General features: G+C 33.0%; 4 protein-coding genes across 4 annotated transcripts; 2 read left to right on the top strand and 2 right to left on the bottom strand.

Annotated features, from left to right (window-relative positions):
- Nucleotides 1–34,304: 34,304 nt before the first annotated feature.
- On the top strand, nucleotides 34,305–39,740 carry LOC147063741 (uncharacterized). Its single transcript, XM_085959323.1, has 5 exons — nucleotides 34,305–34,483; nucleotides 34,743–34,895; nucleotides 38,885–39,034; nucleotides 39,409–39,558; nucleotides 39,681–39,740. The coding sequence occupies exons 1-5, from the start codon at nucleotides 34,343–34,345 to the stop codon at nucleotides 39,738–39,740; spliced, it is 654 nt and encodes a 217-aa protein (XP_085815449.1). The 5' UTR covers nucleotides 34,305–34,342.
- Nucleotides 39,741–47,728: 7,988 nt separating this feature from the next.
- Nucleotides 47,729–51,868, bottom strand: LOC147063740 (uncharacterized). The gene is made up of 4 exons (XM_085959337.1): nucleotides 51,683–51,868; nucleotides 50,744–50,875; nucleotides 49,062–49,217; nucleotides 47,729–48,079 (listed from the first exon to the last, which is right to left on the bottom strand). Exons 1-4 carry the CDS (start codon nucleotides 51,830–51,832, stop codon nucleotides 47,975–47,977), a joined length of 543 nt encoding a protein of 180 aa, XP_085815463.1. The 5' UTR covers nucleotides 51,833–51,868; the 3' UTR covers nucleotides 47,729–47,974.
- Nucleotides 51,869–62,334: 10,466 nt separating this feature from the next.
- Nucleotides 62,335–65,893, bottom strand: LOC147063739 (uncharacterized). Its single transcript, XM_085959336.1, has 3 exons — nucleotides 65,688–65,893; nucleotides 65,234–65,383; nucleotides 62,335–63,018 (listed from the first exon to the last, which is right to left on the bottom strand). The coding sequence occupies exons 1-3, from the start codon at nucleotides 65,832–65,834 to the stop codon at nucleotides 62,815–62,817; spliced, it is 501 nt and encodes a 166-aa protein (XP_085815462.1). The 5' UTR covers nucleotides 65,835–65,893; the 3' UTR covers nucleotides 62,335–62,814.
- Nucleotides 65,894–66,186: 293 nt separating this feature from the next.
- On the top strand, nucleotides 66,187–71,633 carry LOC147063738 (uncharacterized). Its single transcript, XM_085959322.1, has 4 exons — nucleotides 66,187–66,538; nucleotides 66,775–66,927; nucleotides 70,545–71,157; nucleotides 71,617–71,633. Exons 1-4 carry the CDS (start codon nucleotides 66,398–66,400, stop codon nucleotides 71,631–71,633), a joined length of 924 nt encoding a protein of 307 aa, XP_085815448.1. The 5' UTR covers nucleotides 66,187–66,397.
- Nucleotides 71,634–72,089: the final 456 nt, after the last annotated feature.

The raw sequence follows: 72,089 nt of genomic DNA, 5'->3' as shown, positions 1-72,089 counted from the left end.
TGCCAGCAATACTCGTAAAAAACATGAAATAACACATTGTGACGAAGAACCTAAATGTGATCAGTGTACATATAGATGCTCGTAGTTAAAAAATACATAAGATGACAAAAAAAAGTGTTCAAAAACCCTATAAATGCAAAATATGGTTATAAGGATGCTCGCAACCAAGAAACCTTAAAATTTATAAAATAAAACATAACGGGGCACACCCTCATAAATGATCCCATATGGGATTTGGGATTATAAGATCTTATAAGTAATGGACATGTTCGAAAACAATATGTGTCATAATATGTAGGTATTTAAAGACTACCACGTCGCGAGAATCTATATGAAAATACATTGAATTTAAAAAAAAAATTAATCAGAATGTGTCATTGTATGACTTTTACAACATTAATTCGCGAGCATCTATATAAACACAAATCGCATTTATGAGGGTGTGCCCCGTTATGTTTTATTTTATTGATTTAAGGTTTCTAGGTTGCGAGCATCTTTATGAACATATATTTAATTTATAAGGTTTTTGAACACATTTTTTTTGTCATCTAATTTATTTTTAAACTAGCGAGCATCTATATGTCCACTGATCACATTTAGATTCTTCGTCACAATGTGTTATTTCAAGTTTTTTACGAGTATTACTGGCACCATTCATTCTGCTCTGCGAGAAGCTGAAGGTCGAGAAGGCTTGAAAGTCTTGGTCGCTCAAAGGATGACAAAATTTAAAAGTGGTCAAGATCCTCAGCAATGAGTATACAACCAAGGAGAGAGGAGAAGACAACTAATTTGCGAGCATCTATATGAACTTTCATCGCATTTATAATGTTTTTATCAATATTGCCATTCCATATGTTTTAAGCTCACTAGGTATTTTTAAATTACATATTTGATTATATTGGAAATCACATTCATCACACGCAAATGGTTTTTCTCCTGAATGTGTAAGTTCATAAGTTCTTTCATTGAATAAGTTCATGTTATTTGAATATGTTTCTGATAATTCTTCCATATACCTTCTGTTGAAAATAATGTAATTTCTATGCCATTTTACCATAATATTTACACACTTATTTCGGAAGTCCTATATTATTTTAGCTCAACTATTGAAAAATAATAAAAATGTTAGGTAATAGTATTACAAAGATTTTACCACTGTGTTTCATTAGTTAGATTCTTATCTAAATTAAAACTGTAAACATCTTTACAGTCTTCTGTGGGTCTATTCTATACTTATAGAACACTAAATTGATAAATAGTATCAAACTTATGGTAGGTTTGTATCAAAATAATAGCACTTATTGTAACAATTACACGAAGCCGGTTTTTATTGTTGCAATAAGTGCGATATTTTAACAGCAGCAAGATAGGTGCTGTTAAAATATAGCACTTATTGCAACAATAAAAACCGGCTTCGTGTAATTGTTACAATAAGTGCTAATATTTTGATACAAACCTACCCTAAGTTTGATAATATTTTTCACTTTATCACTTTAGCGGTCGATAAGCATAGAATAGACCCACTGATGTTGGTAAATTGAACGATCAAGAGTTACGTATTTTTAACAAAATGAATAGCTGCTAAAGAAACTATGTTTTAAAAATCGGATGAACTTGATATTTTTATATAGTTAACTTATATAAGTATAGACATCTTATCCGTGGTAAACTCAAAATACCTAAACTATCAACTTACCAACTTTTGGCAGAATCGTATCGAATACGTTGTTTAAGAACTCATAAACTTACACATTCAGGAGAAAAACCAGTTGCGTGTAATGAGTGATGACTTTGAAATGTAATCAAATATGTCAATTAAAAAACCTAGTAGTCTTAAAACATGTGGAATGACAATACTGGTGAACACACTAACGAATGCGATTTATGTTCATATAGATGCTCGCAAATTAAAGTTTTAAAAAACACAAAATGACACATTCCGATGAAAAATCTAATAAATGCAATGTATGTTCATATAGATTTTCGCGAATTTAATGCGTACTTGCCGGACCGAGGATTGGAACTAGGGACCGTTGACGCAATATGCCAACGCTTAAGCCGCGCGGCCATTTTTGGTGGATGGTGAAAAACCTTATAAATGCAATGTATGTTCATATAGATGCTCGCAACTAAGTCATATTACAAACTAACAAATGTCAAATTCTGGTGAAAAACCTTTAAAATTCGATGTATATTCATATAAATGCGTACGACTTTGTTGACTGAAAAGACATGAAATGAATATGTACATATTATATAGAACATACTCGTGAAAAATCTTATAAATGCAATGTATGTTCATTTGGATGCTCGCGACGGAGTAATCTTCAAACATATGTAAAGATACAAAATGGTGAATAACCTTTTAAATAAATTGACTACTTATACGGAGGCTCGGCACAAAATTATCTTAACGCTCATAAAACGAAACAGGAGAAAAACCATTTGCGTGTGATGAATTTTATTTTGAAAGTAGTACCTAAACAAATATGTCATTTAAAAACTCATAATCGTGATGAGTTTAAATATAAATGTAAACAGATATGTAAGTAGGTACGTTGTTTAAGAACTAATAAACACACACATTCAAAAGAAAACCATTTGCGTGAAACAATTGTCGAAGCCGTCAGAGGCAATAATTTTTTAAAGAACCTACAAAACTTTATTTGATATCGATTCTGAATAGCATAATATGAAGTGACTAACACTTCTCTCCTAACATAACACCTACCAGAACTACAAGCATACGTTGCACCACCTGGAGAAACAGAGAAAAAGAAGATGCAAATATTATTAGGAAGAGTTAAGTGCCTGCAAGTTAATCCCTTTATATAAAAAAAATATAAATGTCATTCCAATATTATCTTTTGAAGAAAATATCGTTGCATAAAAACATACCTATTGCATTTTTCAAAAGTACGCATACCAAATTGTATTCTAATAACTTAACGGTATTTATTTTTATTACAGATCATTTTAAAAAACAGTAGGTAAGTATAATTATATAATTTACTGCATTTTGCCTTATGAAACTGACATTGATCCATTCAAAACCATAAATAAATAGATAAATGTTAAGAAAGTTGAATGATTTTGTAATGTTGACACTTTTGTGTAATCAAATTGTCAATTTTGAGGTAGTCTATTATAAACCGACATATTTAGTGAGCCTTATACCGTTTTGGCTATTTTGAGGAAACCTTTTTGACTGGATGTTCCAAACGGATGCGGTCGTTTTTGTTCAGGACATTTTGACGGGGTACTTAGTGAAAATGGAAAAATGCGAATTTTTCGCGTAATTTAAATGGAAAGACAATAAAAATTTCATGAAAAATCATGTAATTAAATTACTCAAAGGTGTGCATTTAAAAAATGTGGAAAAAAAATGTTTGGTTTTAAAACTTGACGGCCACTCAAAATCTAATTACTAGCTTAATATACGAGATAAAAATTTTAAAAATCGTGCTAAAAGTTAACATAAATTAACTTAATTGGATGCACTAAATAAAAAAAATTTAAGGCAAATTTAATGGTTCAAGTATCAAGTCACTAAATTTTAAAAAATAATATCTCTCACGATATAATCGATAAAACAAAAAAAGCACGTGCACAAACGTAAGCCAATAATAGACAAATTGATGACTTAATAAAAAGTTAAAAAAGTTTGTTGGGTGTTTCTACTTAACGTTAATTAAATATTTCATATAGAATAACTCACGCACTATATGAGAAAAAAAATAAAAAAGTATAAAGAATTGCGCACTAGCTATGCATCAAGAGATTTAACTACAAAATATTTTTTTAAACCCACCCAGTCAGGTTTTGCATACAAATTTTAAAATTAAATAGCGAACTTAATATAGGTGAAAAAGCAAAACAAAATCGTGCACTAACGTTCACTACCAACGCACAAGTGTTTACAATTTAAATTTAAGGAAAAACACATGTTTAGTGACACAAGTATCCAGCATTTAGCTGGTCACCCATATTGAAATGCGAATAACCCCCTTAATGTGCGTGCACAAACGAAAAAAACGCGTGCACAAACGTGCACTAACGATGCACAAACGAATGCACTCGAAAAAAGTTGAAATTTCAACATTGGGTGACCCAACGTTTAGCTGGAACACCCAATTTGAAATTGGAATTTTTCGGTTATTATAGGTGCACAAACGAAAAAAATCGTGCACAAACGTGCACTAACGATGCACTAACGATGCACAAACAAATGCACGCAAAAAAAGTTGGAGTTTTAACATTGGGTGTTCCAGGTAAATGGACCTCATTTTCAACGTCATGTTGTTGCATGTGTGTGTATTTTGTATATATGTATTGTTTCGAAATAGTTCCACTGTGGCAGCACCGCACAGCTAAACATCGTTTGAATTTGGGCAATTATTATGGTTTCGATTTCTATCGATTCGTTAATATACAAAAATACAAGATTAAATTCAAATAACTGCCGTAAAAATTAATAAATAATATTTTTAATAGAAACGCTAAGCGTTTTTTACGATAAATTTCGTCTAAGCCTAGATTTTTCGATTTTAATTGCGTGCTTTCTAACCTCTAAATCGATGTTTTTTTAATTTGAAAAACAAGATATAAGGATATAATAAATTCCAATTTTCGTTTAGCGTTTCCCTGGGTAATAGATTTACGTACATTTTTATCGTAATTTTGATAATAATTCTTATGTCATTCATTCTTACCACCCGATAGAATTGTACTGAATTTGACACGTATTATTGGTATATAGAACTCCATGATACTTCTTAATTTTTTATTTTATTTTTCTCATTACTTTTGAATATATATTTACCGATTAATAAACTTTTCTAGCTATTTTTCGATAACAACTTTACCTAGAGACATCACCTTAAGTCTTTACTATCAGCAACAGCAATCTCTTATTAAATTCACATTATTATTCATATTACAATATTATTTACTCCATTAAACTTGTGTATTTCCAAGATTGAACGTATACAATATTAACAATAAATGTCTTAAATAGTATAAATTATACTAGATTTATTTTTGACCGATTTATCAACGTTATTTGTAAATATAATTTTTTTATATTAACAATGGAAAAAAATGCTAATCCCGGGATTGTCAAATTATAATCCCGAAATCCCGGGATCAGAATTTTGGCTCGGGATTAGATTCCCTATCCACAATTAAACGTTTCTAGTGAAGATGTTAGTTCGTTGGAAGGACAAGAGGAACAATAACAAAATGCATAATTCCAGCAACAAGGTTAACCAATTTCTTCAATCCGATATACATATTGTTTTCTGGAAAACAAGAAGTATTCTTAATAGACTAAAGGAGATAGAGTGATGCTAGATGAAATTGATATTTTTATAGGCGTGGAAACATGGTTAAATGACACCATTTCTCACATAGTTATTAGCTTCCCAGGTTTAATGGTGCTTCGGCGAGACATGACGTACGCCAGAGGGGTAGATATAATTTTCATTATTAGAAATACTACAGCTTACAAAGCTATTAACAACCTCATCATTCCGAACATATCCACTGAAGTTTTGGGCATTACACTGACTAACCTTAAAGATTAACTTAGTATAATTGCAGTTTATAGGCCCCCTAGCAATAGCGGAAATAATACAGATCTGTCGCTTCAGGAATGGGATCAAGTTTTAAGTAATACTCTATTAGATGATAAAACCATATTGGTGGGAAACTTCAATGCCCACAATGTCGCGTGGAATTGCAATAGAAATGATATAAATGGTTCTAGAATCATCTACACTTTAGCTGATCACGACATAATTTTAATAAATAATAATACTAAAACCCGTATTGATCTGCGACGAGGTACCAAATAAATTATTATTGATTTAGTTTTTGCTTCTCCTAATCTTCTACAACAGATTGTATTAAATGTAGATGAAGACCCCCGGGGATCGGATCACTATCCAGTGCGTATTAACTTATCTGTACAAAAAGCAATTTATTTCAAAAAGACTTTCAAGTTGCAGACCAAAAAAACCAATTGGGTTAAAATTAAAAATACAATGGCGGAAAATATTAATGAATTCAAATCAGATTCTTTTCTCAGCTTAAGTTCAGTCTCGCAGTATAAAAACCTCATTAACACTCCCGTTGCCATGAAGAACTCGCACTTTATTTAGGCCCTTAAATCATGGATACCCCATTTATTATTATATACAAAAAAATCTACTTTTAGCTATTTGTAGATAAAATGCTTATGCGTAAAAATAAAAATGCACAAGTAGTTTAATTGAATGTTTTCTATATAAAATTAATCATTTTCCAAAGTCTGATCGATATTTTGATAAGACAGTGATAGGGCTATGTAAAAAGATATACGTTAGAGAAACCCACATAATAATTTTGTAAAGTGAGACACTATTATAAAATGTTATTTGTTAGAACAGCGAGACCAATTTATGTGTTTGTTCAATTTAATTATATGACTGATGGCTCGTATAAATCCTCCCATAATATAACGAACCTTGAAATTTAAAATGTTCCGTGCATCTGACGATAAATGCCAAACTAACCCTTAATGTAATGTTATTAGTGTTTATTTTATCATGTTAACTTTGCTTCATATGACGTTTATTCCTAAACACTTACCTTAAATTCCCGGTATCTCGGGCATGTCATAAAAACCTTTTTACCCAGATTTAGAAGAATACCAACCCTTATTACAAGGTCTGTAAAGTTTACATCAGTTTGTGGAACATGTGCATTTGAAAATATACCTACCTCGAGTGACCTGCACAAAAACGCACAGCAAGCGGTCGGTTTTCCTTTGTGCATATGAGTACTTGCATATTCTACCTCTATAATAAATTATATTGTAGTTATAAATTACTAATAATAACTTATGCCCGAAAAGAATATTATTTAGTCAGGACATGCATTTCAAATACAACTAGATATTCTTTTGTTTATGAAGTATGTAGGTATACAATAGTCGCAGAAAGTATTTTTAGTATTTTCAATAGTATAGTATACACGACATTCTCGTGGTACGAACCACTATGCTTTCTTTCAGTTGGTTACGTCTAATGAATAAGTGCTTACTGATATTTATTTTTATCTTTTTTATTTAAAAAAAATAATATTAGTGAGTAGGTACATGTCTAAATAATTAATTATATTGAAACTGTTGCATTTACATGTAGTTATTATACTATAACATTAACTCCATGTTATTATGTCCCTGAAATCAGTGAATTTATTTAGGTAGGACTAATACATTTAAGATTACCTACTAATTATTAATTTTGCTTTTAATGTCATAAGTACCAAATAATATTATTTTATTATAAAAATGTTATCATACTCAATCTGATGTAGGTATAAACATAATATAATATTATTTCTCTGCACCCCATGTCTGTAAAATCAATTCATTTTATGTTGGTATACCATTTTGGACATAGTCCGTACATAATGGTATTGACTAAATTTAATGTAAATTGCAAAAAATACCTCTATCACATGTATAAAATGTTTTTATGTATTTTGTATATATTATGTAGGTAATGTTATTCTTAATATTTTGCATTTCAGAAAGTGAGTATTTTTCTTAGAAATATAATAGTAGGTAGTTTTATTATTTCGAATGTTTTATATTATAATATAAAGTTATGAGTCACCATTTAAATTTTAATTAGATAATATTATGTAGATATATTCATTTGTAGTTTGTATAATATGTTATGCTTAGAAAATTAAGTTAAAACGTAGTACAATGAAATAGTCGTAATGGGAAAACCACAGATTAAAAAAAACCCGCAATTTAACTGTACCTCCACGGTGGTGTGGAATTCAGTACAATTTTTGAAGTAAGGGGTCTTTCACACCGTTATCTTCCACCTAAGTAAATCTAATGATTGTTTTATTATATGTAGGTAAGTATAATGTTTAGTATCTACAAAAATACACAAGTATTAAATTACGGTTCCTATCAAATACATCAGTGATTTCCAAACTTAATGTTATTACGCCTCCTTTTTAAAAAAAAATGAAACTTGGCGCCTCCCCCCTTTATTTCATTAAATAATTCAGACACCTTTTTAAATAGTCAAAAATGTAGGCACTAATACAAAAATAAAGAAAACTTAAATATATAAATAATAAACAAGGTTTTACTACTTATATTACTACTTATACTTATTTAAATTAATTTATTTTTCATGCGATGGATGTTTAAAAAAGATTTTGCGAAAAGCGAGCCCCTAGGCCAGGATATTTGTCGGGCCCACCTACCTATCTCTGAGGTTAAGGGCAGTGTGGTACTATAATGTAGTGTTTCCTAAATTATACACATACACGGGAGTTATCATTACATATATCACTCATGATATAGGTATCACATCAAACGTACAACTACCTACATATTTAATATATCATAGTTTTGAAATCAAATGATTTTTTTACTATTAGAGTAAATTTGTGAAATAAATAATGGGGAAAGTGCATTAGCAAACTATCATAACGCTCAGTAAATAGATTTTTGTTTGCTTCAATATATCTGGCGCAAAATCATTTAAAAGTGGAAACATGACGATTTTTTTTTTAAATTTTGATTTCCAAAGCTCCAATTTTTTATGTATGCCTTCACTTTGTCTTTTTAAATCAGTCAATGCATTAGTGGTCCTTGCATTGATTTATTCACTTTTTTTTAATTTTAACTAAATAGACAAATTTAACAACAGTTATCATTCGTTAACAAATTTGCCTCAAATTTCAATATTATGATTTGATCCTTGTATATCATTTTTTCACGAGATAGCCAGCACACTCAACAATAGTATAGAAGTGAGGTATTAAAAAATTAGTCTACATATTATCTTCAGACAGTTTAACAAACAACGTTTTTTAGGACTGTTTTTATGTAGTTTATAACTAGCGGCTGTTTTATAAACTTTATTTGCAAACTGCAATCATGACGTGGCTTTATTTGTGTAAAACTTTTCGTGCCTACCTTCGCAACACTGCGCACCTACCAGTTTGGCAATATATAATATGTATGAAAGTACATTTTTATGGAGATACAATATATTTATTTTAACATAGACTAGAAAACCTCTTGTTATGAAATTCTCGAAAGGTGGGTATATTATAGACTTACTACATGCGTATAGGTACACATAGCGTAGTGATTTAATTTTTATTATGTGTAATTATTTCAGCATAATAAACAAAACATTAAATAATTTTAGTGGAAACTATAAGATTGAATTATTTTTGTTTTTAATTATTCTTATATAAATATTTAACGTGTTTTGAAATTATATTATAGGTGAGATACCCGGCTTCGCACAGGGTCGCTTAGTGGATACATTTACCTTAGATATTTAAAAAATAATAATGAAATTATCTTTTTAATATTAAAATATCTGTGTAATACAATATGAAAGTAATTCTAATAGGAGTAAAGGTCAAACAAAAGAACTGTAAATTAAAATCGAATCCAAAATATGCAAACGTTATTAATAGTATTAATATGTAGTAAAAAATTCAAAATTGGATGGAACAAACAAACAACAAACTTTGTATTTTATATAATACTAACCATCCCAGGTGTGCGAACAACAACTGAGAAAAATTTCATCGCAATCTGATGAATGTTATAAGAACGCATACGAATAGAAGAAGAAGAAGAAGAAGATAATTGTACTAATTTAGAAACCTTCGCGGGTGTTGGCACAATTACTGACGAAAGTTTTATTAAAATCGGATGAATGGAATAGGTACGCATACGAATAGAAGAAGAGGAAAAATATTGTTGTACTAATTCAGAAACCTTTGTAGGTGTGGGCACAACAATTGACGAAAGTTTCATTCCAATCGGACGAATGGTATAGGAATCATACGAATAAAAGGATATAGAATAAAGACGATGAAGAAGAAGAAGATGGTTGTACTAATTCAGAAACCTTTGCGTGTGTTAGCACAACAACTGACGAAGGTTTCATCGCAATCCGATGAATGGTATAGGAACCATATGAATAAAAGAAGATATAATGAAGAAGAAGAGATAGTTTTTCTAATTCAGAAACCTTTGCGGGTGTGCACACAACAACTCACCAAAATTTAATCGCAATCGGATGAATGGTATAGGAACTATATAAAATAAATGAAGATAGAATGAAGAAGAAAAAGAAAATGGTTGTTCTAATTAAGAAACCTTTTCAGGTGTTAACACAACAACTAACGAAGGTTTTATCGCAATCGGATGAATGGTATAGGAACCATATGAATAAAAGAAGATATGATGAAGAAGAAGAAGATGATTTTTCTAGTTCAGAGATCTTCGCGGGCATGCGCACAACAACTGATCAAAATTTCATCGCATTCGGATGAATGGTATAAGAACGCATATGAATAGAAGAGGAAGAAAATAGTTGTACTAAATCATAAACCTTTGCAGGTGTTACCACAACAACTGACGAAGGTTTCATCGCAATCCGATGAATGGTATGGGAACCATGCGAATAAAAGAAGATATAACGAAGAAGATGGTTTTTCTAATTCAGTAATCTTCGCGGGCATGCGCACAACAACTGATCAAAATTTCATCGCAATCGGATGAATGGTATAAGAACGCATACGAATAGAAGAAGATAGAATAGAAAAAAAGGTTGAAGAAAATTGTTGTACTAATTCAGAAACATTCGCAGGTGTCGGCACAACAACTGACGCAAGTTTCATTGCAATCGGACGAATGGTATAGGAATCATAAGAATAAAAGAATATAGAATGAAGACGACGAAGAAGAAGAAGATGGTTGTACTGATTCAGAAACCTTTGCGGGTGTTGCCACAACAACTGGCGAAGGTTTCATCGCAATCCGATGAATGGTATAGGAACCATATGAATAAAAGAAGATATAATGAAGAAGAAGAAGATAGTTTTTCTAATTCAGAAACCTTTGTGGGTGTGCACACATCTTCTTCTTCTTCGATGACGCTACAGCTCAAGTCGAGCCCTGGCCTCCTCCACCGCTATCCTCCAGCCGGAACGGTCCTCCGCACGTCTTTTCCAGTTCCTGATTTTTAGTATCTGGTTGGCATCTTTTGTAACATTATCACGCCATCGTGTGCGTGGCTTTCCCACTGGCCTTTTTCCTCCTGGGTTTCCTTCGAGGATCTTCTTCGGTATCCGTGACTCAGGCATGCGCTGGACATGGCCTGCCCAGTTTAGCCTCTGGAGTTTTATGATGTTGGAGAGTTTTGAATCTTGGTATAAGCGATATAGTTCCGTGTTGTACCTAATTCTCCACTCCCCATCATCATTCATGGGTCCGTATATCCGCCTAAGGATCTTTCTCTCAAAGCAATCCACCATTTCAGCTGCTTTTACATTTAGCGTCTATGACTCGCACCCGTAGTGCACACATCAATTCACCAAAATTTCGTCGCAATCGGATGAATGGTATAGGAACGCATATGTCAGACAGACTTTCATTTGTATGTATAAGATATAGTCTATAATCTGCGCGCAAGTGCAAGCAATAAGTTGACAAAGTTTTATCGCAATCGGATGAACGGTATGGCAGCGCATAAAAAAACGAACAAACAAACTAACAAATATTCATTTTTATATTATAGATTATAATCAGGGAATCGATATTGCAAAATTATAAGTATTTTTTTTATATACTAGGGAAATTATCTAAAAGTAGGTAAGATATATCTAAAGTCTTAGAGGTATAGACTTAATACGTGCGTATAAGTTCAAGTAGCGTAGTTATTTATATTTATTAATGTGTATTATTTCAGCATAAGAAACATGATATTAAAATATATTTAGTGGAAACTATACGATCAATCGGAGTATTTTTCTTGATTAATTGTTCTTATGTAAGTATATTATTTTAATGTGTTTTAAAATACGATTTTTAAAAATACTTAATAACATGATACAATAAGATCACAGTGTTTTAAAATTATATAGGGAATCGATATTGCAAAATTATAACTATTATTTTATGTGGTGAACGTGATAACGCAAGTCCACACAGATGTTATCCTACCTAATAACATCCCTCGTTCGCTTCGGATGAATTAGCCACCCCCACTCTCCGTGAAATGGCAGCGTATGTTGGTTGTTCCATTTAAAACAGACCGAGACACGCCGTGGCTTAGATATGACGTACTTTTATCGATGTCCGATATTATACACGATTATAAGATAATTGCATGTAATATACACAGAATAAAATGTTAAACGATGACTAAACAGTATTTAAAAACATACTTTACCTTTTGAAGCAATCAATTAGCTTTTAAAATGCCTTAAAATGCCAAATTTCTATCGGGACACTGAGTGGACGGCATGGGAACGGGCGTAATTTTTTTATCATGGTAAGGGAAAGGTTAAAGGTACCTACTCATTTTGTACAAAATCACTTATTTTTCATCAATTTTCTTAGAATTGGGCTCTTATCTTAAAAATTCTAGAAGCTCGTATTTTTGTATTCCTTCGCTGCAAGGTTCTTTTGTGATTTCACATTATTTTTCGGGTTCTGTAGACCTACTAATTTTGGGTCCCGGACCTGTAGCCCTTTTTGTAAATTCAGCCCTGCTTGTAAGAGTAAATAATTACAAATTTGGAGCACATCTGAAATCCGAACACTTATATTATATTATAGACCTTATAGGACTAATCGTTAATAAATAACATATTCTCACGAATCGGTTCTTACAACTTTAAAAACTATATACCTACATGCAATATTATCTCAATAACATGAAACGGAACGCAATTTTCAAAGAATCCACGAGCCGGAACGGTATCTTTTAGAATTTCACGAACAGGAACGGCGCTCCGGCGCGTTCCCGTCTATTTCGAGCCCTGGTTTGGTTGTACATTTAATGATGCCAATGTATAATTTAGACCAGTAGTCCTCAGAAAGTTTTCTGGTGGTCCGCGATTTTTGGCGTCTTTTTTTTAATTTTAATAATTAATACAATTTTAATAAAAACCTGTGCAACTGTAAGTATTTGTGCATTGTGTTTTTGTCCTTAAAATATATTAATTGTTTTACGTGACGAAATTAACTGCTATCATACGTTATTATAATATATTATATATAATATGTTTTCCTTATACGTTAGCGGTGCGTAATACGTTTCTAATAATTTCAGTAATCCGCAGCTGTAAAAAGGTTTAGAAACACTGATTTCGACCATTTTAAGGGACAAATAAACATTTTAAACATAGTATGGAAGTTTAAGTCAGAAATTTGAATACCTGAATTGAAAACTATTTCAGTCAATCAAATAATTTAGATGGACTAAAATACCTTGTTCAGCAAGAAAAGAAAAAATACCTACGCCAGATGTGAAAAGGAATCTGACAAAATTACTGAAAAATATGTGTTTACAATAGACCTACAATGCGTTTTGATATATCCAAAATCTAATGTGTCCAGCGCATATTTTAAAACAAAACTCGCCATTCATAATTTTACTCTCTGCAACCAAAAACGATTGATGGTTTTTGCAATGTTTTGATTAAAGTCGAAAGTGGGCTTGCTGCAAATTAGCTTTCCAGTGTAATATGTCAATAATTTACTCTTCCTCTTCTGCCTCTTTCTACGACGACGACGACGACTATAAAACCACCATTCTGTATAGTGATGGAGCAGGGAAAAAAACCATTAAAAAATTTAGTACTCACCAATGCTTTATTAAACTAAAATTGCAATGCCACGTGCAGTGCACCAATGTACAGTAAAAAAAGGAGAAGGACCACACTCAAATTGAGGTTGAACGATTCGCTCTGTAATTGAAATGAGGTTGAGAAATAAAAAAAACGTGTTCATGCTGATTATGTAACTGCGTTTAAAGAAGCCAGGAAAAACCTAAGCCATACCATGTCACTCGTCGCTATAGGATTTGTTTCCCGAATATCCATTTTTGTCGAAATCGACATTTTAATGCAGTTCAATTTCTTTTATCGAACTCTACCGAAATCATTTATAAAAACAATATATTTTTATCTAGGAACAGAGATATTTTAAAAAAAAAACCCGAATACGCCATGTTAAATTACAATTACTCCGTGGTGTACTCCCGAATGTGCAACTATTCGTACCCGAATATCCAAGTTAATTTCGGTCGAAATAAATCTCTGGCTGTTTTTATTTCCCGAATATGACTTTTAGCCAATCAAACCGCGCTGACACCATGCATCTCGCTCCCACATTCACGCTGTCTAGCTCTAAAACAATCACGCCCACTGTCATATTTTTCGGCCGTCCGGAGTGCTCTTTCAAATTTCGTCTTATTGATATTGTTTTTAAAGTTACTATTGTTTTAATAGTGAATTCATAAAATTTGAAGAGATCATTTATAGCTGATACATGACCAGTTCGCCCTGAACTTATAGTAAAGTTATGGAAGTGAGTATTTTAACCTAAATAACTGCATTTTGTTTTGATAAATGACACAAAATCCCAACGGTTATATGAATTCTACAGTATGACCCGGCAACTACTATAACGTAAAAAATAATTATTATTTCAAATTATTAATCAAACATTGTTTGTCTTTATTTTACTTTTAATCTAGGTATTTCTATGAAAATAAAGGCGATGCTAGTATTTATTTTTTAATGCGCTGATAGTTAATTTAATTTAATATGTATGTTAGTAACTATTTATTTGGTGAATATTATATTCTTAGGATATTGGTACCTACCTAATATTAGCAGCCAATGGTAATTAATTAATAGATGCTATTATTTTGTGTTGTCATTCCAAAAGTAAATATATAATATTTATTTGGTGGTTTGTAATAAGTTTAATTGTTAATTATAGAAATATATAGATATAATAATATACAGATATATATACATAGATTTTTTTTTTGGAAAAACTATTAATATAAAATTGTTAGCAAGTACGAGTAAGTACCATCATAAAATATTGGAGAAATCCGTGACGTCGGTTAGTAATTGAAGTAGTAGATACCTACTTTTATTTAATAAACAAAAACCGATCTCCGATAGTCGCTTAATTTTGAAGAATACTGATGAGCAGGTATTAAAAGGCCAATAGTTAAAGTTTGTCGTCATAAGTATGTCACCTCGTAGCATAGTGGATACTTCGTGGACTGGGTCGTAAACCCAGGAGATGCAGGGACGATTCCTGCCGGGTGTCTTACTTTTTTCAAAAATATTTTTTCTATTGGTTATAATATATTTTCTCAGAAGTGATTTTAAAAATTATGTATGTTCAATTATTAGAATGGTACATTCTTAAATCTTGTGGATTATTCGTTCAATAAAAAAATAGTTAATTACTTAAAAACTATTTTATTAGGTACTTAATCCGAAAAAAACCGAAAAAGCGATTGCCGCATGTTATTATTATATACGAACTTCGGTGATGACGATCATTAAGTATTTAAATAGTAGAAGTAATTATTAACAATTATCGTGTAAATAAATATAACATTTGAGGCGCGTACTTTTTGACCACTCAGTAATCCGTGGGCCATGCAGCAATAAGCTACGGTCTTAAATCCCGAACGTCCTTGTTTTGTCCCGAATATCCATTATTCTGAGAGAGCGCTAAAAATTTCCCGAATATCCACAGTGAGTACTTGTAAATAAAACGTATTTTCTGTGCATTTAATGATTTATACCAGTATATTATTCTTGGAATCTATTCTTAGATAATGTTGCAATCATACAGTGTAGAAAGAATGATTGATACATCTACTGATATTTAAATATACGACAATGAAATTTGTTTTTCGTCTCCTGTAAAATTGACATTTGGTCTATTCGGGAAACAAATCCTAAGGCGACGACATATTAAATGCCATCATTTTAATAAAAAAAATATTAGTGTTAGATTTTACAAATCCATAGGTACGACCAGGAAGAAAACTAATGATTTATATTCGAGCACTGCAATATAATGGATCTAATAAATGGAAATATTAATTCCAAACTGCGTTTTAGTGAAGAATAGCAAGAGCTCCCTGTACGAATAAATTAAAGTACTATTATGCAACCAAAATTCTTTGCAGCCTCCCCTCAACTATATCAAGAAAGGCATGAAATAAAATAAAATAAGTAAGAATACCTTCAGTTCTTGAAAACAAGTATGGTGGCTGATTATCACTAATTTTATAATAATCTGTCAGTTGAAAGCTAACTCGAAAATTAAAATGAATTAAATATTATTTCGTTCATTTATGTGATGCTTATTACCCCTATTTATGCAATTTTATTGAATTTTCCAACATAATGTAGACAAGCAATTAATAGATACTGTAAGACTTGGTGCTGTTAATTTTAATTCAAACATTGTAACTCCCATCTCAAATCTCAAAAAAAAACAAAAGCATACCATGTAACTCCTCTATATTCTGTTAATAAATATTTTGTAAAAATGACCAGATTTACTCATTTATAACTTTAAAGTGGTTTTCAAATTTCCTAAACCAGTCCGTTTTATTTTAAAACAGTTTTTTCTTCCTTCTGTGAAGTTGGTCAATACGGAGTTACAAGTTCCGCGCATTTAGTTGACGGAATGTCATTCCAATATTATATTTTGAAGAAAATATTGTTGCATAAAAATACATTGCATTTTTCAAAAATATGCATACCAACCTAATTATTGTATTATAACTTATTTATTTTTTATTACGGATCATAAGTTAAAAACAAAAAAGGTACGTATAATTATTATTTACTGCGTTTTTGCTAATAAAATAACAAAATCATAAATAAAAAGACAAATTTTAAGTTTAATAATGATTTTTTTTAAATTTTGAAACTTTTGTGTATAAAAAATATTATTTTTAAGTAATCTATTATTAACCGAAATATTTAGAGAGCATACACTTGGCATACACCGTTTTGGCTATTTTGCGAGACTCTGTTGACTGGATCTTCCAAACGGATGCGGTTGTTTTTGTTCGGGATATTTTGACGGGGTACTTAGTGAAAATGGAAAAATGCGAATCTTTCACGTAATTTACATGGGAAAACAATACAAATTACATGAAAAATCATGTAATTAAATTACTCAAAGGCGTGCATTTAAAAAGTGTGGAAAAAAAATGTTTGATGTTAAAACTTGACGGCCATTCAAAAGCAAATTTATAGCTTAATGTAAAAGATAAAAAATTGAAAAATCATGTTAAAAGGTTAAAAAAATATATGTAATCGTATGCATTTAACAAAACAAATTTAAAGTATATTTAATGGTTCAAGTATCAAGTCACTAAATTTAAAAAAATAATATCTCTCAAGATATAATCTCGAAATCAAAAACGTGCACAAACGTAAGCCAATAATAGACAAATTGATGACTTAATAAAAAGTTAAAAAAGTTTGTTGGGTGGTTCGACTTTACGTTCATCAAATATTTCATATCAAATATCTCACGCACTATATGAGAAAAAAATTAAAAAAGTATTCAGAATTGCGCATTAGCTCTGCGACAAGAGATTTCACTAAAAAAAATATTTTTAAACCCACGCAGTCAGGTTTTGCATACAAACTTTAAAATTAAAAAGCGCGCTGAATACAGATGAAAAGGCAAAAAAAAATCGTGCACTAACGTTCACTACCAACGCACTAGTGTTTACAATTTAAATTTTGAAAAAAATCTAAGTTTAGTGACACAAGTATCCAGCATTTAGCTGGGTCACCCAAATTGAAATGCGAATAACCCCCTTAATGTGCGTGCACAAACGAAAGAAACGCGTGCACAAACGTGCACTAACGATGCACAAACGAATGCACACAAAAAAAGTTGAAATTTCAACATTGGGTGACCCAACGTTTAGCTGGAACACCCAATTTGAAATTGGAATTTTTCGGTTATTATAGGTGCACAAACGAAAAAAAATCGTGCACAAACGTGCACTAACGATGCACAAACAAACGCACCCAAAAAAATTTGGAGTTTTAACATTGGGTGATCCAGGTAAATGGACCTCAGTTAGGTGTGGTACCGAATTTATTCAGGTTTTAGTTCACGGCTTCACAATAAAGTTATCTGTCATTGTTCTCGCAATTAAATCCCATTAAAGTGTCAGTAAACTATTTATTTGTTCGCCATAGAATCTCTGTGAAATCTTTCACAAGTTTCCAAAAAGTCACACCTAACTCAGGGAATGTATACGCAGATGTTCTTTGAATATTTTTATTTCATAAAATGTTTTCTCGTAAGAAAAATTATAATTTGTTCTTTAGTCACATAGTATTGGGTTTATAAAAAAAATAGAATTTATTTTATTGTTGTTTACAAAATTTATTTATGTTTACAAATATTTATTTGTATTTACGAACTTGTTTACAGAAGGTTTGTTTATGTTTACAAACTTGTTCACAATTGTTTATTTATATTGACAAATTTATTTACTAAAATTTGTTTTATAATTATTGTTTACTAAAGTTTCAAAAATTTATTTTATAATCCCGAAATAATTTCTAAAATTTATTATTACAAACTGAATTTATTAATTTGTTTTTATTAAACAAATTCGATCACGTAATTTATCCCGATTGCGTCACCTCGTACGATGCGTAATGAAAAAGAAAATTACTCCGCGGCACACGTCACTACCGACAGATACGTGGTATTCGCGTTACGTTTCGCCCGCCGATGGGGTCTTACTGTACGTAGATTTCACGAATGCTAATGAGAACCATGTCTCGCAACTTGCAGGGAGGACTGCTGCTCTGTTGAAGATCGCTGGTGAATAGTGTAGAAAACTAATGATTATACGGAAAAAAAGCGTCACCTTTTATACCCTCAGGATAGAGGTTTAATAGGAAACAGTCCATAAAGGAAGGAAGATCTATCCCTTTCTCTCATGAGATAAATTTACGTATATCTCCTGTTCCTGACAACTTTCTAATAGAGATAACTTCCACTTTAGTCGGGTTGAATTTACTCTACTTTATTTTTGTAAAATTAGGTTTCAATTGGGGTGTTTTTAACACCCTCTAGAACATGTTTCTTAATTGCGCAGTTACGAAGACGTAACCAAAATAGTTGATTTTGTATAATTTTACGTGTTCAAACGAAGAAGAAAGTTTTTAGCTTTCCAACGAGGTATCGGAATAGGTATTCGTGTACTAGATAAGGGGATGGCAGTCTTTAAATTTAAAACGACAGAACGAAAGGGTTACACTGGTCTTTTCCACCACTCTAGGTTATTTTAGGCCAATAGAATTTTACTAAGTTTTAATAAAACTGTTTGATCCCTCTGAGACTTTCTCATTCGATAATTACCTTTCGGGTAAATATTATTACGTAAAAATACTATAATATCACACTTAACATTTACACGTATGTATATAAATGTTTGATTTAAACAAGATGTTAATTATGAGCAACTACCAATTTATTCAATCTTTCATAATAGCTTTTTCATAGTAATTTAAATGCAATCTTTAATCTATTTTTATCTCGCGACGCAAAACAGCTGAGTCGCGTATTTGACCGAGACAGATTTTCTTCAAAGTTCAAGGTCGCGAGTTATTTTGTGTTTTACGAAGCGATACTTTATTATATTATTTACCTAGGACGCGATTGAGATTTATTATTGTTTATGAGCAGAAACCCATTTATACCATGGTCTCAAGTTTTTCTAATAGTTACTTTTATAATATTTATTATAGTTAGCGAGTTATAGTATTACTAAAGTCTATAATTAATAATTACGCGTCCATAACATAGGTACGCGTTTACAATATTTTTATTATGATAGCTCGCCTCTATCTTGTTTCAATAAAATTAGTGTTAAAATTCGTTGCTCATAATTATACAGTACATAAATTTATAAATGTTAAATTTTCTTTTTCAATTTCCATACATTTTTATTACTCATATAAAAATTATTCAAGCATGTACTTGTCAAATTTTACGTAAAAAATTTTTCTCATAATTTATTTTCTAAGTTTAATGGACATTATCCGGAAATCTATATTTAAAATAGATCGCGGTCGAAATATACGACGTGACATTTCGAGGCCTGTGATCACAGTGTTACAATTACACTCGATCAGTCTCGATTTTCTGAAGCGAAACTTTTACGTAAAATTTTTATTACATTTACAAAAGAAAAGGTTAACAATATACATTTACTTTCTACTACTAAACGATTACGCTACTTGTTACCTGTTCATGGTCTTTTTCGACCAATTTCATTTCTGCTCCTTCCATAGTTTAGAACCATGGGACTTATATATCCTGTTTGTACTTTGTCGTGAGGTTGTCGCACGGCTATTGAGAAGTAGAATTGACTATAAGGCTAGATTTGTATAGTTTTGTCGTTAAACCATACTCTGCCACAAACACTAACTGAAGGTCGGCGTTTTCGTTCGTGTCACTACTCTTGTCGGCTTCCGTATCCATTATTTAATTTGTGATTTTATTATTTTATGCCCAACATGCACATTCCATGCCACGTTGCGCTAATCTCATTTTTTTTATTTACCTTCCATGTTTAACCCACATACGTGAACACTGGTATCACACATTAGTAGCAAATATTACGCATTTTTGACGATTATATTATAGGTACATAGGCGCGCTAGTATACATAGAGCGCTGTATTGCCATCCTTGTGTGACCTTCTGCACGAGATGTGGGAAAGGGAGCAGTGCCCCAAAGCCTGGAGAGATGGTACCGTTGTTACTCTGCACAAAAAGGGTAACCCACAAGACTGTAATAATTACAGAGGAATCCCGGGAAGGTGTTGGCGCAGATTCTCCTGTACAGGATTAGAAGTGAAGATCTTGGCATAAAAACAGCAAATGTCACAAAACACTTTTTTTTCAGGAGAAGGTAAAAACATAATATCTTGGTTGTCAATTTTTTTTTTATTAATTTGACAATGAGAAATTATAGAGAAATTGTATATGCACTATATGAATGTAAAAAAAATATTAAATTTATTTCGGTTAAATAGATATTTAAAAAAGAATGAGTGTGACATTTGCTGTTTTTACACAATTTTTGGACATTTGTTGTTTTTATTGCAAAATTGAAAAGATCGAAATGTAAATAGTATGATTAAAACTATAATTTTATTAAATAAAATAAAGAATATATATTTCTGTTAATTTTTAATCATAATACAACTTTTAATAAGGTTTGGGCATATTATTTACCTATTAACAAACGACTTAAATGTTTCTAAAAAATCAAGAATTAAATATTTGAAAAAATGTTTTAATCATTTGCGGGTTAATACTAATTAGCTTCATATTATTATTATTGATTTAATTTAATAAAATACATTTTTTAGTATCTACTTATTCCACTTTTAATAAATAAATCTGGACCGGTTTCGTCCGCCTCTGTTTTTCTGCCAACTGTTTTCAACAGTTGAAAATGTTCCTCTAAGGTGGACGAAACCTATCCATATTTATTTATTAAAAGTGGAATAAGTACTAAAAAAATGTGTTTTATTAAATAAAATCATTAACACAATGGATTTCCACCATGAATTGATAGTTAACACGAAAAAAGAAAACCGATAAGCCTCGTCTGACACCTTCACTATCAGCAAATTAAACGATACATTATTGGGTTTTGTAAATATTTAGCTATTTTTAAAATATTTTTTTACTTAGCTCCTTTCAATGGAACTAATCCACCATATTATGTTGTTTTAAATGCAATCGTGACTTGCATTTGATTTTTATTCACTACATTGAATCTATACCACAGCCTAGAGAGAAACTGAAATGTTCGCAAAGCACTTCCCCCTTACTAGCCTGGTCTATTTTGTACATTATAACTAGCCTACAAATTTTTACCGAAAAATGCCTAAGTTTTAACCTATATTTCATTTAAAAAAAATCTTTTTAAGGAGACCGGACTCTTTAGATTTTATAATGAAGGGCCCAGAAATTTCCTTATTGCATCCAACTGAACAATAATGAATGTCACCGTTATTTGGTAAAAACGTTGCATGGTTTTGTTAATTTTTCTCTTTCGAGACGTTTCAGATGTCTATGCTAGTAATATCCATGATAAAATATAAAAAACAATCATAAGAAAACGTTATAAAAAGCAATAATTAAACGAATCAAGGATAATTTGACAGCTTAGACACTAAATTGTATGGAATGTATACTAACATTACTAACGCCGCCTGGTGATAAAAGTGTAGAACTACTGGACCTTCGCTGTTTTCACACAAAAATGCCTGGACTATTGCGGTTTTTAGAAAAGTGGCATATTTTTGAGAGCAGATTTGAGGGACTTATGATTTTTTTTTTAAATATATCTTTGCACAGTTGTATGTAATCATACACAGGGAATATAGAAATGCAATAAAATGAAAATGGAAAAAAGTGGACATTTGATGTTTTTATGCCAAGATCTTCGTCCCATGCTGGACGTTTTGCGTGCGCAGCAGAGTGGATTTGTCCCGGGGAAGTCCTGCTCAGAGCATATTTCAACTCTCCGATGCCTCCTGCAACAGTACCAAGAGATGAATATACCTGTCGACTGCTGCTTCGTGGACTATGAAAAGGCATTTGACAGTTCTCATCGTGAATCTCTGTGGCAAATTATGCTAGGCTATGGTGTCCCACGGAAACTGGTCGCCGTGATAAGTGCTCTCTACACCAATACAGAGTGTCGCGTGAGAGCAGCCGGAACATCCTCTGACCTCTTTGAAATCACGTCAGGAGTCAAGCAAGGATGTGTACTTGCGCCCTTTCTTTTTATCATCATGATGGATTTCATAATGCATAAGACGGTTTGCCCCGACAGTGGGACACGCCTATATCATGATGACACAAGCGATCTATGCGAAGAACGACTGTGCGACTTGGAGTATGCAGACGACGCAGTCGTGTTTTACTCGACGATCGAAATGTTGGAGGTGACCGTGAACAGGCTAGCCGCAAACTCGATGCGTGTGGGTCTTCATCTGAATGCCGCTAAGACCAAATCCATGTGCAGTGCTGCTTGCATCGACGCCGACACTCCTCTGCGGGTTTCTGGTCTGCCCGTCGAGCTGGTGTCCAGATTCAAATACTTGGGTGCCACGGTTGCCGATGATGGTGGTATTTCTAGTGAGCTCGGAATCCGCATGGGTGTGGCGGGCTCTGCGTTCAACCAACTTGGAGTCACATGGAGGTCAAGGCTGTATTCTGTGAGGACCAAATGTCGTTTGTTTAACGCGTGCGTGCTACCTGTGCTCCTGTATGGCTGTGAGACATGGCATCTAACTAAGCTTCAAGAGTCTCGGCTTTTGAGCTTTGAGATTCGATGTCTCCGCCGAATCTTAGGGGTACATTGGTACGACCGCGTTACAAACACCCGAGTTCGTGAGCAGACACAACAGCCTTCGGTGATTGAAGTTATCACGAAGAGACGATTTACGTGGCTGGGACATGTATTCCGGATGCCGCTAAAGAGTGCGGCACTTCGTACCCTTGTAGCACAGCCTCAAGGCTTCCGTCGCCGTGGCCGCCCCTCCCTGACCCTGCAGCGATGCTACAAAAGCGACCTACGTGCTGCAGGTCTGACATGGCGGGAGGCGCAGGAGTTGGCGATGGACCGAGGGAAGTGGCGCCAATTTGTGCTTGCCTTATGCCCCAATGTTTGGACGTGATATGGTGAAAGAAAAAAAAATATAGTAAATCAATACAATAGAGTAGGTAAAAACTCCATTACCTACGTATCTAGTCAGAGTTTACAAAAAAGAAAAAATACAACTAACGAATTATGAATAGTTGAAGTGTCTGTAAAAAACCTAATTAGTAAAAACCCTATCTTATTAATATCAACACACTGGATAGCATATTATTATAATAAATCGTCAAACCTAATAATAGGTCATTATTCTTTATAAACAATAAAAATATTCCACTCAAGAGGTGTAAATCGTCAATTCTAAGAAAAATAATTAATGGAGTTAACTAATTAGTTATTAGTCATTAATAATACTCTTACATGGTACCTAGTTTTATAACATTATTTAAAAAAATATATATTAGAAATAAATTGGGCACAGTTGCAGCGCTTTCCTATATTGAATGATCAACTTAACTTTCCTAGTAGCCCTTTGTTATATCCTATAAATGATTAATATTACCTCAATTACATTAATTACCATATACTTACAATTAACCCCCGTCCATATATCCCGCTTTATTATTTATCCAACCCATTGAATATTATATTACATTTACCTATTATATTACAAATTACATTACCAATTATATCGTACTCTATGTTCAATCTATCTTAGTTAACCCTTTACCTAACATGAATTTACTTGAAATTGTAATTACATTACCTTATTACCTATATATACATGGTTTGTGACCGATTTTTCTCCTCCACAGTTCACCTTGAGAGGTGATGGGACCTGGCAAGGCAAACTGTGGGACTCATTTACATATTTAATCATGTTTAGCTTTGTCAAGGGGCAACTGTCATATGTCCAGTGGTAGATTTGGCTATTGAGGTCAGACCAAAATGGTTGGGTCTCCAACTACTCCCCCAGAGGGGCATTCACTTAGGGTCTACGAATTATGTTCGTGTCACTGGTTTGAGTTACAGTAGGATATGGTTTGGTTTTTAGTCTCAAAAAACGAGGTCATTACACAATTCGCCGTCGCAAATTAATAATAAAATTATGTCATAATAATGATACAGGTTATGTCTCGAACTGTGTTAACTCCACATATTGGCATAATTTTAGTAGGCTACATTTCTTACGAGTATACGAGATATGTTTACAATATATCCAAATTGAAGAAAAACGTTTATGTACTTACTTTCCATGAATTCTACCAACAGCTCCATCTGATACCTATTGGCCATTGACATTTTGTTAATTCTGCAAAGGAATAAGTAAATACACTTTTAGTATGATTGCTACATATTATTTTCTACATATTATTTTTGTCTATGCCGTCAGATGACGGCATAGACAAAAATATAATGCAAACTGTAAGGCGATCATATAATATGTACACCCGATTTTTGGCAATTATTAGGTTGCACTATTGGACACAGGAAGGGGTAGTACACTTCCGCGGACGCGTCAGAGAACACACTATCCCGTTATGACTACTCACCACTACTCACTTCGGCCATGCTTCATTCGGGGATTGGCCTCCTGGCGTAGTTTATAGTGTTTTAAGAGATTTATTATTAATATCGTGTTCGTTCAATCTTGGAAAAACATAGGTTTTATGTAGAAAATATTAGTGCGAAAATACTTTTATTAATTTATTTAAGTAAAAAAATACAAGTTTGATTAAAATAACATAACATTGTGTTGACAATGACTACAATACATACTTATAATAAAATTCACAAACATTCCGAGTTTCTGTCAATTGCTATTCATTTGCGAATGTGTTTGTTTTAAAATTACACGATAAAATTAAAACATAGTACCTACTTACATTCAAAAAATTCGGCACTGAAACAAGTGCGTGCCTGTACATCCTTGGCATTGGTGGACGCTGCTCGCGTGCCAGGACTTCAGTGGCGTCTAACTGGTTTTAAATAAAAGGTTTGATTATTTTCTAATGTTCTTACAATTACGCGAGTGTTTGAACATGTACCTAACCGAAAAAAAAATATTTTTTTAAAACGGTACATGTTCAAACACGCGCGTTATTATGATCTTAATCCCTACTTCATTTATCGTTTGTCAATTGATAGCAACGGCCGTATGTTGTAGCTTAACCACTATGAAATGCCAATAGAAATGGTGTATTTCAAAAAAATACTACCTCTTTCTTAGGTCAATAATTAATATAAAGCAATCATTATTCATACGATGTTTATCACACTTAAATGGTCAAAGACATAGCTTATAATCAGTATCTTTAGAATTTTTTTCAAATGTGTTAATCTTGCCTATTTTTTGAATAATAAAATGCCTAATTCTTGTCAAATTTGGGATCACTGAGATTATCAATATATTTTTTTATCGTAAATATTTCACTATAATAATATCGACATAAATTATACTGATGGTTTTATAAATGCGTTTAAATATTAATAAATGTAAAATATCTTAACACAACTACACAATTATGTACTGAAATATGACTATATTCTAAAACATTCGAGCGAGAGGTTAAAAAGAATCCTATTTTATATAATAAAAATACTTTATGCAGTATCAAATGTTTAAAATAAATATAAAGGATAATAAGGCTTCAAAATTATATAAATAGATTATCTGCAACGTTTAAGGAGTTACCAGGATCATGGTTTTGTCCATTTTGACCTACGCTGAGCATATGGGTCGTTAAGACAACTAGATGTCGAGCATTTATATGAACACAGAGAGCATTGATAAAGTTTTCACCAGTTTGTATAAATTTCTGTCTTAAGATTATTAGATGAGGAGCATCTATATGAAAATACATTGCATTTATAAGGTTTTTCACCAGTATGTGTAATTTTATGTCTCTTAAGATCACCAAGCTGCGAGCATCTATATGAACATACTTTTACATTTATAAGGTTTTTCACCTGTATGTGTCATTTGATATAAGCAAGTACAAAGCATCTATATATACATACATTGCATTCATAAGGTTTTTTATCAGTACGCAAGTGTCACTTAATGTGTTTTGAGATGACCAAGTCACGAGCATCTAAATGAAAATACTTTTCATTTATTAGGTTTTTTCACCAGTATGTGTCATTTTATGTCTCTTAAGATCATTAAAATGCGAGCATCTATATGAACATGCATTGCATTGATAAGGTTTTTCACCAGTATGTGTCATTTTATGTTTCTTTAGATTACCAAGTTGTGAGAATCCATATGAACATACATTGCATTTATAAGGTTTTTCACCAGTATGTGTCTCTTTATGTCTCTTAAGATCACTAAGACGCGCGCATATATATGAACATACACTGCATTTATAAGGTTTTTCACCAGTATGTGTCATTTTATGTGTCTTTAGATTACCAATTCGTGAGAATCTATATGAACATACATTGCATTTATAAGGTTTTTCACCAGTATGTGTTATTTTATGTGTTTTGAGACTACTTAGTTGCGAGCATCTATATGAACATACATTGCATTTATAAGGTTATTCACCAGTATGTGTCATTTTATGTGTTTTTAGATGACCAAGCTGCGAGCATCTGTATGAACATACATTGCATTTATAAGGTTTTTCACCAGTATGTGTCATTTTATGTAATTTAAGATGACCAAACTGCGAGCATCTGTATGAACATACATTGCATTTATAAGGTTTTTCTCCAGTATGTGTCATTTTATGTTTCCTAAGAACACAAAGTCGCGAGCATCTATATGAACATACATTACATTTATAGGGTTTTTCACCAGTATGTGTCATTTTATGTGTTTTAAGATTATTAAGTCGCGAGCTACTATATGAACATACATTGCATTTAAAGGGTTTTTCACCTGTACTTGTATTTTTATTTGCTTTAATATTACTGTGTTGAGAAAATATGATTTGATTTTGATCATCAATCACGTCCATGTGAGCAATTTTGTGAGTTTTTAGAGCACTTCTGCTACCAAAAACTGCGCTACAAATGCAGCAAATTAAATTACGTGAGAAATGGATTACTCTTCTTAGAATAAGGCGTAGTTCTTTCGGAGTATCTCGTTCTAAGATTTCTTTTTTAATGTCTTTCTCATCTATCGTGACTTCTGAATACTGCATCATTCTATCCTGGATTCCATCATCTGAGGATTTTTGACTGTCGCCTGTATCGTGATGCTCTGTGAAAAATGCCTTGGTAGAAACCTAGAAAAAAAATTCAATATTATCAATTGTTATATGTTATAATATTCCATTTGTTTTTTTTTTTCACTTTGCTTTTCAGCATCTACAGACATTATTAAATAACGAAGTGAGAGTTAACTGACAATAGTGTCGTTGGAGGTAGTGCATAGGCCTGTGACACCAGCACAAGAGCACTGACCTTCAGTTGGTGTTCGTGGAGGTGAAATTTTGACGATATAACTGCATATTTCAGCCTTATAATTAATCCTGTCGCTAAATAAAAAGCCGTAAACCACACATAACAAAACCAAAGTAAGAACCAAGGAGTAAGTCCCGCAATTTATACTGACCGGTTTAACAATTAAACAGGATGGGCTGTGGATGCGAAGAGTCGACCTAAGCGGTAAGTATTATAGATTTAGTATATAGGATTAATTAAATAAATGTAAAGGTATTACTAGTATGCATAACGAATTAATATGTATTTAAATGTTTAATTGTATTGTTAACATAAGATCAACGAGCAAATTTAATATGCCATTACACGATGTATAGAATCGATTGAATTAATAATCATTATATGATTGCCATTATATTATAATCAAATGACGTATCAGAATCCCAAGTTGTTCTATAGAATCATGTAAAAAGCAGCATCTTTTAAATATGCATTATTATTATGCAAATTTACGTACATTTAATAATATAGTGCAAGCTCTCCTTCTTATAATTGCTATATAACTCCGTATGTCAGACAGAGCCAGCGCTCGGGACAATTTTCCACACACGTTTTGTTTGAAGTATAAGGTTCAGTGAGTGGAAAGAGCACACACTAGGTGGGCAATTTTCCATAGATAAACTCTATACGAGTGAGCGAGATAATACCGTAATACTAAAACAGAAATAATCAAAATTTCCTTGCAGATTAATTATTTGTGATGACATAATAAACAGATTTATATAAACATAGATATAAGGCGAACATAATAATATTAACTAATAGACTACGATAATCTTAAGCCTTTATAACTTTGTATCTATCATTTAGACTAGTATGTCCGAACATAAGTAGAGATGAAAAATCATAGTTTGTATAGCTCAAAACTGGATGATATAACCATAAAGTGTAAACGTAAATCCTTACAAGTCCAGTCGATGAGCTAAGGGATCATTATGTATGTAAACTATTAACTTCTCTTATTCAAGATGTAACTATTTGAGAGGTAAAACTTTAATCCTCGCAGCGTATCTCTTCTTTTTCTGGTCAAACCTGATAAAAAGCCGCGAAAACATCCTAATTACGTGTGCGAATCTTCAACTTTCTAATAAGCGACTCTATAATATTAAGACATTTATAAGTTATTAAAAATTAAATAAATAAATATAATATGTAAATAAATTTGGACTTAAATAGTCAATAAAATTCTACGAATTATTTCCTATAATTATTAGTATATATATTTTCTTTACAGTTTTTTTAAGAACTATATTATTCAATATATAAAATATATGTGACCTTGACCATGGGATAATAGTAGTAACATTAACAATAAATATCGTTATACTGAACGTGAGTTTTATTCATTAAAATAACTGTAGTGAAGCACCATCTTCGAGTGTTTTCACCATGTACTCCAAGATCCTCACATAGATGACCCCCAGATCACATATCTGAGCCAGTTGAATCTGAGTGACTGTCACCTGCCTAGCTTGAAGGCGAAACAAAGGTCACAAAAAATATTCAAATCTCATCAAACAACTTCGATCAATAGTATAAACAATATTTTAATATCATACTTCAAAATTCAACATTATTTAATAGAACACTCACTTCACGATACTAATTCATATTGGCGAAGGAATTGTGGGGTGTGGGAATGACTATTAGACAACGAAACTCAAAATAACTATTACCAGTGAAAACTTCTACGGTTGATTTCAATATTTCGTGATTTTGGAATGTTATTAAAAATATCACTATAATTAATTTGTAAATTAAATTAATAACGTTTGGCTTGCCCGCTCTTGCGGCACATCCCGCTTTCGCCCATTAATTATTGGTCTTTAATGAATGAATAGCTGTTTGAGGTTTTCCATAAATTTTTGATTGTATAAACTAAAGTGTAGTAGGGTAAGGTGAGGGGTGCAATCACTTATCCAAACTATACACGCTACATGCAAGGAGAAGTGGACAAAGAATATCTTACTTGAGAGATGAATTTTTATCCACTGCACATAACTACACTCGCTGAAGATGAAAAAGACGATCGAGATTTTGTATTTTATGGCAGGTAAAATATTATAATTTTGTACTACATTAAATCACCGATTTCGTGATATTTAAACTCGATTCGCATGAAATACCATTACCTCTCTGTTTTCAAGATTCCACAATGGAAAAAGAGTTTTATTTTTTGCTTAGATAGAACATACGAAAGGGTTAATCCTCAAACCGACCTGTAATACTGCGCATTCTTTTTGACACTTATGATCAGTATTTAGACCGGAAAATCATGAAAAGAGTAATGATCGAACAGCGATTCAAAGATTTAAATAATGAAAGAAATGAAAATATAATTAATATAAAATTCTACAGGTTTTTTAATATTAATTATATTTTCATTTCTTTTAAAATGGAATTTTACTAAGTAAATGCTAACTTAATTAATATATAAATAATGTTTTACTTAAGCGATGACGCTTATTTTGGGCTAAACGGGTTTGTTAATAAACAAAATTGGCGCATATGGGGTTCAATCTAGAAGAGACCCTACAGATCTCTTTACATACAAATAATACACTAGCTTATGCGGTTTACATGCTAGTGGAATCATCGAACCTTATTTGTTAAAAAAAAAGCGGGAGCTCGCGTTACGGTCAATGGAGATCATAAGGCAGTGGCGGCCGGTGGTCTTCAGAATAGCATTTTCTGGTAGTGCGCAATGGTTTACCTTCTATAAAGAGAAGATCTTATTCTTTAACCCAGCATTGGAGCATATGGCATGCACAAGTTCGCGCCACTTCCCTTGGTCCATCGCCAACTCTTGCGCCTCCCGCCATGTCAGACCTGCATCACGTAGGTCGCTTTTGTGGCACCGCTGCAGGGTGAGTGAGGGCCGGCCATGGCGACGGAACTCTTGAGGCTGTGCCATAAGGGTACGACGTGTTACACTTTTTGGCGGCATCCGGAGCACGCGTCCAAGCCACATAAGGTCGTAAAGCGTCTTTTCATAATTACGTCAATCACCGAAGGCTACCGTGTTCTCTTACCGACTTCTCAGAAGGTAAATTAAATATGTCTTTGTTTATTTATACTATTTCTCAAAAAAGATTTTAACAGCAAGAATGATTTAATAATATCAATAAATAAATATAAATGTCACAATTTATGGCTTACGCTCTGAGCGAACAATGCTTTAGCGCGTTAGCCAAATAAATAACCGATGATGTTTTTTTTTATTATTTTAAATAAATTTGAATGGTTCAGAAATAAACGCGACAGGTTTTTATTTTCGTAAAATGTTGGCGATTCATTAAATCTTAAATGTAAAAATGTTAAAAATTAACTCGTCAACATTGTTATAAACAGAAACTGGCGTTTTTTGTTACTAGAGTCCTAATTTCGTGCGCCGATCATAAAGTGTGTAAAAAATGCTACACAAAACGCGAATATGGGAACATTGGACGACGGTTTAAGAAATATACAATGACCTCATTCTAATCCTGTGCACACTGAAAATCTATTTGGATCGCAATCACTTTGTGCCCATGAACGTAGTATTGTTCATAATACTGCTACATGTTCTACTTCGCGAAGTGAGTGATACACGGTATGAATAACAATGAAAAGTTGATCGATGTCTTCAACAAAGCAGGCAGTGCGTTGCACTTACATGGTATTAGAGGAGCCGCCGCTGTCATAAGGCACTGGCCCATGATCGCTGCTGTTGCAAAAATGGATGGCATTGATCCGAACAGGATGTGGTGTCAACAGGATGAAACTATGTATCAGGATACCTACGACCAGAAGCACGGACTTATTGAATTAGGTTTATTTATGATATGAACCTGTTAATTTGCTTCCAAAGTCGTACGATTTGACAAATAATATGGAATATTTTCTGAGCGGCTAGGTGACGCTGATTAGCCATTCATAATTGACGCCGTGGAAACCAACATTGTTAGTGCTATTCGTAATATACGGCCAGCAGTGTTCAAAAAGTGGAGCAAACACGGACGTACAGAATGCACTTCGTCAAGAACTCTGCGGTGGCCAGATACCACAAATTGCCTAAGTCATGAAAAATGCAAGCCCGTTGCCTAATTCATGAATTAGACAAAATATCTGCCGAGTGCGTGAATTCGGCAGTAATTTCATGCATTTGACAAATTAGATAGTAGCGCTACGGTGGTGTTTTTTGCAACTAAACAAAATGTGTCAAATGCTCATGCATTGGTCAAAAATTTACGTATATTAACTATGGTCAAAATAGATGGTCTCGCTCCGGTGGTGTTTTTTGCAACTAATCAAACAGACAAAATAATATATGTCAAATGTCAGTGATTATAATATAAAAATATACCAATCAATAACTACAATGACGTTCATATCCATTTACTATGCGCAAAAAAATCTAGAACTATAATATGATAACGGAAATTTTTTATTAAAAGGTATTTTCGCGATTTAATTCGCTCTTGGGTATCAATTGTGCAATGGTCGAATGTATGTTTGTGATAGTTTGTCGACACTTGTTGGCTAACCTCAAAATGGACATTCAGTTTAATTCAGAAATACAAGACCTAACCTAAACTAAACTAACCTAACCAAACCTAATAATAATAGGTAATATTATATTATGACCAATTAGAACTAATAAAACCATCCGTATTAAATTTACTTTTTCTAATGTCATGTTAACAGTTTAAGAATTCCATACCCTGGCGAATTCACGTAGTCGGCAGATAATTTACTTTATTCATAAATCAGGCAACAGGCTTGAGTATTACATGAAATAGCCAAAATTTAGCCCATTTCATGTAATAGTCAATTTCGCACATTCGGCGAAACATAAACAATAAAACAAATTAACGTTATTTTTTTTACATATCTTACCTTGCATGTCTTAAAAGGCACTCGCGGGAGATTAATTTAACCTACAGTGAATCGCAATTTTAGATACCTATTCTCATTAAAAATTGCTTTACATTCGAATGATTGTGATGTATAAATTATCATAATTAAATACTCATGATTTAACGAAAGATGTACAAACCTACACATATATTGTATTAATATATTATTTGTGTGAGCTAAAACCAACAAATGAAACAAGTGGAGAGAATTAATAATGGTCAAAGATGCATTTGCAAATTCCAACCTTCTATATAAGACAGCACACATTATAATATCTACTTACAATTGGTCTGTAATCTGAATAGGAACAACCCGGTTGAGGGTATTCATCATCATATATTGGGTGTGAAACATCTTCAATAATCTCGCGCTTGACGACGGCTTGTTGATAATCTGCCTCAGATTTTATATTGGAGAGGTCAGCCATTAGGCACTGAAAGAAGCAATTATTGTATTTTGTAAACACGGTAAAACCAGTTTCAGTTCAGGTAACACCCATATGACAATGTATAATAATTATATTGAACATGAATTAGTCGATAACCTAACCCAACCTATAATATCACACATGTATCGTGGTTGTCAAATTGTATAAACATGTAATTTTTTGAAACAAAGTTTAATATCATCGCAAGTTCCTTCACCGTTTGTAAAAAAGCAATATTTTAATATATTACACGTATCGCTGTTATCGCCAATCTAAAGTGTTTGTAAAAGATATCATTATCCACAAACTAACCTCGAAATTGCAACTTGAAACGTCCGCATTCTTTTGCGTTGCATGAAAGCGGGGGTCCGGGTTGTTTGGATGGCAAGTCAGCGCGTCAAACAAAGGCTTGCCTTCTATATCGAAGTGTTCTCCATCACATTCTTGCTTTACATCCATCTTAAGGGTATATATTCCAAAAGCAACGTGTTACGTGACAGACAGGATCCTTTCAAGGTAATGTAGAATGGTGTTGCCGCAATTCTGAAAAGTATTTTCGTGAGAACTACCTAAAATAAAAATACATACTTGACACGGAGACACACTTTAATAATATGTATGTTTTGTTGTCTAAACAAAACAATGGTACGAATATGATCATCAGCATTTCCTCAATCATAACGAGAACAGTGCATCTCGGTATAAAATAACAAATAAATCAAATTGGGTTTATCGTTATTAAACTGACGATATCTGTTTCGTGAAGGCTCCACTCTCTCCTAGTCTCCAGCGACAGGACATACGTTTTAGTTACGATAAAAGTTATACGTTTAGTCGGTGTTCTTGACATTAGCATATGTACCATAATACCTACAAAATTTTATAGATACATTCTTGTTTATCAGATAATAGCTACACGGAATATTATTAACTGCATTTCGGCAACACTTATATAATACTACAACAGAACAGAGTGTTGTCTCTAGCACATTGCATACGATTGTTGATACGCAAACATGGAAGTCAAGCGAGAATGCGATGGAGACCAATCTGGTACTGAAGACAAGTTTGATGTAACAACTAGCCATCAAAACAGTACTGACACGCGCACCTATATAAAGCAGGAGAACACAGACGATTTCAGTTGTGATTTTGAGGTTAGTTTTTATTTATTAAGTCCTTTCCTGCGATTTTTTATAATTATTTTAGCAGAATACCTACGATAAGTTTATATTTTTTACAAATTGTTTAAGAACATACGAGGTTGTCAAACATTCTTTCAAAAACCTTTTGACATACATTTAGACAGCTATGTACCTACCTCAATTATATAAGTAAGCATTGTTATAAAATAGGTACGCGAGCTCAAAATTGTTTTTTTTATATGATTACAAAAATGCATAACGTTTCTTTCAGTATCCAGCAACGCGTCTCGCTGAAATTAAACCCGATATTGACCTTCAGCTGGTTGACGTTAAACGCGAGTTCGTTGCAGACTCAAAACACCCGTTCCATGATGAAGATCCAACACCTGGATGTTCGCATTCAGATAACGGACCAGTACAGCAGGTAGGTAATTGTATAGTATGCGATATTTTCTTCCATTGGCTATGTATCCTATCACAGCTTTCTGACTAAATTTCTAAAGGTACATATTATTATCCCCTTCTCGGTTATACACGCTTCGTAGAACTATTTCACTAGGTAACCTATTTATCTGGTTCACTGTGAGTGGGTGCATTGACCTACAGTATTTGAATGTGATGTCTGTCACTAATGATGACCAATCGACCTATTCTGTCAGAAAGTACTTTTGTCATAACATTATTGTTTGTAGCAGTATATAATGCTGCGATGACATTATGACATAAAACAATATGTTTGACAGAACCTGATTAGCAATTATAAATATTGCTTTTAATTATCAACGTCCTTTTATTTATTCATTTATTTTTTTATAATCAAATCGACACCCGGTAACAATTTAAAAAAAAGTGCAAAAAATCGACTGGCTTGATTTCTCATCTGCATACACTGTGTATCGGTGCATATGGCTATAGCGGGGGCGCGGCGAGTCATGCGCATGTGCATGCACAAAACATCATACACACACATATGTATGTTTGTTTAGAATTCGGCAGTTCGCTCGTTTGCGAGTAGGTACACGTTAACAGCTCGCGCATCTTGACGATTGATTTTTTTTATTGACGTGTGTTATTGTAGTCAATTTTTTTTACGTGAACCCTTCATTTTAACAATGCCTAAACAGAAGTGCACTTTTAATTTAACTTACAAATTAAGTACCCGTTTCTAAAGCAAAGTATTACTCCATCGGATGTCAGATGTGAAAAGTGAGAATTTAGCGTAGGCCACGAATGTGCCAGCGATATTGAGCAACACCTAAGATCAGAAAAACATAGAAATTCTGATCTTGCCGCCGCTTCAAGTTCTGCAGGGCTTAATTTTTTAAAAAACACAGATTCACCAACTTCGAAAGATCTGGAAGTTGCTGCGATGGAAGGCGCCTGGGTTTATCATACGGTGCAAGAGAACCACAGCTTTCCCTCAAACGATTGTGCTTCTAAGTTAATTCAAACATGTTTTGAACACAAATTTAGATGTGCTCGTACGAAAACAGAATCTATTGTTGTAAATATTTTAGCGCCAATAGTAATAGGTGAATTAAAAGATCGTCTCAACGAATGCACTTGTGTTACTATATTAACTGATGCTTCAAACCACGGAAGCAAGAAAATATTTCCAGTCTTAATTCGCTTCTTTTTACCGTTTTTACCATACGAAGGCGAACAAGTCAAACTTTTGGAATTTTAAGACCAAGCCGGCGAAACTTTAGACATTATTTTCAGTTATCTAATGAAAGTATTAACTGAAAATAATTAGACTTTAAAAGTCGTAGCATTTTGTGTAGATAATACTAACTGCAATTTGGCGGATTGAAAAGACGAGGTGTTAATAATGTTTATGCAAAACTAAATAACTCTCGGAAGAATATTGATATGAATGGGGTGTGGAGCTCACATAATTCACAATGCGATTAAAACTGCTGCAGATTATCTACCTTTAGACTTTGAATGCGTTATTGTGAAAATATAATCACATTTTTATATCTATTGTGTTTGTGTGGAAACTCTAAAATAATTTTGTAATGGAGTTGATACAGAGTATCAGAAATTACAAGGCTATAGTAAAACTAGGTGGCTTGCGCTTATGCCCGCTATTGAAAGAGTTTTAAAACTGTACAGGCCAATAAAAAACTACTTTTTGAGTATAGATAAATGTCCAAACATATTGAGAACCTTTTTTGAAAACCCTTATTCTAAATTATGGTTTTTTTATGCATGCACACTCAGCAACGTTCCATCAAGCTATATTAAAGATCGAGGGTCAGAGTATTTCTGCAATTAAAGCCACGAAGGAAATAAATCAACTTAAAAATAAATTGGCCATGACACAAAGTACTCTGTTTCTTCCCCACTCTGTTCGTATATTAATGGCAAAATTGCAAGAAAGTGATTGCAGCAGTGTTGACGAAGAACAAATAAAAACTACAGCTGCTGAGTTCTATAAAATAAGCAAAGACTATTTGGAGCAGTGGACTTTGTTCTTTGAAGAATTAGAAATATTTGAATGGGCAGATTTAACCAAAACACCTACATAAGAAATGCAAGGTGTAATGGATATATTGATTCGAAAGGGATTTATTAATTGTAACCAAGATACAGAAGTATTTAATGTATATTCACTTTTACTAACTATTACACCGCAAAAAGTGACAGAATGGAACAATGGGAACGTTTCAATCGAAAGTCGTTGAGTCGTGGAATTGTTCCAAGACTTTCGCACCAATAATTTAATCAGAAAAACTTTCGTATAATACATTTTATGCCTGCCCGGAACTAAAGCACCCGTAGAAAGAGTCTTTTCACAGATGAACAAGTTGTGGACGACCGAAAAAACGCAATTGCCATTCGCAGTTCTTAAAGCGATGTTGTTAATTAAAATTAATTTTAAGAAATTCTTTCAAGATTTTCATTCTTATTTAAAAGCAAACTTACTTAATACTTAAGAAAATTTGTTCAGAAAATCAGAAAAATATAAAACAACATATTTTTTTTATATTTATATTATTCATTCCTGTTATTTTCATCTCATTTTCATCCCTTCATCAACATTCCTGTTTTTATTAATAAATAAACTATGAATAAATACGCGTTTTCTTGAATACACATACTATAACGTAAAAATTGGTAGATGTCCCGTTTTAAGGACAAAAATAAATGGTTACAATAACCATGCTGCATGACAACATAAATTTAGGCGTTCCAGCTAACGTTTCGAACAGTTTGACAGGTCAAAACTAAAACTAAGAAGGTAAATCGGAAACATTTTGAACATTTGGTTCACTGTTCCAGCTAACTTGAAACAATTTTCTGACCATCATTCTGACGATCTGACACAGTGATAAATATTCAGAGAGAACTTAACCCAAAAATGATAATCATTTATTTCCGTATGTCATTTTATCGACATTGCGTTACCTATGAATATTATAACATTTTTTATTATTAAGATTTGAGATTCTGAATTTATATTTCGTGAGGTGTTCATAAAAATATGTTACCTACACATTTACACAGTAGGAGTTCAGTTGAATTAGTTATATTATAGCTTTGTAATCAATACATTTTCTTCATTAGTAAACATATGCTAACAAGAAACCGCTTGTGGTCGTATTGTCACATAATTACAGCCAAATTTTCTATGCAAAAAGTTCGATTTGATAATATCATCATACCTACCTTTATCGTGTAAGACCTTATTTATTTTAATTTAATTTATATCTTGTAACGGATTCTAAATTACAAACTAAGTGTAAAATCGACCCGGAATGATCAGGTTATAATATAATCCATCTTACTAATTATAGGTTGGAAGTTCATAACAAGTTTACATTTCAATAAATGTGTTGCTGTTTTAGAGACAACAACTAGTTATTCAATGAATTTTAAGAATTGGCAACGGTAATAATTAGTAGTCGTTCCCGCAAAATGTCTATTAAATGTGCAAGGATCCAACCATCTGGATTTGATTTGTTTCGTTCAGTTCGGTTTGTTTTGCTGGAACATAACTTTGATATCCGCAGTTTAACAATATCTAGTATTTAAAAACCAATGTGACATCAAACACATCTAAGCGCCGAATGTACCATAAAAATGACCTCCCATTTTGCTGAAGGTGTGATGTGAAATGTGTGTAAATAGTGTTTAATCCAATACTGAAAAATTACGAGTAACTTCAACGTAACACTCTAAGGTGCATTTTGGACATCATGCGACAAGATTTTAAAATAGTATTTTCCAGATGTAGAAAAAAGTACGCGATGTGGTGCAGCAAACTCATGAGATGTAATTGGTCCGGAATATCGCTCGTTGAGAATATGTTGTTTTGCAAAATGCAATCATACACTGACAGCTACTCAGAGCAGACGCAAAAGCTATTTAATCGTTACATGAAATTAATAATGTTGTTATTTTCAGAATAGTGAAACCAGCCTGACTAACATAAAGTCTGAAAATTATGAAGAGGGATTCGTCAAAGAAGAATTTACTGACAACGCAATCCGCCAAATCAATAATCAGAATCCTCAACGTTGTTTCTCTGATCAACAATACATGCTATTAGATCAGGTACGTTCAATTTATGAAGGAAGCGACTTTAAGTCCGATAGAACTATTATATTATTATATTATAAAAACTACAAAGGTGGATACTTACATAACGTCACCATTTTTAATAATTTAGAGCTTATAGCGACCGCAGCTGTGCTCGATGAAGCAGATACTTGGCTTCCAATTTGGACTACATTTTTCGAACACTTCTGGTTCTATAAAACAAACAATGTTGGGTTTCAATGCTCCAATAAATCGTTGTTTTATTAGCAGGTCCATTTATCAAAATCGACTTCTGTTTTCGGTTACAATAAGTTGCGGGAACACAATATATTTAATTTTATTGATTTTAATATTATTGAATTGAATATGCCAACCCTATTTTTTCGTAGATTTCTTCCCAGCAATATTTCACACAGAAACCACTGGACATCGTAAAAAAAGATACGGTTGAGAATAACCTGGACAATAACAACATAGCACATGCTAATGTGATAAAGCATTCAGAGATGAATATAGAAGAGCAAAACATTAAACTGAAAGTTCTGAAATTATACTTGCCGAAAGAGCTTCGAATTGTGTTGAGAAGAGTTACACATTTTCCACGTAACTTTATTTGCAATGATTGTTGTGAAGTGTTTGAATCTGTAAATCATCTAAACAGTCACTTCATTTCATGCGTGAAGTCTCAGTATCTGAAGACATACAAGTCACATATTGGTGAAAAACCACAATGTGATGTTTGTTTAAAAATGTTCTCTCGAATTGGTCATCTCAACATACATAAAATGACACATACTGGTGAAAAACCACATCACTGCGATGTGTGTTTAAATAATTTCCTGCGTATTAGTGATCTCAAAAGACATAAAATGACACATACTGGTGAAAAGCCACATCAATGCGATGTGTGTTTTAAAACGTTCAATCAAAACAGTACTCTCAAAACACATATATTGACGCATACTGGTGAAAAACCACATCAATGCGATGTGTGTTTTGAAAAATTCACTCAAATTGGTAATCTTAGAACACATAAAATGACACATACTGGTGAAAAACAACATCAATGCGATGTTTGTTTTATAAAATTCATTCAAAACAGTGCTCTCAAAAGACATAAATTGACGCATACTGATGAAAAACCACTTCAATGCAAACTGTGTTTTAAAAAATTTCGTACAATTATTAATCATAAAAGACATCAATTGACACATACTGGTAAAAAAACACATCGATGCGATGTATGTTTTAAAAAGTTCATATCAAATAGTGATCTCAAAAGACATAAAATGACGCATACGGATGAATAACTACAAGAATGCGATGTACGTTTTTAAAAAAAATTGCGTCTTGCTAATCTCGAAACACATCAAATGACACATACCTGGCAAAAAACCATATCAATGCGATGTGTGTTTAAAAAAATCCGGAAACTTAGTGATCTCAAAACACATAAAATGATACATATTGGTAAAAAACACCATCAATGCGATGTGTGTTCTGAAAAATTTACTGCAATTGGTACTCTCATAAACCATAAAATGTCACATTCTAGAGAAAAACAACATCAATGCGATGTGTGTTTTAAAAATGTCAGCAAATAGTGATCTCTAAAGACATAAATTAACACACTGATGAAAAACCAAATCAATGCGATGTATGTTTAAAAAAAAATCTGCAAATAATCAATCTAAAAATCATAAAATGACACCTACTTTTGAAAAACCACACCAATGTGACGTGTGTTTTAAAGAATTCATACGAGGCAAAGATTTAAAAGATCATTAAATGACGCATTGTGGTGAAAAACTACATTAATGCGATGTATGTCTTGAAAAATTTCTTCATATCTGTACAAAGTTTTTATCGTAAAGAAATCCCGCAGAAAAAGACTGACGATGCAATGCCTTTCCAAACAAACTAAGAGGGCGATGCAGAACCATACTAAGTCCGCGCGTAAATCATTTATATATGCGCCTTACTTTAACGGCCTGATGTCGACGACAAAAACATAATATATAATTTTTATTAGTATGCCCAAGTGGAAGAGAGAAGGGACGTGGGACGAGTTTTTTTGTTAGCACAGCTGCTAAACGTCAACGGTTCTATGTGGCGCTCAAAGATTACAACTACCTACTGGTTTATAATAACTTTTTTTATAAACTTAGGATTGTGTAACGAAGTCAGAAATAATAATTATGTATTATTTTCGATTGTAAGATTGTTGTTTTTATATTCACTCATTAACCCAACGCCATACTATCAAAAATTGAAATTAATATAACAGTAAAATACCATTTTATTTTTACTAGTAAGCATGTGACACGGCCACGAAATGTACACCTTCAGCGGACATTTCTTGCGATACATTTGTGACGTCACAACTTTTCAATCCGACCTTAAATGTCGATTTCTTTTTGAAATTACGCGTTCTACCTCTAAACAAAGCTATAACAATTATGTAGTGAGTCCCAAAAAATAGTCTGAACAGCTCACAGCCACTCAGAGTAAACTATGGATGATTTCTCTCAGAAAGACCAAACGGTATTGTATGTAAAATGTAAGTAATTAAGAAGTCAAGAGTTTAAGGTTAAACATAAACCATTTCATGTAAATAACTTATGCGATATCAATAGCTAAAGCTAATTTATATCTATAATCTTTTTTGCATTATATAAAATCATTTTGGGTAAATACGTAATATTTTGAATCCGCGCGAGAAAATAAAATCAATAACGTAATTGATCTATTTCGGGCAATGTAAAAAATATTCAGTAGTATGATTTTTATAGCATTCAATTGGTCGAATGCGAAGACATTCTCGACCAATGGTTATCAGTATAAAATTAAACATAAATGTCATCATTTAACTGGACTATGATTCGCCAGAAATGTTGTCATTTTCCCGATAGCGTCTGGGATGTTGATTTAAAATTTTTAATATTGTAGTGGGTAAGTGTAATCCGCAGAGGACGGTCGTGTTGGTTCCTCTGCCGAAAAAAGTTGAAATTATTCACTCAGGAAGAAAGCCGAGATTTAACTGCGTAAATAGTGTGCATTCAATGCATTTATTAGTTTTCCGTGAGAAAGCCCTTGCTACGAATTGAGTTCGAGAGGCATTTAAAGTGTAACGAAATTGTAATTATTTCGATTATTCCGCGTTTGATGTAAACAATTGCATCCACTTACTCCGCATCAATTAGGTTTATCAGTTTCCACTATTTGAGTTCTCTGTGAAAAACATAACCATGAAATAAATTTTAATAAAAGATGATATCTTTTAACAAATTCGCATTTCGTAAAAATAAAAAAAATGTGGTTTTATCTCTCACTTAAGTAATATATATATATATATATATATAAGTAGATAGTTAATATTATTCTTTCCAATATTTTTAGATACGTATTGATTAATTAAAATACAAAGTGAATCTTTGATTATTTCTCATAAATTCGCAGAAAAAAATATTTAGTAGTGTATAATATACGCATGGGATAATATGTTCAAACGTATTTTCAATATAATGTAGAATGTAACATTCTCAAATCTCGTGTCTTATTTGTTGAATAAAATAAATAATTTATTGTTCCAATTTTTCGACACATTTCTGTTCCCATTAAGTTTGTGTTCACTGATTAGCCTGTATCGACTTATAAAGTTGGCTAGGTACTTCATCGGCTTTGATAGGTATAACATTTATTCTGAAGCTTGGGAGGTCATAATATAACAGATCGATGATCGATCACTCCACGCAATAGCTGGTGAAAAGAGGGGCCGGATCTAGTACGATAATACTGATAAAACTACGAGGAAATTTAATATTAGAATTTCGGAGCACTAGGCAACCCAAAGACTTGGAAAGGATACGTCTACATTATTTGCAAACCATCGTAATACATTCAGATATTGAAAATGGTGCAAACATTATTTTACAGTCATACGGGTGATAAAATTTGAAATATTCAATGTATACCTACGCTGTTTTCCTGTAAATGTATTCCGAAAAATAAACTCACTGTTTCCTCCGTAATCCGCGTTGTCAATTGACAGCATGCCATCGAGAGAAGAGGAGTAAAGAAGATTTAATAAAAATCGCCGTTTCAGACCATTCCGAGGTATTTATTTGTTTACTCCCAAGTCCAAATAACAGACGATGACCAGCAATCACCATACCGAGCGAAGAAAGAGAATGCATCTTCTTCGCTCTGACGGGAGATGGCAATAACGATATGGATTACAATGATGAATCTCATATTAATGTAGTTTCTTTGTGCGAACAGGTGCTACTTATTATGAATGGGATAGTGTGAATAAAAACGATTAAAACCTAATAAGTTTTCAATTTTCTTTATTCATATTGTCACTAAATACAGTTTTTAACCAAGATATCGACATACTCAGCAGGTACCTTCCACTTGCCAAACGGCTAAAAATGTTGGGTTGATTCATTCAAAACAAAAACTTCCGTCGGCTGGCATTTTATTTAGACAGAACCAATTCCAATCTCTTTGGACATCAATATTATTACCATAACAAGTAAACTCCTAATAATTATAGAGGAGCATGCATAGAACATTAAATAACACCAATTTACAGACATAAACGAAAATACGATGACAGTTGTACAAGTGTTCGTATTTAGTGACGTCACATGTATTACGATTCAATTAAGGAGATGTCTTTTCCTACCAACGCATCTATTCTATACACAAGACTGCTATCGGTAACTATCGAGGGTAGTTTTTCATTTTTTCGTATCGAAGTATTAGCTCTTATTGTAACAATTTGAAGAAGTTGGTTGTAATTGTTACAATACGTGCTATGTTTTAACAGCACCTACCTGTGTTAAATTTTATAGCGAGATAAAGATATTGACTGTTTAGACGGCTAACTTAATTGTTACAGTGGGTGTTAAGTAATACTTCAATATAAAAATATGAAAAACTTCCCTCGATAGCGGCCGATAGCAATCTTGTGTAAAGAATAGATGCGCAAAGGCATCTAGCGCAAAAATACGAAGTTTGCACACATTTATATGTTTACAAAAATCGGTGTTTTTTTAAGTAAATATAAAAAATAATTAAAAATATAAATTAGTCAAAAATCTCTTAAGCACAACATAGAAAACTTAATAAACTAAATTTTAATAATACCTAAATATGAACATAAAATATATGTACCTAATAATAAGATAGGGTTCTCTGACAAATTCACATGTTATAAAGGTTCAAATAGACTATATGACGATCGGGCTAATGGGCTAACGGGCGATATGCCAAGAGCGATTAAGTGTCTATGATCATATCTATGCCATTCCAACATATTATATATAGATATTGTATGACAGCTATGACATCGTATTTACACTCTGCGATACCCTGTGCAACAGGACGCCAATATAAGAAACGGGGTTTTCGGCATTAATATGACCGATCGTCATCGATTCTATTTGAGCCATTATAACATTTTTTTACTATTGTAAGTTTTTCTTTGACTTGAAATATTTTTTTTTAATGTTTACAGATATGTAGGTACTTACATATTTATCAATTATTACAGTTGATATTGTAAATTATCAAAAAGATGTCTCGTCTTAAACCCTACGAAACCAAACCATAACAATATTTTTTATCAAAAAATACTCATATATCTATAAAAAATCTAAAATTATGCCATTTATCATATATAAAATAAGATATTTTTGAAATAGAAAAATATTTTTATCAATTATGGTTTGGTTTGGGCAGGGCATAAAAATTAACAAACAATGTGTGTGATATGTATTTTCAATTCATCGAAAACAAATAAATATAACAAAAAAGTGTGAACAATATTATCGGATCGACCAATCAAAGCTATAAACTAGCTAACAATCACACGATGGCCGCGCGGCTTAAACGTGGGCTTATAGCGTCGTGGGTACAGGTTCAAACCCTGGGTCTGGCATGTACACATATTGTTTTTCAATCTGTGTAGGGTCAGAGTGTTGACTTATTAGGTTGAGCAAGTGGCTGACATCCGTTTCTCGTAAAAATAAAATCTGTTGGAGGCCCATATGTTCCTGTTAGGATCGGATATGGTTAAAAAAAAAACAACTAGCTTACGGTAGTGGAGTTCGATACACTTCAATTTATGTCACTAAGACCTAACTTCAACTTTTTAAAATACACCAACCATCAAACGAGATTTCTTAGAGCAAGTGGGTATGAAGTATTCAAAAACTGTATTAAGCACAGAGACAATAATTATTATTGTATGTTTTAAAATAATATTACATATGATTACATAATATTATGTCGATATAGAATGGGGTACAAAAAATTTAATTGTTTACGTTATCGGTTGATGATAAAAATGACGTACGCACGTTCGGTCCCTTCTCGACTGACCATTATTTCAAATTCTTACCAACAGCTACTTTATCCTAGCCAATAAATGAACGGGTAGCCAAAGACTTTATTGGTATAATATATTATTGTGAAATTATGTCACAAAAATGCGGGATTTTTTTAAAAATAATAAGTCGTGAAATAAGCTACCAGAAGTTATGCATGAGTAATTATATCATATTCAAATGGCTTTGCTGAGTACGCCAATTAGGATGGCCCTAATATAACAGATAAATTCATACTCACCTAACAATTTGACCCCTGCCTGGCGCGACAAATATCGGCCAGTCATTCATCAACTGTGCGCATATAAACACTTACCTAAACTAAAACGTCAAGTTCACGCACCGGATGACCCAATGAACAATACCGAACGAGATTGATAAGACGACCAAGATTGACAACCAGACCATAGATTTAGCCTCGATAGCATAAAAGGTCAGGGCCTGGCATCCAAGACATACCCTGTCCTCGCAGCATCCAAATTATTCCTTCACAGTTTACGATTCACTGAAAAGTACAGCCAGTATCTTTTACACGAAATGGCTTTTCACTGGCATGGGTCCTTTCATGTAATTTCATCTTATTAAAATTTATATAATAATTATGTAAATGACTTTTCACTAGAATGAGTCCTTTTATACAATTTCATGCAACCAGCATCTAATGCATCTAATGCAATTATTATCTAAATCGAATTTAAATGGCTTTTCACCAGAATGAGTCATTTTGTGTATTGTCAAGCTACTTGATAGATGCATGAGTAATTGTATATATCTTATTTCAATGGATTTTCACCAGAATCAGCCATTTTGTGTGTTTTCATGTTACCTGGTTGTTCGCATGAGTAATTGCATATATCATATTTCAATGGTTTTTCACCTGAATGAGTAATTTTGTGTTTTATCAATCTACTTGATCGATTGCATGAGTAATTGCATATATCTCATTTAAATGGCTTTTCACCAGAATGAGTCTTTTTGTGTGTTTTCAAGTTACTTGATTGTTTGCATGAGTAATTGCATATATCACATTTAAATGGCTTTTCACCAGAATGACTCATTTTGTGTATTGTCAAGCTACTTGATAGATGCATGAGTAATTGTATATATCTTATTTCAATGGATTTTCACCAGAATCAGCCATTTTGTGTGTTTTCATGTTACCTGGTTGTTCGCATGAGTAATTGCATATATCATATTTCAATGGTTTTTCACTTGAATGAGTAATTTTGTGTTTTATCAATCTACTTGATCGATTGCATGAGTAATTGCATATATCTCATTTAAATGGCTTTTCACCAGAATGAGTCTTTTTGTGTGTTTTCAAGTTACTTGATTGTTTGCATGAGTAATTGCATATATCACATTTAAATGGTTTTTCATTGGAATGGGTTTGTTTATGCAATTTCATGCTACCAAACGTTGTGGATGCGTAAGTACACTTATCACATTGAAATGGTTTTTCGCCAGAATGAGTCATTTTGTGTAATTTTATGTCATTTGATTGTATGCATGAGTAATTGCATATATCACATTTAAATGGCTTTTCACCAGAATGAGTCATTTTGTGTTTTTTCATGACATCTGATCGTGTGCCTGAATAATTGCATGTGTCACATATAAATGGCTTTTCACCAGAATGAGTCATTTTATGTATTTTCAGGCTATCAAACTTTTTGCATGAGTATTTGCATGTATCACAGTTAAATGGCTTTTCACCAGAATGAGTCATTTTATGAATTTTCAGGCTACCAAGATGTCTGCATGAGTAATTGCATTTATCACAGTTAAATGGCTTTTCACCAGAATGAGTCATTTTATGTATTTTCAGGCTACCAAACTGTCTGCATGAGTAATTGCATTTATCACAGTTAAATGGCTTTTCACCAGAATGAGTCATTTTATGTTTTTTCAGGCTATCAAACTTTTTGCATGAGTATTTGCATGTATCACAGTTAAATGGCTTTTCACCAGAATGAGTCATATTATGTATTTTCAGGCTACCAAGATGTCTGCATGAGTAATTGCATTTATCACAGTTTAATGGCTTTTCACCAGAATGAGTCATTTTATGTATTTTCAGGCTACCAAACTGTCTGCATGAGTAATTGCATTTATCACAGTTAAATGGCTTTTCACCAGAATGAGTCATTTTGTGTGTTTTCATCTGACTTGATTGTCTGCACGAGTAATTGCATTTATCACAGTTAAATTTCTTTTCATCAGAATGAGTCATTTTGGGTGACTTCACGACGTGACCAGAACGAAATCTTGAAAAATGACCATCGTCACATATAACCAGCCTTGCAACGGAATCGGTCGTTTTTGCAATTGTGGTTTTATGTATCGCTTTGTGAAGCAACATTAGGTCGAACGATGAAAAAAAATCAAAACAGATACTGCACACAAAATTTTCTTTATGAAATGATTTTTTTTCCAGTTGTATAACAGCCACTAATAATTCTGTGGTTACCATATTCGATTGACAAATATCACGTTTACTATTGCGACAGGCGACATCTTTGTACCTTTCAATATATTCCCCTAGTTCTTTCTTTATATTTTATTCCTCAATGTGTAGGTATTCGCTAGACGCCTGTGCTTCAGTCTCGTCCATGGACGATATGAGACTCACAACATTGGCCGAGACAGTGCTTCTAGCGATAATCTAAAAAAGACATTTTTTAATATGAGATTTTTAAATAACAGTTTATTATAAGTAAGAGATCCAGGTAGAAATATTATACCTAGACACGGTTTTAGCAAACCTTTTTACGTAGGCATGCGAGCCAAAGTTTTCCAAATATAATCTTTCGACTGTTTGACGTGCCGAGCAGTTTTTTATTGTGAATGAAAAAATGAAAAAGTAGTTTTTCAGAATTCAATTAAAAAAGGCTTTAATTTTGCAATGAGAGATTCTATCTTTCACCGTGTTTTTAGAGAATTGCATATCTTTTATTCTTTGAATATATTATTTTAGCATGTTTTCAAATTTTTCAAAAAGGTCGTGGGAGCATTTAAACCACGCTTCTATTATAGATTTCACATAACTGAACGGTTTTCCATTTTTACTGTCTGTCAGAATTACTACTACTAGCTCCTCCAAGTTTTTGTTTTTTATTTCGTGCAGGCATTTTTGTTGGTGCCAATTAAATGGTTTGTTACTGTAGTACTCAGATGAGGCATTCTCTCGCTAGTGGTCTCAAGCATTGTAAATCGATCAAAATCAGAAGTTCGCGCAGCGGCGTCCTCCGCCGCCTGATGAAGTGAGTACGACACGATTGTCATTTATTTTCTTTCGTGGACAGATTATAAACGACTGCTTTAGTTGATTTCGAAAAATGGACCTGACAATAAAATTATCGGCGTCCTCCAAGGTAGTGCAATTTGATATATCTGGACTATTTCCTGTAAAACTTCGTGGAGTCACTGGTTTATGCTGATAAACCCGATGGAAGCCAATATTGTTCGCGATATACGACCAGCAATGCTCGAATAAGTGACATTCAAATTGGGTGACCAGAGTTGTATTCCTTGAGAACAACTGCGGTGACCATATAAATTTTAATACCATGTAGATGTGGATGTTTAGAATATAAAAAAAAAATGTTTAAAAGTTGTGTTATTGGAGAACCTGTAAATGAACGTACCTGGTCTACTGGGCTGTTTTGTCGATCGAAGGAGCCGGGTTGAGGATTCTCATTATTGATTTGGCGAATTGCTTCGTCAAAAAATTCTCGTTTGATGATGACATTTTCATTATCATTCTCCGACTTTATAATATTGATCAGGCTGTCTTCACACTCCTGAAAATAACAACATGATTAATAATATTATGTAACAGTATCACCATTATGATCAGCCAGAGTCAATCCATTTCTGGATAAGACCTGCCACAGCTGTATCCTCTGCTTTCGGTGACCACCAATGTACGACTGCATTTGGCAAGTGAATGTATACTCACTGAAAGACATTCCAGCTAACTGCAGTACATTGCGTAGTTTAATCTGCGTTTTTGTTAACATATAGCACATTGAGATCTATAGGATCGTAACTGCAAATTACATGATCTTGAGTAATTGGCACAGCGAGGCATGGAGAGGTGTATGTTCGGCTACATGCGAAAGGACCGAAAGATAAACGAATGGGTTAGAAAGCAGACAGGAGTACGCGTTGTAATAGACGTTGCCAAACAGATGAAATGGAGTTGGACGAGGCAAATTGCTCGCCGAAAGGATAGTCGCTGGACAAATGCCGTCATCCAGTGGTACCCAAGGGGCACGACACGGCCACAGGGTTGCCCTGGAATGACGAACTGGTAAAGTTCGGCGAAAATACGTGGCAGCAAATGACACAGGACCGAGAGAGTTGGAGGAAGCTTGAGGAGGCCTTCATCCAGCAGTGGAATGACTTCGACTTATGATGATGATTATCAAATAATGTACCAGTGGGTGATCAATCCATTCTCAAGATTCGACGGTACACACCTGACATTAACAGAGGAGGATATCTGAATAGATCTAAAAAACGATCCTGAGCACAAAGCCTCATTTTCTGAGCTAGTGTTGTCAGCATTTTGAATATCGTTTTGGCGTCAATATCCTCAATTGGTTACAACAGGAATTTAATCTCTGTCTCCGTTTGGATCGTCGTATCTTTACGAATTTGGTTTTTCAGCACTCGTGGAAATGAAATCGTTAAATGAGAGCGAGAAAAAATGGTAGATGTGGAGTTACGTATTTGTTTATCTAATTTAGAGCCGCGTTTTACAGAATTCTTTCTAAAAATCAATTGCATTCTTCTCACTAATAAAATTATTACCACCTGGGTACATATTTGTTCTTAAAATATTAAAAAATGGATCAACCCACACTATGATTTTTTTTATTCATATTAATAAGGAAAATTTCCTTTTTAACGCATTTTGTGTGCCGCGGAATAAATCCCATTCACGAGTGTACCGTGGAGTAAAAACGATTGGCAAACACTGCTGTAGATACTCACAGCACCGGTATTGATTATGCAACAAATTTATTCGACCCATTTAATAAGACATATTATTGAATGTCAATAATAAAATACCAATATACTAATAAAAATAACAGGCAGTCTTTTTCACAAATCTAGTATCGTAAAACAAGGCACCGAAGGAGTGTACAGTCCAAACATTTGATCGTTACGTTAAATTTGAATAAAACATATTCTTATAAAATACAATTTGTATCCAATGATAATAATAACGGAGACTAATATAAATGATCGCATACAAGCACGATGTGAATAACACAATATTTATCTATTTAAAATATTGTATAAATAGGTAAGTATGTACCTGATTTATTGGCTCGCTTTTTGAATATGAGCAACTAGGTTGCGGATCACTGTCTTCGGAAAATGCATCTTTGAAATCAACTCGGAGAGAATCAATCTCAGTTTTAATATCGGCAAGGCTGGTTACAGGGCTCTGAAAAACAAGACAGAAGGTATTTTATAATACGTGTTTACACTTATATTATTATTTTTGTATGTGACACAAGGACGTTTCTGTAAGTGACCTTTTATCACGATTCAATACTGTGTACCTACTATTATTAATAAATGTTCAATAGTAAAGTTGTCTTCAAAATAATAAAAGTAGTAAACCTGCAGCCACAGAGACGCAGAACCTATAGGTAGGTAGGTACCTAGTCAAATAATCGTTGTGAAGTGTCAATACAACGATGTATAATTTATTACGTCATGTTTCAGTTAGTAAAGTCAAGTGTATCACGCATCAGTAAAAAACCACTTCAATGAAGAATAAACACAATATTACAATTATTATTAATAAGTTTGGAAAACCTAACCTCAATGGTGCAGTTGGCATCATAAGCATTCTCTTGCTTAATACAAATATTTGTAAGCGGATTGTTAGGATGGATTATTAGCACATCAAACCATTGCTGGACTTCTGTGTCAGATTCAAAACCATCTAGTTCACGTTTTACATCCATTTTGCGAAGTTTAATTTACGCAGAGATATCTCAGGCTGCACGTGTTTTGCTAAAGCGCTCGTTTGTGAGATCGGGATTATGTTTTAGACTATTAAAGTGGTTATTTATGTGCACGGGGAGAAGCCCGAGTGCTTGGGTGTAACAATAGGTATCATTAATTATATTTTCGGCACACGCGAACGCTTCGGAGATGCTATTTAATAAGACAATGCGGCTCAAGTCGTCTGAATCGGAAAACAAATCTCAAACTATCGGAAAATTACATTTGAAAAACTAACCTCAAATGAGCACATGTCACCGTCGACATTCTTCCGTTTTATATTATAAATGCCGTCATTCGAGCTGTTTGGACGTAGTATTGGCACATCAAACCATTGCTTCCCTTCTGAATAAGATTCAGTTTCACCCGCTTCGCGTTTTACATCCATTGCTACGGGATTAAAACAAATAATGGACAATGTAAATTAATGGCAGCCGTGACAATAGACGTTGGTCTTATGTAAAAATTGAATTGTATTGCCAGTAATTATAAAAAAAATACCAATAAATTATTATTCAACTAGGCCATATAAACTAACGAAAGGAGTTTTACCTACCAATAAAATTCCTGTTATTCATCTTTAGGTAGGTACTTTGAAGTCCTTGAGATCGGGTTTGCTCTTTCTTCTTGTGAGGTGTTATTTTACTGAATTATTTCTTTTTCTTTTCGTTGGTCATGTCTACCTTTCTAATTACTGGTCATACCCGCCCAGCGCATCCCTTTGTCTTTATTTCTATAATCACGGCTGCCATATTGGTTTGAAGATTACAGTTAATTATTGTGACTCGGTAATCTTTGAGAACGAACATTTTCAAAGCGTTAAATGGACGTAAAACATGAAGCAGGTGACTTTCAACCCGATGCAGATGAGCAACATCGGTTCGATGTGTCCTTAAAGGGAAATAACCCAGAATTAAAGACTTGCATCAAACAAGAGTATGCTAATGACCCCTGTGACGCTGCCGAGGTTAGTTTTTAGAAGGTTATTTCTTTAAAAACCGGTTATATAGGTATTGCGGCAACACTTTTCTAACAATACCTTGAATGGATCCTATCTGTCACGTTACACGTGGCTTCTGGAATATACCCGTAACATGGATGTAAAGCGAGAATGTGATGGAGGACACTCCGATATAGAAGGCAAGCCTTTGTTTGACACGCTGACTAGCAATCCAAACAATGCGGACGTTTCAAGTTGCAATTACGAGGTTAGTTTTTGGAAACTAAATTATTTTAAAATAACATTAGAGTTAGAATAACAATGGTTAGTTTAATATTATAAACTGTGTCTTTTTTACAAACGATGTAGGAAGGTGATATTAATTAATTTTAAAAAAATACATGTTTAAACAATTTGACAGCTATGTACGATACATCTGTGATATTATAGGTAGGTAAGGTGTTAAATATAAATATTACACAATGTTATAAGGTGATTACGTGACCCGAAACTGTTTTCACCGTGTTTAAAAATGTAATAATGCTTCTTTCAATACCTTAATATGGCGGACCTCTCTAATATAAAATCTGAGACAGATGATCAACAAGCCGTCGTCAAGCGTGAGATTATTGAAGATGTTTCACATCCATTATATGATGAAGATCCTCAACCGGGTTGTTCATATTCAAATTACATGCCAATTGTAAGTAGATAATTAATGTGTCCTGTCTTATATAGAAGGTTGGAATTAGAAATGCAACTTTGAAACTCATTGCACCATTATTATTTCGCTCCAACTTGTTTCATTTAATGGTTTTAGCTCACATTGATATTTTAAACAATTAAGGGTAGGTTTATAAATCTTTCGTCAAATATGAGCATTTATTTATGGTGATTTATACATTACAATCATTCGAATGTAAAGCAGTAATTAATGCGATTATCTAAAATTGTGATTATATGGTGAATAAAATTAATCGCCCGTGAGACCTTTTTAGGTAGGTAATACAAGGTAAGCCTATTGTCTATAAAAAAACTACTTGCAGCCATAAAATACTATATACGGAAGAAATATCTATGTGAAATGGTGTGAGAATGGACCAATAACAATATTTTCATTTTTTTTGTAACAAACTAATTTTGTAATCCTCAAATTATACTTAATTATCTACCATGCTGCATGACAACATTAATTTAGGCGTTCCAGCTAAACGGTTCGATAGGTCAAAACTGGCGCACTGCGCATGCGTTATAAGTAAACCGGAATAGTTTTAGATTTATCGTTTAGTTCACTGTACCAGCAAACTTCAAACCATTTTCTGACCGTCAGAAGTGGTTTGGTCTGAAACGTCAAACCACTTCTCACGATCTGTCAAAGTAGGTAATAACTGTCCAGACAGAACCTTACCTCAAAATGATAGTCACTAATTTATTATATTCCGTACCTATGTCATTTTCTCAACATAAAATTGCGTTACCTGTGAACATTATAATATTTTTAGGATTAAGAAAAATTGATATTCTTCTGCATCCATGTATCGTGAGATGTTCATATTAATATTTTAGACATTTACACAGTAGGAGTTCAGTAGAATTAGGCATATTATAGACTAGTAATCGATACCTATTATACATTAGTAACCATATGCGAACAATAACCCGCTTTTGGTCCTATTGTCCCATAATTCCAGCCAAATTTGTTATGCATAGAGTTCGATTCGATATCATCACTTTGGTATTACAACAATGGATAGACTCGACTAAGTACTCGACTCAATTTGTCTGTTCGTACACGTTTAGTTACTAAATTTCTTGCCACTCGACTATACTTCTCGCCTGATCCGAACTGGCCTTAACTCATTTAGTGCTAACACCGCGACTGGCACGTTTGCATTCGTTGACCATTAGATATAATGATCATGATATTTAAATGAGGTCATTATTTAGTAAATACTATGTCATCAGTGAATCAATTAAGGGTCATGGAGAAGAGCGTAGCGAAACAATCAAACCTCATTGACGTGCCTATTCAATGAAGGGCAATTTTTAAACGAAGTAGTAGGTACGTAAACAAGAAGCAAAACGCAACAGTATCTTCAAAGGAGGTATAGTGCTTCGAACGGTGTCCAATAATGCAACAAAAATACTGAATGGACATTTATGGTCGAGTTAACTGCGACATGGATTGTATGATTGCACCTGATGCCTTTGAGAGACAGTCTGCACAGTCGTTTGATGAAATTGAAGTGCAAGAAATTGACATCAAAATGGTAATAGCGCTTGCTACTGCGAAAGAAGTCCATCTGAGGTTGAACAGAACTTCATTTTTCGTTAGAAATTTTGTTTGCAACGAGGGTTGTAATTTCTTTCATCTGCGCACATTTTGAAGTACCTACCATAAACATATGCACGATGCGTCGCTGACTTTTGATGAAGTGGCTTTTCCATGCGACCAAAGCAGTCACTTGTATGAAAAGTTTGATGTGTCGACGTTTGACGGTGATTCACAGGTAACTCAAATAATATACATGCTCATTTGATCATTGATGTTAGGTATATAATGTATTGTATATTGTCATCTGACACGTATCTATATCCTATACTTAAGTATATATTTTTTTAATTTGTAATACAAAATGGGTATCATCCAGCGGCAAAGGATGTACAATATAGTTTGCTAATATCCAACATAAATATAGTACACGCAAAACTTCTTCGCTCGTATCTACGTATTTGTTTTCATTGCACTATGACTAAAATATTTGACTAATGTTATTTTTACAATTTAACAAAAAACCTGCGAAACCAAGCCTCAATATGTTATTAAATCATTCAGAATTTTGGATATTTTATAGATGGAAGAATATTTTTTATTAGTTGTTTGGTTTGGTTGGGTAAGGCTTAATGCATTTTAAAAAAAACTAACTCAGCCATCTGTAATATGTACTCTTAATTGAACTAAAACAAACAAGTATGACCGCAAGAGTGCACTATTTTGTCGGATTGCCCATAACATCGGAATGTCGTTCGGTGATTATACATTCACCTGCCAAATTAAGTCATACATTGGCGACCAATTATTGAAGAAAGAGCTATGGGGGACCCTTCAGGCTGATCGTACCGATGATACTATTACATAATATTTATAATATTATTTTCAGAAGTGTGACAATGGTCCGAAGAATATTAAGTATGAGAATACTGAGGGAGTCATCATCAAAGAAGAATTTATTGAGAATGCAATCTAACAAGGTAATGATGAATTAACTCAACCTGGCTGCTCTTATCTACGAGACAAGCCATCAGACCAGGTATGTTTAATTACAAATTTTGTTTTTTTAAAGTTCAATAGAACTTTAAATAAAATTGTAAAAGTTAAATTTAAATATTTTTTTGAGAAAAATCGATATCTTCGTGGCATTAACATTTGTAAATGATTTCGGGCATGTGGCCACCAGTGGCGGCCGGTGGTTACCAAAATTGCTTTCATAGGGGGTGCACTAAAAACTTTCTTACCTTATTTAAAAAGAAGATCAATTCGGCGTTGTTTCTGCTTAGCGAACACCTCAATCACTTTCTCATTAAAGTCTGGAACTGATTGTAAAAGTTTTTTCTCGATGCTTAACACAGATAGACAATTAAGTCTGTCCTGGTTCATGGTATTTCTTAAAAACGATTTAATTCTTTTAAGGGTTGAAAAACACCTTTCACTTTCCACAGATGTCATCGGAATTGTACAAATGATTTTTAAAAGTTTTGTACATTGGGAAAATGATGTCATTAAATTATTATTATAAAACAATTGTAAAATAGCTATAGCACCATCCGCGTTTTTAAAATCGTGTTTAATAATTTTAAAAATCGTGTTGATAATTCGTGTTTAAGTTTAAATCTATCCAAAAAGTCATATGATTCCAGGATCATTTTAAAATCATTCTCAGGAAATTTAACCCTGTATCCTTAAAAATTAGACAAGGAAAACAAAAAAATGTATTCAATCTCTCACAACCACATAACCATAAAGCCTTGTCATACATTTCCTTTCGAAAAGAACGTGTAAAGACTTTTTGTTTTAATCCACATATTTTTTTAATATTTAATTCAGGCTTCGGTGAACCAGCCTTTTTTATTTTGATTCTTTCTTCGAAGGAACTCTTGTTATGTTTAATATAGTCTACATTTATCGACATCATTATAAAACACACACACTTCACTGATTAAACAATCATATAATATTATTCATAATTTCTTTTTACGAAGAAAATTATCGAAATAAAGTGATAGACAGAACGTGACTATACATTGCGGCAGCCGAAACTAAACTGTAATAATTTTTCAAGACAATATAAAAAAAATCATTTGTTTTGAATACGTATTTTTCGACACAGGATATTGAAGGCGTCAGGCGTCTACAAAATAAAATAAAGTCTAAAAAATTGGGTCGGCAGTAAAACTTAACGCGAGTCGGGTATTGTTAAACATATGACATCATGTTAACAGAACATGATAACTCAGATATAATTTTTTATAAATTATATTCAAATATTTGTAAATATAGAACGATTTAAGGATCGTAACCATAATTTTTATGTTGATAGTCAATTTGTATTCAATATCAGCCTATTTCCAATGAATTTATATGAGATTTAAATAAAAAAAATCTTTTTTTTATCAATCCTGCTAAATCTCAGTTACTACACTTTTCCGCGTATTCCTACTGTTTTTTTTTCTGTGTCGAATTTCATGAACTGGTCGGCGTCCCAGAAAGCAATAAAATCTTGGGTTTTTATGACATGTTTATGAGTTTCACGTGTCGGGTTGATCTGTTATTACCCAATGTAATATGAATGGCAAACTAAGATCGATATTAGTGCGTTACCACGAGCGCTCTCTTATGGTGACTGTTCACTGAGTACATGATTTTGGTATAAATTTACATGGATTAAATTGCGATAAACGAGTGATGACTTATGAATAGCATTGTTGCACATTGAGTGATGTTTAGGAAAAAGCAGTGCAGCGCACATGCATGGTATTAGAGGAGCCGCCGCTGCTCACCACTACTCACTTCGGCCATGCTTCATCCTGGGATTGGCCTCCTGGCGTAGTTATAGTGTTATAAGAGATTTATTATTAATATCGTGTTCGTTCAATCTTGGAAAAACATAGGTTTTATGTAGAAAATATTAGTGCAAAAATACTTTTATTAATTTATTTAAGTAAAAAAATACAAGTGTGATTAAAATAACATAACATTGTGTTGACAATGACTACAACACATACTTATAATAAAATTCACAAACATTCCGAGTTTCTGTCAATTGCTAATCATTTGCGAATGTGTTTGTTTTAAAATTCCACGATAAAATTAAAACATAGTACCTACTTACATTCAAAAAATTCGGCACTGAAACAAATGCGTACCTGTACATCCTTGGCATTGGTGGACGCTGCTCGCGTGCCAGGACTTAAGTGGCGTCTCACTGGTTTTAAATAAAAGGATTGATTATTTTTCTAATGTTCTTCTAATGTTAATTACGCGAGTGTTTGAACATGTACCTAACCGAATTTTTTATTTTTTTTTAAAACGGTACATGTTCAAACACGCGCGTTACTATGATCTTAATCCCAACTTCATTTATCGTTTGTCAATTGATGGCAACGGCCGTATGTTGTAGCTTTACCACTAGGTAATGCCAATAGAAATGGTGTATTTCAAAAAAATATTACCTTTTTCTTAGGTCAATAATTATTATAAAGTAATCATTATTCATACGATGTGTATCATACTTGAATGGTTAAAGACATAGCTTATAATCAGTATCTTTAGAATTATCTTCAAATGTGTTAATCATGCCCATTTTTTGAATAATAAAATGCCTAATTCTTGTCAAATTTGGGATCACTGAGATTATCAATATATTTTTTTATCGTAAATATTTCACTATAATAATATCGACATAAATTATACTGATGGTTTTATAAAAGCGTTTAAATATTAATAAATGTAAAAAATCTTAACAGAACTGCACATTTATGTAATGAAATATGACTATATTTTAAAACATTAGAGCGAGAGGTAAAAAAGAATCCTATTTTATGTAATAAAAATACTTTATGCAGTATCAAATGTTTAAAATAAATATAAAGGATAAAAAGGCTTCAAAATCATATAAATAGATTATGTATAAAGTTTAAGGAATGTCCAGGGTTGTGCTCTGAAAAAACCATAAAAGCTCCATTTGACCTACGCTGAGCATATGGGCCGTTAAGACAACTAGATGCCGAGCATTTATATGAACACAGAAAGCATTGATAAAGTTTTTCACCAGTATGTATAAATTTAGGTCTTAAGATTATTAGATGAGGAGCATCTATATGAAAATACATTGCATTTATAAGGTTTTAACCAGTATTTGTAATTTTATGTCTCTTAAGATCACCAAACTGCGAGCATCTATATGAACATACTTTTACATTAATGAGGTTTTTCACCTGTATGTGTCAATTGATATAAGCAAGTACAAAGCATCTATATATACATACATTGCATATATAAGGTTTCTTACCTGAATGTCATTTTATGTCTTTTGAGATAACTAGATGTCGAGCATCTATATGAACATATAATGCATTTATAAGGTTTTTCACCAGTATGTAACATTTTATGTTTCTTTAGACTACTAAGATGAGAGCATCTATATAAGCATACATTACATTAATAAGGTTTTTCACCAGTATGTGTCATTTTATGTTTCTTTAGATTAACAAGTTGTGAGAATCCATATGAACATACATTACATTTGTAAGGTTTTTCACCAGTATGTGTCATTTTATGCCTCTTAAGATCATTAAGTATCGAGCAGCTATATGAACATGCATTGCATTGATAAGGTTTTTCACCAGTATGTGTCATTTTATGCCTCTTAAGATCATTAATTTGCGAGCATCTATATGAACATACATTACATTTATAAGGTTTTTCACCAGTATGTGTCATTTTATGTCTCTTAAGAACACCAAATCGCGAGAATCTGTATGAACATACATTACATTTATAAGGTTTTTCACCAGTATGTGTCATTCTATGTGTTTTAAGATGACTAGGTTGCGAGCATCTGTATGAACATACATTGCAGTTATAAGGTTTTTCACCAGTATGTGTCATTTTATGCCTCTTAAGATCATTAAGCTGCGAGCATCTATATGAACATACATTACATTTATAAGGTTTTTCACCAGTATGTGTCATTTCATGTCTCTTAAGAACACCAAATTGCGAGCATCTATATGAACATACATTACATTTATAAGGTTTTTCACCAGTATGTGTCATTTTATGTCTCTTAAGAACACCAAATCGCGAGAATCTATATGAACATACATTACATTTATAAGGTTTTTCACCAGTATGTGTCATTTTATGTGTTTTGAGATGATCAAGTCGCGAGGTACTGTATGAACATACATTGCATTTAAAGGGTTTTTCACCAGTATGTGTCTTTTTATGTTTCTTAAGATTACTAGGTTGCGAGCATCTATATGAACATACATTACATTTATAAGGTTTTTCACCAGTATGTTTCATTTTATGTATTTTAAGATTACTAAGATGCGAGCATCTGTATGAACATACATTGCATTTATAAGGTTTTTGACCTGTACTTGTATTTTTATTTGCTTTAATATTACTGTGTTGAGAAAATATTATGATTTGATTTTGATTATCAATCACGTCCATGTGAGCAATTTTGTGAGTTTTTAGAGCACTTCTGCTACCAAAAACTGCGCTACAAATGCAGCAAATTAAATTACGTGAGAAATGGATTACTCTTCTTAGAATAAGGCGAAGTTCTTTCGGAGTATCTCGTTCTAAGATTTCTTTTTTAATGTCTTTCTCAGTTATCGTGACTTCTGAATACTGCATCATTCTATCCTGGGCTCCATCATCTGAGGATTGTTGACTATCGCCTATATCGTGATGTTCTGTGAAAAATCCCTTGGTAGAAACCTAGAAAAGAGTGCAAGCTCTCCTTCTTATAATTGCTATATAAGTGCATGTCTCAGACAGAGCCAGCGCTCGGGCCAATTTTCCACACACGTTTTGTTTCAAGTATTAGGTGTAGTGAGTGGAAAGAGCACACACTAGGTGGGCAATTTTCCAAAGATAAACTCCATAGATGCGAGATAATACCGTAATGCTAAAACAGCATTAATCAAAATTTCCTTACAGATTAATTATTTGTGATGCCATAATTGATTTATATAAACTTAGCTATAAGGCGAACATAATATATTACTAATAGACTAAGATAATCTTAAGCTTTTATAACTTTTTATCTATCCTTTAGACGAGTATGTCCGAACATAAGTAAAGATGAATAATCATAGTTTGTAAAGCTCAAAACTAGACGATATAACCATAAAGTTTAAACGTGCATCCTTACAAGTCCAGTCGATGAGCTAAGGGTTCATTATGTATGTAAACTATTAACTTCTCTTATTCATGATGTAACTTTTTGAGAGGTAAAACATTAATCCACCCAGCGTATCTCTTCTTTTTCTGGTCAAACCCTATAAGAAGCCGCGAGTACATCCTAATTACGTGTGCGGTTCTCCAACTTTCTAATTAGCGACTCTATAATATTAAGACATTATTAAGACTTTTATAAGTTATTAAAAATTAAATAAATAAATATATATAAATAAATTTGGACTTAAATAGTCAATACAATTCTACGAATTAGTTCCTATAATTATAACTATATATATTTTCTTTACAGTTTTTCTAAGAACTATATTAAACAATATATAAATTATATGTGACCTTGGCCATGGAATAATAGTAGAGCCATTAACAATAAATATCATTATGCTGAAGGTGAGTTTTATTCATTTAAATAACTGTAGTGAAGCACAAGCATCAAGTGTTTCCACTATGTACTCCAAGATCCTCACATAGATGACCCCCAGACGACGAAACTCAAAATTACTATATCCAGTTCTACAGTTTTTTTTTACGGTTGATTTCCATATTTCGTGAATTTGGAATATAATTATTAAATGTCACTATAATTAATTTGTAAATTAAATTAATAACGTTTGGCTTGCCCATTCTTGCGGCACATCCCGCTTTCCCCTATTAATTATTGGTCGTTAATGAATAAATAGCTGTTTGAGGTTTTCCATAAACTTTTGATTGTATAATCTAAAGTATAGTAGGGAGAGGGGTGCAATCACTTATCCATACTAAAAATACACGCTACATGCAAGGAGCAGTAGACAAAGGATATTTTACTTAAGAGATAAATTTTTATCCACTGCACTAGTAAAGATGAGAAAGACAATCGAGATGTTGTATTTTATGGCAGGTGATATATTATAATTAGGTACTACATTAAATCACCGATTTCGTGATATTTCAACTCGATTCGCATGAAATACCATTACATCTCTGTTTTCAAGATTCCACAATGGAAAAAGAGTTTTATTTTTTGTTTAGATAGAACTTACGAAAAGGGTTAATCGTCCAACCGACCTGTAGTAGTGCGCATCCTTTTTGACACTTATGATCAGTATTTAGACGGGCAAATCATAAATAGAGTGACGATCGAATAGCGATTCAAAGATATAAATAATGTTTTACTTAAGCGATGATGCTTATTTTGGGCTAAACGGGTTTGTTATTAACAAAATTTGCGCATATGGGGTCCAATCTGGAAGAGGCCCTAGAGATTTCTTTACATAAAAATAATGCACTAGCTTGTGCGGTTTACATGCTGGTGGAATCATCGAACCTTATTTATTAAAAAAAAGAGGTGGGAGCTCGCGTTACGGTTAATGGAGATCATAAGGCACTGGCCCATAATGAATTATATTTGTTGCTGATACATATATGGATGGCATTGATCCGGATAGGATGTGGTGTCAACAGGATGAAACTACGTATACGGAATTATTGAATTAGATTTATTTATGAAATGAACCAGTCAATTTGCTTCCAAAGTCGTGCGATTTGACAAATATGGAATATTTCTTGAGTGGCTAGGTGACGCTGATAAGCCATACATAATTGACGTCTTGGAAACCAATATTGTTCGTGCTATTTATAATATACGGCCAGCAGAGCTCGAAAAAGTACCCGGAAAATTGGAAGTGCAGAATACACTTCAAGAACTTCGCGGTGGCCAGATAGCACAAATTATTTTGAAATGTTGGGCACTGTCGACTGTCTGAAGGTACACGCTAGATACTTATGTCCATTAATTTTAAAACTTAAATACGCTACCTGTAGATATAAATTATAGCAAGGATATTATATTTCATGTAATTAAGGATTACTAAGTTACTGATCAGCAATCATGTTCGCGTGAATCAATTTGTGACATTTTAGGGCACTTCCGCATCCAAAATTGTGCAAATGCTGAAAATTAAATGCGTGAGAAATATATTACCCTTGTCAGAATAAGTCGAAGTTCCTTCGGAGTATTTGCTATAAAGATTTCTTCTTTAATATTTTGTTGGTCTATCGTCATTTCTGAACACTGGATCACTTGATCTTCGATTCCAACAGGCGAGGATTGTTGCCTCCTATCTGTATCGTGATGCCTTGTGAAAAATTCCTTAGTAGAAACCTAGAAAGCCAAAATTATAGTAATAATAAATTCTAAATTATGTTTTCTACTGTTTGAGTTATTTTTTTTCAACGTTTATGATTTTCAGAATCATCTGACATCAACTTATTTAGAGCTGACACTGCGACTGGCGCGTTTGCATTAGTTGGCCATTAGATATAATTAACATGATATTTAAATGTGTTAATTAATTAGAAATTAGTAGGCCAGCAATGAATCGATTTTAAGGCTATACCTCAGTTGAGGCATGGTCAACAAAGATCGTGGCTTGGCGATGCGTGGATTGCGGGTCGCGGGTGCAAATGACGCATGCCGAACAAAATATATTTTGTCATATAAATCCAAGATGCGTCCATTTAATGTTATGTTTATTGTTCCATTAGTAACAATAATATTATATTCATTGACATGTTTTCTTTTTCACGAAAATAAGTAACGTTTTTAGTCATTACACGTTTAAGAACTAATACCCCTGTCGCCATCACGAAACAAATTGACGTATTCACACCTCGACGTTCACTCTCCGAATGCCGGCGAGTCCAAAATTTCGTCGCGCCTATAGATGTAAATTACTTGCCGTTTCACTGATGTATGGTCCTAAGTAAAGAAATTAGAGTAAAAATGATAATAGTACCTACCCTACCCCTGCCAAGGTATTACATACGAATTCAATATTGTTACAGAATAATCCGTAAAAAGCTAAAACAAAATATGGAACTCAACATGTAACATCCAAAAGGATATACATAAAACAGAATATTATGATACACTTATTGTGGTACAAGTCTTGGTACAATATGTGTAATTTATTTTGTACAAAATTAGTATAGTTTCGAATGGAAATTCAAAGATTGCATAACATAATTGTCGGATGTCAATAAAAAATGTTCACTCTGCAACTGTGCTATGTTTTTTCCTGATATTTCTGGATAAAATAACTAACGATCACCTAAATAACGTAACGATGGCCGAGCAGCTTACGCGTCGGGATGCGTGCGATAAACCTCCTCTTTGCTGGAAGCAATTTTTTTATAAACGTAACGCCGAATGTGCGAAATTGACTATTACATGAAATGGGCAAAAATTTGCCTAAATCATGAAAAATGTAAGCCCGTTGCTTTATCCATGAATAAGACAAAATATCTGTGAATTCGGCAGTAATTTTTCTGCCTAGTTCATGCATTGGACACATTAGATAGTAGCGCTACGGTGGTGTTTTTTGCATTTAAACTAAATGTGTCAAATGCTCACGCATTGGTCGAAATTTACGTATATTATCTATGGCCAAAATAGATGTTCGCGCTCCGGTGGTGTTTTTTGCAACTAATCAAACTAACCAAATATGTCAAATGTCATTGAATAAATTATAAAAAATATCAGGGCTCGAAATGGACCGGAACAAACCGGAGCGCCGTTCCGGTTCGTAAAATCAACAAAATTATCGCTCCGTCTCGTGGACATATTAATTTGACAGTGAGTTAGATTTGCCATTAAACGTTAAAATCTAAAAGTTTGTGCACACTGGTAACCTCATTAAATTTCACGATAATTATCAAAATTTGTTTGACAAAAAATAATTTTAATCAAAATTTAATGAGGTTGCCAGCAACTTGTTGCCAATGTGGACACGGCATAACACACTTATTTTTATAAAATACACAATAATAATAATATTATATTATGTCCAATTATAACTAATAAAACCATCGGTATTAAATTTACTTTTTCTACTGTCATGTTGACAGTTTAAGAATTCCATACCCTGGCGAATTCACGTACTCGGCAGATTATTTACCTAATTCATGAATAAGGCAACAGGCTTGATTTTTACACGAATTAGCCAAAATTTTGCCCATTTCATGTAATAGTCAATTTCGCACATTCGGAGTAACATATACAATATAACAAATTAACGCTTTTTTTTACATATCTTACCTTGCATGACTTAAAAGGCACTCGCGGGAGATTAATTTAACGTACAGTGGATCGCAATTTACATTCGAATGATTGTGATGTAGAAATTATCATAATTAAATACTCATGATTTAACGAAAGATGTACAAACCTACACATATATTGTAAATATATTATTAGTGTAACCTAAAACCAACAAATGAAACAAGTTGGAGCGAATTAATAATGGTGAAATGAGTTTCAGAGATGCATTGCAAATTCCAACCATCTATATAAGACAGCACACATTATGTCTACTTACAATTGGCCTGTAATCTGAATGTGAACAACCCGGTTGAGGGTATTCATCATCATATATTGGGTGTGAAACATCTTCAATAATCTCACGCTTGACGACGCCTTGTTGATCATCTGTCTCAGATTTCATATTAGAGAGGTCATCCATTAGGCACTGAAAGAAGCAATTATTATATTTTGTAAGCACGCTAAAACCAGTTTCATTTCTCGTAACATCCATATAACAATGTATAATGATTATATTTAACATGAATTAGTAGATAACCTAACCTAACCTATAATATCAAAGATGTATCGTAGCTGTCAAATTGCTTAATCAAGTATTCTTTTGAAACAAAGTTTAATATCACCTTATGTTCATACATAGTTTGTAAAAACATATTATTATAATAGTGTACTTTTCGTTATTATTCTCAATCTAAAGTTTTTGTAAAAGAATATAGTTTCCAAAAACTAACCTCGAAATTGCAACTTGAAACGTCCGCATTCTCTTGCGATACATGAATGCGAGGGTCCGGGTTGTTTGGATGGCTTGTCAGCGTGTCAAACAAAGGCTTGCCTTCTATATCGGAATGTACTCCATCATATTCTTGCTTTACATCCATGTTAAGGGTATATATTCCAAAAGACACGTGTTACGTAACAGACAAGATCCATTCAATGTAATGTTAGAAAAATGTTGCCGCAATACTGAAAAGTATTTCCGTGAAAACTACCTATAATAAAAATACACACTTGACACGGTCACACAATTTAATAATATGTATGTTTTGTTGTCTAAACAAAATAATGATATGAAAATCAGCATTTCCTCAATCATAACGAGAACAGCGCATCTCGGTATATAATAAAAAAATAAATCAAATTGGGTTTTTTTCTCATACAATGTCAACACTGACGAAATCCTTTTCGTGACGGTTCCACTCTCTATTAGTCTCCAGCGACAGCACATACATTTTAGTTACCTACGGTAAACGTTCTACGTTTAGTCGGTGTTCTTGACATTAGCATCTGTACTATAATACCTACAAAATTCAATAGGTACATTCTTATTGATCAGATAATAGCTACACTGGATATTATTAGCTTCGGCAACTCTTATATACAACAGAACATAAAGTTGTCAAGTTGTCTCTAGCACATTGCATACGATTGTTGATACGCAAACATGGAAGTCAAGCGAGAATGTGATGGACACCAATCTGACACCGAAGACAAGTTTGATGTAACGACTAGCCATCAAAACAGCCCTGACACGCGCACTTATATAAAGCAGGAGAACACAGACGATTTCAGTTGCTATTTTGAGGTTAGTTTTTATTTATTAAGTCCTTTCCTGCGATGTTTATACTTATTTTAGCAGAATACCTAGGTACGTTAGGTTTGTATTTTGTACAAATCGTTTAAGAACGTACTATTGTCAAACTTTCTATTAAAAACAGCTACCTACCTCAATTATATAATTAAGCATTGTCATAAAATAGGTACGCGAGATCAAAATTGTTTTTTTTATATGATTACAAAAATGCATAACGTTTCTTTCAGAATCCAGCAACGCGTCTCAATAAAATTAAACCCGAGATTGACCTCCAGCTGGTTGACGTTAAATGCGAGTTCGTTGCAGTCGCAAAACACCCATTCCATGATGAAGATCCAACACCTGGATGTTCGCATTCAGATAACGGACCAGTACAGCAGGTAATTGTATATTATGCGATATTTTCTTCCATTGGCTATATTGTATCCTATCACAGCTTTGTGACTAAATTTCAAAAGGTAAGTACATATTATCCTCGTCTCGGTTATACGCGCTTCGTACAACTATCTTACTAACCTATTTATCTGGTTTAGTGTGAGTGGGTGCATTGACCTGATGATGACCGATCGACCTATTCTTTCAGAAAGTACTTTTGTCATAACCTAACATTACAGTTTGTACCAGAATAATGCTGCGATGACATAATGCTCACGCCACATGCTGGCATTGCGAGAAAGTAAGTTTGTGGTTTCGTCATTCCGCAGAATATTTTGAATGCTCCTATTTCAATGAATTTTAACAGTGCACTACTTGTGCGTACTTAAAAATTACTTTCGATATTTCATCCATACATCATATCGTCACCGTTTTAGCAAAACCATCTATGTGTCACTTTTATCAAAAATGACTTTTAAATACCAAGTCATTCCTTATTTTTTTCTCTATAGGCCAGTAAAATGATCTATGTGTTGGGTAAACTCGCTCCGAAGTTATTTCAAAAAATAAAAAACAGCTATGTGTAAGGTTCAAAAACCACGGTTCACAAAAACAACTATGTGTATATTATAGTAACATATAGATGGTATTTTGATATCGAGAGTGTAATGTTTTTTTACAGTTTGGCTACACATTGTTTGTTTATATGTTATATGCTATGCATTATGGTCTTGCACGACGGCTTGAAAGATGCTTTCTCAAAAAGAGAGACAGGAAATATTCAATAATTTCTGGAAGATGCCTACATGGTCAATAGGGTATAGGCGAGAATTAATTTAAAAGTTGGATAAACAACTACAAACGTCTCGATGACAGTGGCCAATTGAAAGCAACAATGACAAGTAATAAGAATCTGACTGAAGATAAATAATTGGTAGTGCAACCAAAAATCAAAACGGAGAGATTTGTGGAAAAATGTTACATTATGGTTGGATCTAATTCCAAAGTTCCCAGCCATTATTGCAGAGAAAATACCTCCAGGGTGTGTGTGGAATTTTGTTTCCGATCCAAAATACAAATGCATGATGAATATAAAAAATGGTCTCTGGAAAATGGTCATAAAGCAGCAGAATATACTCCAGTATATTTACCACCAAAAAATCAGTATCCACCAACCACGTAAAGATCAGTGTGCCATCACTGCCATCTGCTGTAGTTATAAAATGAAGAATGTTTCAGAAATGGAATACAATAGCCACATTATTAAAAAAAAAAAAAGATGCTAGAAGACCAAAAATGAAATGAAGGAGAGTACCAGAAGTATTACTGGACGGTTAGTAATCACAATGGATCTCCAAAGTGTGCTGCTATGTCCAAAACACAGGCACAAATGTATTATAAACAAAAGCTGCAACTACACAATTTCACCATATACATTCTTCATAATGTATCTTCTAATGAATTTGTCTCATCTCATCGAAAGCAGGACAATACAATGAAATAATTCTAATATCGGATGGGTGTGGATATCAAAACCGAAATAAATTATTCGCTACTGCTCTAAGTTATATCTTTAGAGAGAAAAAACATCGAGATTCAACAGCTTTTTCTGGAAAAAGGCCACACCATGATAGAGGCCGATAGTGCACATGCTACCTAAAAAAAGTATTTTAAGCCTCCAATATATTCACCATCTGATTATATAGCACGTATGCGGCTAGCAAGACCAAAACAACCTTATAAAATTAATGTCATTGATTTTTAATTTTTAAGAATTATGGATAAGATTAAATCTGGATTAAGTTCAATCAGACCAGGAAAACGAATCGGAGATCCTGTTGTATATGATATTAAAATGTTACAGTATCTACCAGATGGAACAATCTTTTACAAACTCAACTTTATCAGTGCAACCGTTTGACTGCCTTTATAATATATATAATGAATCATTGCCAATATCACAGTCGAAATACATACATCTTCAGGAATTAAAAAGTGTAATAGAGAAAGATCACCACTATTTCTACGATAACCTAACATTTAAACCTGCTAATAGAAAGTAAACGAACTTATAAATATAATATCATCTCACTATTGCATTAATAATTAATAAAATGATATTGCAATTTATCACTAATGCACTATGTATATTTCAACTATTATTTATGTAACAGTTTTTCATGAATTTATTATTATTCACATTTTGATGAATAAATTAAACTATGTGTATTTACAAAACGGTCAAAACAACTTATGTGACATCACAAACTGTATTTTTATTATTTTTGTATTAAAAATAAAAGATTTTTGTAAACAAAATAATAATCTTAGACCATTTTCTGATTATAATAAAGCATTCTTCATAATTTTAATGTTTAAATGTAACATTATTTTTTTATTCAGTTTTATCCTTCTCCTGCACAATTTGAGAAAGTGCACATAGATGGTTTTGCTAAAACGGTGACGATATTGTGAACAGTATCAGCGCCATTTTACGACACAAAGCCTGAGCATAATATCTGTATGTACAAGCATCTCTCAAACGAGTGATCCCACTGTTCAGCTGTCAAAATTAGATCCCCGATTGTCTTCAAAACAACATAATTATAAGGTCTTTCTCGTTTCGTATTGAATTATCAATATAAAAATCGCAAATCAAATTTATAACCTATTAGTGTTTTTGTTATAAATATACATTCCTGTTATTCGTCAGTTATGTCAAACTATATCTTCATGCAAAAAACGGTGGTTTCATCGATTTCCAAAAAATGTCTTATGTAGCATTGAGCTATACATAACGTTTGTGGAAGATGTGTTAATGTTAGTGTAGTAATTATGATGTACCCCATCAAACCAATCCCATTTTCAAGACAGCTGCAAACTAGCAGACAATAGATTAGGGATGGGCATACATGAGGTCAACGAGAACCATATTCTGAATTTTCATAATTAAATAAAGTACCACACCATAGTCACGTTCTCACATATATCGAGTAGGTTTATAGAAAGTGTTAAATGATATCACAATAATTAATTTGTACACGATGGAATTAAAGATCTGAAAAAACACGGTTTCGGATAGAAAACGCGTTTTCTAAAATGATAAAAGTATCTATTAATAATTATGATTATGTCAAGCTTTTTAAGATTGTGCTTGATTTAAATTGAAGTATGTTCGGGACTCCGAAAATCGAAGTAAAAACAAAGATTATGTACCAATTTACAACAACAAGTACCACGGTTTTAATCGATCGATCACTCCGCGCAACGCCGACTCAAGTACAAGCCTAAGCATTCGGAAACTACCGACAACGAGCGGTCTTACCTCTCCTGGGCCTATATATGCAGTCGTCTAGAAACACGGTGAAAGATAGATTATCTCTTGTAATATTTAAACATTTTTTAATAGATTTCTTAAAAACTACTTTTTTATTTTTTCCGTATAAAAAACTGCTCGGCACGTCAGACAGTCGAAAGATTATATTTGGAAATTTTTGGCACGCGTGCCTACGTAAAAAGGTTCGCTAACACCGTGTCTAGGTATAATATTTCTAACTGGATCTCTTTCTTATAAGGAACTGTTATTAAAAAATCTCATAATTCTTATTTCGTTTTTTTATAGATTATCGCTAGAAGCACTGTACCGGCCAATGTTGCGAGCCAAAAATCGACCTGGAACGTGACTGAAGCACAAGCGTCTAGCGAAGGCCTACATATTGAGGAACACGACATTAAGAAAGAACTCAAAGAATATATTGAATGGTATAAAGATGTCGCCTGTCGCAATAGTAAACATGATATTTTTCAATCGAATATGGTAAACACAGAATTATTAGTGGCTGTTATACAACTGGAAAAAAAATCGTTTCATAAAGAAAATTTTGTGTGCAGTATCTGTTTTGATTTTTTTTCATCGTTCGACCTAATGTTGCTTCACAAAGCGATACACAAAACCACAATTGCGAAAACGACCGATTCCGTTGCATGGCTGGTTAAATGTGACGATGGTCCTTTTTCAAGATTTCGTCCTGGTCACGTCATGAAGTCACTCAAAATGACTCATTCTGACGTAAAGGAATTTAAATGTGACAAATACAATTATTCATGCAGACAGTCAGGTAAAATGAAAAGACACGAAATGAGTCATTCGGGTGAAAAGCCATTTAAATGTGATATATGCAAATATTCATGCAAACGATCAGATGTCATGAAAACACACAAAATGAGACATTCTGGTGAAAAGCCATTTACCTGTGATAAATGCAATTACTCATGCACGACGTCTGGTACCATGAAAATACATAAAATGACTCATTCTGGTGAAAAGCCATTTAACTGTAATAAATGCAATTACTCATGCATACAATTAGGTAACATGAAAACACATAAAATGACTCATTCTAGTGAAAAGCCATTTAAATTATCTGTAATTACTCATGCAGACATTCAGGTAACATCAAAACACATAAAATAACTCATTCTGGGGAAAAGTCACTTAAATGTGAGAAGTGCAATTACTCATGCAGACAATCAAATCACATGACATCACACAAAATGACTAATTGTGGTGAAAAACCATTTAAATGTGATATATGTAATTACTCATGCAGACATTCAGGTAACATGAAAACACACAAAATGAGTCATTCTTGTGAAAAGCCATTTAAATGTGATATGTGTAATTTCTCATGTAGACATTCAGGTAATCTGAAAACACACAAAATGACTCATTCTGGTGAAAAACCATTTAAATGTGATATATGCAATTTCTCATTTATTCATTCAGTTAACCTGAAAAGACACAAAATGACACATTCTGGTGAAAAACCATTTAAATGTGACATATGCAATTACTCATGCAGACAGTCAGGTCAAATGAAAAGACACAAAATGAGTCATTCTGGTGAAAAGCCATTTAAATGTGATAAATGCAATTATTCATGCAGCCTATCAAGTGACATGAAAACACACAAAATGAGTCACTCTGGTGAAAAGCCATTTAAATGTGATAAATGCAATTATTCAAGCAGACATCAGAGTCACATAAAAACACACAAAATGACCCATTCTGGTGAAAAACCATTTAAGTGTGACAATTGCAATTACTCATGCACTACGTCTCGTGTTATGAAAATGCACAAAATGACTCATTTTGGTGAAAAACCAT

Source organism: Rhyacophila brunnea, unplaced genomic scaffold (assembly GCF_057557595.1).
Source record: "Rhyacophila brunnea isolate RB1 unplaced genomic scaffold, BYU_Rbru_1.0 scaffold_88, whole genome shotgun sequence".
NCBI lineage: Eukaryota > Metazoa > Arthropoda > Insecta > Trichoptera > Rhyacophilidae > Rhyacophila > Rhyacophila brunnea.
This window is presented reverse-complemented; position numbering and strand designations above follow the sequence as displayed.

Bases quoted from the DNA above. Each gene is read 5' to 3' on its own strand.
- LOC147063741 (XM_085959323.1), top strand. From the start codon at position 34,343: ATGGAAGTCAAGCGAGAATGCGATGGAGACCAATCTGGTACTGAAGAC. The intron at 34,484-34,742 runs GTTAGTTTTTAT...CGTTTCTTTCAG, and splicing joins ATTTCAGTTGTGATTTTGAG to TATCCAGCAACGCGTCTCGC. The intron at 34,896-38,884 runs GTAGGTAATTGT...TGTTATTTTCAG, and splicing joins ATAACGGACCAGTACAGCAG to AATAGTGAAACCAGCCTGAC.
- LOC147063740 (XM_085959337.1), bottom strand. From the start codon at position 51,832: ATGGATGTAAAACGCGAAGCGGGTGAAACTGAATCTTATTCAGAAGGG. The intron at 49,218-50,743 runs GTACATACTTAC...TGTTATTTTCAG, and splicing joins AAAGCGAGCCAATAAATCAG to GAGTGTGAAGACAGCCTGAT. The intron at 48,080-49,061 runs GTACGTTCATTT...TGTCTTTTTTAG, and splicing joins AAAACAGCCCAGTAGACCAG to ATTATCGCTAGAAGCACTGT.
- LOC147063739 (XM_085959336.1), bottom strand. From the start codon at position 65,834: ATGGATGTAAAGCAAGAATATGATGGAGTACATTCCGATATAGAAGGC. The intron at 65,384-65,687 runs GTTAGTTTTTGG...TGCTTCTTTCAG, and splicing joins TTTCAAGTTGCAATTTCGAG to TGCCTAATGGATGACCTCTC. The intron at 63,019-65,233 runs GTAAGTAGACAT...TTGGCTTTCTAG, and splicing joins ATTCAGATTACAGGCCAATT to GTTTCTACTAAGGAATTTTT.
- LOC147063738 (XM_085959322.1), top strand. From the start codon at position 66,398: ATGGAAGTCAAGCGAGAATGTGATGGACACCAATCTGACACCGAAGAC. The intron at 66,539-66,774 runs GTTAGTTTTTAT...CGTTTCTTTCAG, and splicing joins ATTTCAGTTGCTATTTTGAG to AATCCAGCAACGCGTCTCAA. The intron at 66,928-70,544 runs GTAATTGTATAT...GTTTTTTTATAG, and splicing joins ATAACGGACCAGTACAGCAG to ATTATCGCTAGAAGCACTGT.